Here is a 72,089-nt window from a genome sequence, read left to right as displayed (position 1 = left end):
GGCACAAGACGCATTAACAGGAGAAAAAGAAACAAGTTTTAATCCATGCTCATGGAGGTCCCATAGAAACGGGACCTAAGAAGTGGCCAAAGCAGGTGACTTTTATATTTTTTAGATAAAGAAACAAAACATTTGTGAGGAATTGACAGGACAAAGAAACTTAGGCTTTGGGCACTTAATTAGAGAAGAACCTAAGTGGAGTTTGGGCTTGGGGTAGTAAATTAAAGAAGTAACAAGGTTTGTTCATATAGGCTTCTTGGTCAAATTCCCTCTCTCTGGTGATAAGTGTGTCCTTCTACTTTCAGATGCAGGGAGGGCACTTTTTACAGGAGAGATAGTTTTTTCCTGCTTCAGGGAGATTTAGGACGGTCAGAGTCCCTCTAGCATCAGCCATTTCTTAAGTAACTTCAAAATAATCAATATGCCATTGAGGCACATTTTGGGGTGTCCTGCCCTGGGCCCCAGCACCTCACTATTGCTGACCAGGTAATGCCAGACTGATTGGAAGATTATGTTCCTGGAAGAGTCTGAAGCTGCAATTAGGTTAGGTATTAAGTCTCAGTTAGGTGATGGGGGACCTACCACAAGTGACTCCATTTTGGGCCTGGTATCTCTTTTGTAGCAAGGGGAAGAGGAAGGGGATAGTTTGGGCAGACCTCCACTGGACCTGTGTTCATAAAGGGTTTTGCTGACTATGTGAGTGGGAGGAATGATTAGGAAGAAGGTAGGCAGCATTTAAAAAAATTAAATATATATCTTATTAAAAAATAATTACATATATACATATATTTTATTTAAAAAATAATTATACATATATATATGTAACTTTTTAACCTTAAGATGTAAAGTCTAAAGATGTAACCTGATCCTGTTTATTGCCTATCACTGACTTGTGACATGCTCTGATAGATGTCAAACGCTGTCAGTTTCCAGGAGTGAAGGCTGAGAAAGACTGAACATGCATTGTCTCCTAGGAACCCTCTGATGCCAGGCAGCTCCAGGACAGCTCTTTATAATTTAGCTGGGGTGTTTAGCTCTTTATAACCAAGAGGGGTATAAAGAGTGAAGAGTAAAGTGTGGAGTCAGCCTTTACTTTAGAAAAGAAATGCTTTCAGTGGGAAGAGCGCTACCAACATTAAACATTTATAAGAGTTAATGCTCAGCCCAGCTCTCTACTGTCAGCAGAAAGGTTGTGAATATCTCCTCTTACTTCAAGCCATTTATCCTGAGGGGCAGGGGGAAGGCATCTGCTCAAGTCTCCTTGGTGAGCCTTTGGAAAGAAACCTGGGACCTCTGGCTCGTCTGACAAATGTCTAAGGTGACATGCAAGCGTATTGCTAAATGACTGTTTATCTCTTAACTATTCCGGATACTATATTCATTTTAAGTCAGAACTAGGATATAATGAAGCTGTTACAATGGTTATATACAATATAATACTAGATGAGCATTTAATAATTTATTGGGGTCTTTTGTATAATCAATGTGTATGTTTATTAATGCCCATTATATGAGTCTTAGGTCATATTTCTACTTGTTTACATGTATAGTGGTTTATAGTTGTTTAGTTTCATGTTATATTATTTGTCACATCTTAGACTTGTCTGATGTTGGTCAGAAATATAACTCCTGTTGGATTTACCTCCAATTCCAGGAATGTATGAATCCTGCACAGTCATCCTTAATAGGTGATGTCAGAAAGGAATACTTTGTTTAAGCGTAGCTCACCTATCTAACTGGAAATCTTGGAGGGTTGCTTGCAGTCCCTAGCTTTTGGAGTGTAATGTTTGGGAGAGGGCCAGCATGCAGCCTGGGAAATGAAGCAGGACAGTTTGCTGAGGGGCAAGGCTCTTCATAACAGACATCCAGGTCTCATAGGAGTTCCATAAGTTGAAAATTTCATATAATGGGTTGGCTTAAAGCAGGGTGTGCAAATATTTGACTATTCACTACCTAAATATATTCTACAGTACATTTGGGGCAACCCCTGCCCCTACATACTTCACTGACTCTCTAGTCCAGAGGATAAAGAATGACCAGAGTTGCCATCTCTGGAGTGCTCTCTATGTGCCAGGCATTTTGATGAGCACACTTTATACATAATCCCATCAAACTTGTCAATAACTCTTCCGGGTAGGAGGCATAGTTGAATGTGACTTTTTTTAGAAGTTGCATAGTAGTGCAGTTTGAAAAGGCAGCATAATTCTGAGATGTATTAAAATGGAACATGAGCCATAATAATAAAGTAGCTCGTTTATACATTGTGTTACTGAGATCTGTGTTAGAGCATTTTGTTCAGTTTTGATTAACTCAATTTAAGAGGAAAGGGTTAACAAAGAACAAAAACATGATTAAGGAAGAGGAGATTTCTTTCAAAAACGACAAGAAAAGGATATGAATTAGATTTGCCGAGATAGAAAAGCTGAGGGTAACTTGATTACTGTCTTCAAATTATTGTTCTTCTGGGATATATAATTTCCAGGGAGATGCCAGAAGAAGAAATGGGTTTAGATAAAGGTGGGAGAGATTTCTGTTAGATAAAAAGGAATTGTGATAAGATACTTGATCTAGTTTTGTGATAGAAAATTGTCTGACCGACATTGGTTAACCTAGAGAATTGCTGTCGAATAGATTTGTCAGTATTTAAGAGGACTACTAGCCAACTCTTGGGATGTAGGGGAAGAAAAAAACTTTTCCCCACTACCCTCCTAGGTCAGTCTGGGCTGGGGACCTGTATATAAGATTGAAAAAGATTAACAAGAGAAAACCAAAGATTATTAACGTGTATTGCGCATACATGTGGAAGTACCCAGTGATGAGTAACCCAAAAGAGTGGCTAGAACTTGGGCGTATATGGCATCTTACAAAAGAACAATGAATTTGTAGAGAAGTAAAAGATGAAGGAAGAAGGCTAAGTTTCCAGGGTGGCAAACTGCAGGAAGGTAAATATACGGGGAAACGAATGGTAAATAAAGCTAGTTAGTAAAGTTTATTACATAGGTTCTTTGGGTGCCAGTTGTGGGCTGATCAGGGTGTACAGTTGTCTCTGGGGATTACCTTCTGTCCTTCCTGGTAGAGGGGGAAGGAGGGACATCTTTACAAATTTATGTCCTGCTTTTAGGCAAATGGGGGGAGGGCAGAGAACTTTTCTAGTATCTGCTTCTTCTCAATTGCCTTTAGCTCAAAATAATCCTTTTACCAAAGTGGCATATTTTGGGTGGCATATTCTGCTACCCTTCAGGCATTTCAAAAAAAATCGACTAAAAAAGAAATCTCCTGAGATGTGGTTTCTTTGTTTTTATTGTTGCTGCTGAGTTCAGGAAGGAAGAGGGTGGAGTGGAATGAGGTGTGGACGTTGCTGGCAGAGACCATAAAACGTGTGGTGGCCTCAATGGGATGGCTCTTATCTCTTAACCCTAAGTATGTCTAGAAGAAATACCTGTCCCTGCCTCAAAATGTTAAAAAGCACTTTGCATCCTGAGGTAGACCAAGACAGCCCCCCAGAGAATTACCGTCTGTTTAGAGTCTTCATAATAAACGAAACCATGAGCCTTTCCTGAACGTTATTGGCTCTGCATCAAAGATAATTTTATCCATGACAATCTCAGTATTGATGTCTGAAGGTATGTGGTGACCTTTGTAGATAAAATACTCTGACAAAATCACTGTTTTCCCACTATGAACAGACTAACTATAAGCTTGGTAACACTGCTCATCTTGTATATAGATGTGGGTGTGTTTTGATATTTTTTGGGTTTATTTCAGAGTTTCTTGTTTGTTTTTGTTTTCTTTTTAAGCTAGTCTTTTAAAAACTTGGATTTCCTTATTTAACTTCTTAGCAAGTAAACTAATTTTCTTTTCCTCTAAATGCTTTTCTCAGAGCAATGTTAGAAAAGAAAATAAAAACAACTCAATAGAGTTTCAGGCAAATAAAAACATGGGGAGGTGAATGCAAGAAGCACGAAAGTATAAGAGGTGAGAGTTCAGAAAAGAAAATTGCCATCCCATCCTTGATGGGTTTGAATAAAGGGAACAGGACAATGTAAAGCTGGAGTGCCCAGGAATTCTTGGTCATTGTGAAGACCTGACTTATTGTTTCAAGTGCTTACATAGTAAGGCACACACTTAAATGAGCTTGAGGTGCCCTGTTAAAGAGGGGGTGGGGGGTCTGTATCCTGCAGTCTGTTTCAAGTAAGTTTCATGACTGCCTGGAGGGAAATTTGATAGGTAAGCAGTAGTCCATGATGTTAATTATCTAGGAGATGAATCTTCATATAGTTACATGCATTTACTTGTGTGAAGGCAAATGATGAGGTTGGTGATTTTCTAAAATCCAGAGATCTGTGTCTGGCATACCTTCCAGTGTGAAGACAAGGCAGAGCCCCTTTCTCTTTACATTCGTGTGGTTCTTCAAAACCCAGCCTCCCACAGTCTTTCTCATCTTCATAAAGTCTATATATCGTTGACTCCACTTTTCTAGTCGTCTCCTAACTGGGGAGCCCAGTCCCAAGAAAAATGTCTTTCAGACACGAGGACAACGTGAACACAAGTTTGTTCTCTTTCTACTTCCCTTCCCTTCCGGAGCACAGCATCTATTCTACAACTTCTTCCTTTTTCTCTTTCCCATCTTATCTTCTTTTTCAATCCCTCTCCCAACTCAGAGAGTCTATCCTCATATTTAAAAGTTGGGAATTTGAGAAAATGTTTTTAAAAATTTAGTGTTTTTAAAGAATTGATTGTTGAAGTCAGTGGTGAGGAATTGAAACAAAAAAGGAGGTACACAATGAAAAGTACATCTCAGGTTTAGCTCTGTGCCTAGTTCCCTCTGCAGAGACCACTATTCGTAGCTTCTAGTGTATCCTTCAGTAAATAATTGTTGTATATACAGGCACGTATGTCTGTATCTCATTTTACACCAACAGTATTGTTATGCACACAGTTGTAAAGCTGTTTTCTAAAGATGCACATTACTTTTCCTTTTCACATAACACACTTTCTTCTTTTTCTTTTTTCCTCAAATGACTGTAAACCTGAGCTGAACTTTTAAACCATATTTAATATCCTGTAAAGTATTCCAGATAATCTCACCCAATAGCAATGATGTGTACATTCCCTAATTGAATCGAACTCTAAGGGATTTTAATATTAAATCCATAAACTGTATCTGGATTTGAATGGTCTGATCTCTTATGCTAGGAACAAATATTAACAGAAAAATTTGGTTTTGTTCCTTTTACAAAATGAAGGCCTGATTTGTTGAGTAGTTTCATCTGTTGAGTAGGCAAGACCGAGGTACAGGTACGCACAGCATAGAAACACCTCCCTTGTAAGCATTTTCTTAGGTCAAGTTGGTAAATTGCTCGGAGAAAAATATCATCAGGTGCCTGTTTATTCCACATCTTATTCTGTTAGTGTCTCCTCAGTTCATGGCCATCTTTCGAGTTCTCTATCAAGCTTTGCCTCCTCTTGAAACCTTTCCCCGCAGGCTGAGCTCCTGTTGATCTCGCCATTTTGACCGCCCACAGCGCTCTGCACTCTGCACTCACTGGGCATGGGATTCCGTCCTATCTTTCATTATCTGTTTTGAACGTGTGCTCATTTCCTTACGGCACAAGGCCACCTCCTCAGAAAAGGTGGTTTGCACGTCAGGAAGAGATACTTCAGAGTCCCTATGTTCCAGCGGGAACATGTAGTATCGAGGAGTGGGCGCTGAAAGAGGTCACGGGACCGGGAATGGCTGGAGGGATGTGAACTGATTCCCGGACAGGGTGTAGGAGGGCTGGGCTCGAAGAACAAAAGGAAAAGGACAAAGACGACAGAGAAAACCAGGCAGGCTGGAGTAGGGGATGTCAGACCCTCCCCGCAGTGGCATGGGAGTGAGGGTGGAGGTCAGACGGGCATCTGGGACAGTTGGTCTCGGCCCTGAAGGCGGGGAATCCTAAGAAGACGGCTTTTATCCCGGACCTCGAGAGAAACTTCAGGAGGGCCTGAATGCAGCTCTATCCTTTTAAATCTGACTTCTCCATCGCGTTCGTGGTAGCAGTGGAGCGCCCCTCACCCTCAACCAATCCGGCTGAAGGATCTGAATTGAGAGTCACTGCACCAGTTTCTGGTTTATAGCCTTGAACTCTCACATTGTAAAAACAGACGGATGGCGCACCAAAGCCATGTGCTTTTTCCTGGGCAGTGGGTGGAGAGGAGGAACGCGGTCCAGCAGGAGGCGGAGAAGAAGGCTGAAACCGCGGCGCCGGCCGCTGCTCGGTGTACGCACGTGGCGTGGCGGGTGGCCAAGAGCACAGCCCCTGCAGGCAGGCTGCCTGGGCCTGAGCTCCGACTCCATCTGTTGGCTGTGTAATGTTCATAGGTTCTAGAACCCTGAGGTTTCAGCTTCTAAAAAGTTACTTCTATTATAGGGCTCTTGGGAGATTTAAATGAGGTGATCCACGTACAGGGCTCAGCCTGTGGCACAAGGCATAGACTTCGTGCTCAGTTAGCGCCCCCTGCGGGCCGCTCTCTTCCTTCAGGAACGGGTTCAAGCATCAGCTTTTCCTGGATCCCCAGGAAATCTTCCATGTTCTTTCCACGTGGTACTTCCCGCACCTCATCTGTTTATCCATCTATATTTCCCGACCGGCTCCTGTCACCTCCTTAAGGTCTCCATCCATTCTATGTATACTGATTCACTCCACTGTACAGCAGAAACTAACACAACATTGTAAAGCAACTATACCCCAATTAAAAAAAAACTATCCATGTGCAAAGCAGAGAGCACACAGTAGGTGATCAATGCATGTTTATCCAATGAATGATAATACTCCTCCCTTTTCATCCTCTCAGTGGTGGCTCATCACCACTGTCATAGCCTCTGCCTATACTTGTTTTTATTATGCTCGCTAACAAGAGAATGAACTATTTTGAGGGTCTGGACTGAGATTCCTGTTCCTTTTCTATGCCTTATGTCATCCAGCCCTGTGCCAGAAACGTTTTGGGTTCTCAAGAAATGCTTCTTGGGCTTCCCTGGTGGCGCAGTGGTTGAGAGGCCGCCTGCCAATGCAGGGAACGTGGGTTCGTGCCCCAGTACGGGAAAATCCCCCATGCCGCGGAGCGGCTGGGCCCGTGAGCCATGGCCGCTGAGCCTGCGCGTCCGGAGCCTGTGCTCCGCAACGGGAGAGGCCACAACAGTGAGAGGCCCGCGTATCGCAAAAAAAAAAAAAAAAAAAAAAAAAAAAAAGAAATGCTTCTTGACATCTATTGATTTGTCAATAAGCAACTCTTTCAGAAGAACTAAAAAGGGTTTGTAGTTAATTTAAAATTCTGGATGATTTTTAGTGTTTTCTTTTCTGTTCATGTATTAAAATTTTTTTTTCCGCTGGCATTATTAAAAAAAGGATGAAAAAAGGGCTCTAAACCTCCTTCAACATAGGAGAGCAGGAAGCTGGACCTCTGAGTTAGTGTTCCAGAAAGAGAACGGGTTGTCTTAGCCTAACAGAGACAAGTTGAAGCCTTTTGAGACCAGGATCCGCCAGGGCACTAACCCGCATTAATGCAGGTCATAAACCCATGAGGTGGATCACAGTCACACATTACGTGGTTGACATTCAATAAATGTCTTAACAGCAACAATAACATTCTGTTCATCTTTCAACTTCCTTAAGATGTTCTGACTGCTATTCTTAAGTGGAAGATTTACATAACTTTCTAGAGAAACAGGTTTTAGAAAACCTCCCAGATATAACAGAGATTAAGAGCTAAATAAAGGTTTTGTGTTCTGAGAGATATAAAGAAAACAAACAGTCCAACACAAATAGAAACATGTCTTAATAATGGAAACGTTTTACTTAATCCACCAATTATGAGCTCATTCATTCTTGTGAGTTATGAGGCTGTGCAGGTGTTGGCCTTCAGTAGGTGTGCTTGGCAGGTTCCCCCCCCGCTTTTTTTTTTTTTGTGGTGTGCAGGCCTCTCACTGTTGTGGCCTCTCCCGTTGCGGAGCACAGGCTCTGGACGCGCAGGCTCAGCGGCCATGGCTCACAGGCCCAGCGCTCCGCGGCATGTGGGATCTTCCCGGACCAGGGCACGAACCCGCGTCCCCTGCATTGGCAGGCGGACTCTCAACCACTGAGCCACCAGGGAAGCCCGGGAGGTCCCCTTTGAAGAGTAGCTGATGGACATCAAGGCCCTAGCAGCTCCCAGAACATGATTCTGTCCGATGTCAATGTGAAATCATCTGGTCCAGGCCGTTTGGTTCTTGGCTATTTTGAGCGTTAGACCTGTCAACCTTGGATCCTAGACTGTATCTGCTGCTGGCCCTTGGTAGCTGCCACATTTCTGTGCACATACTTTGGTCCACTGGGCCTGAAATAAAGAGCTCACTTTCTCTCGCTGTAGAAGGATTTTGTGTCACTTACTAGCTTCTGAGCTGGTTCTTGACACTATTTTGGAAGCACAGCCCAACTTTTCCCGGGAGTTAAGGGTTATATATTTCTAGCTAACACTTCTCTGGGATGCCTGATGAGGAGCTGGATTGACTTTAGTTTTCCATAGAGCCTCTGTGGGGTGACAGGAGGTATTTTCCATCGAAGAGGGCAACCTAAGCTAACCTATGCCAGTTAAAAGTACTGGTATATTACTAAAAGTACTGGTATATTATATTGCTTATTTGCGATTCACCATGCCAAACAAACCTGAGGGTACAAATAGGATCACGATATTGGTAATAACTCAGAGTTTTATCCCAGCTCAAAGCCTTTTGCCCCAACTATTTATTGAAGCCCTCAGCAATTGGAAAGAATCTTGCCTACCTGCCTGGGGGTGTTTCACATATTTTCACACAAAATATCTCAGATTGCTGGGCACCACCATTGGAACTCTGGTCTACCAGGCTTCTCTCATCTTCTGCTTGGCCTCACGGGCCCTGCCATAGTTCTGCGGAGCCCTGACACGGGTACATTTGTGCCCTTAGGGTGCTGAGCTCTGCTGTGTTCTGCGTGGGAGAGCCGCTGGGGGCTCCCAGTTCTGTGGAATGAAATAACCCCCTGGAAGTGGCATGGAAGTGTGCCATCATCTCACATTCAGGACTGGGCTGGACCCCTCGATGGCAGGGATTGCTGACACCCAGAATGATGGGCCATATTCAAAACCCCACACTGATGCTATTAAATTCCGCTTGCGAGATGTAGTCTGACACAGTGGTTCAGAGCATAGATTCCGGTGTTAGACTGCAGCCTGGCTTTGAACTGTGGCTTTGCCACTGACCTTGTGGAAATCATTTAATCTCTCCTTGCCTCAGTTTCCTCACCTATAAAATGGGGATGATAAAAATAATAGTATCTCCCTCATAGGATTGTTGTGATAGTTAAATTGCTAATATATGTAACCAAAACGGAGGCTGGTACATACTAAGCTCTAAAAAGGTGTTTGTTATATGACCATGTCAAGTATGTGTCATATAAAAATATTCTCACCTTGGGCTTCCCTGGTGGCACAGTGGTTGAGAATCTGCCTGCCAATGCAGGGGACACGGGTTCGAGCCCTGGTCTGGGAAGATCCCACATGCCATGGAGCAACTAGGTCCGTGAGCCACAACTACTGAGCCTGCGCATCTGGAGCCTGTGCTCCGCAACAAGAGAGGCCGCAATAGTGAGAGGCCCACGCACCGCGATGAAGAGTGGCCCCCGCTTGCCACAACTGCAGAAAGCCCTCGCACAGAAACGAAGACCCAACACAGCCATAAAAAAAAAAAAAAAAAAAAATTCTCACCTTCTTGAAAATTTAGTACAAAGAAATGAATGGGATGCGTTTATTAAAAGGAAACGTCTTTTTCACATTCCCACCATTTGGAGGCCCCTAGAGTAGCATTTAACATGACACCTTCCACCTTGGCACAAACTCCTACAAAGGCAAAGGGAGCACTCCCTCCCCCGGGAATGAGGCTGGAATGGAAGAGGTAGGTCTCCCTGTGACATGAGGGAAGGATATAAGATGAGATGGGAAATAATTGCAAAAACCGAGGAAAGAAACCTGTGTTAGTCTGCTGGGGCTGCCGTAACACTGTCCCACAGACTTGGTGGCTACTCTCTCACAGTTCTGGAGGCTAGAAGTGCAAGATCAAGGTGTTGGCAGGGTTGGCTCTTTCTAAGGGCTCTGAGAAAGAATCTGTTCAGTGCTTCTCGTTTAGCTTTGGTGTTTTGCTGGCACCTTTGTGTGTAGCAGCAGTACCTTGATCTCTGCCTCCGTCTTCACACAGTATTCTCCCTGTGTGTGTGTGTGTCCAAATTTCTCCTTTTTATAAGGACACCAGTCATATTGGGACCACTCTGATGACCTCATTTTAACTTAGCTCATTACTACATCTGCAACAACCCTATTTCCAACAGGATCACTTGGGGTTAGGACTTCAGCATGTGCATGTGGGAGGGATCCAGTTCAACCCATAATGAAGCCCTGCTGGGGTTCTCCAGAAACAACCACTGAGAATGAACCAAGAAAAGACTCTATTATTTCCCTTTTTTTTTTTTTTTTTTTTTGGCTGCGTTGGGTCTTCGTTGCTGCACACAGCCCTTTTTCTCTAGTTGTGGCGAGTGGGGCTACTCTTCATTGCGGTGTGTGGGCTTCTCTTGTTGCCGAGCACGGGCTCTAGGCTCTCGGACTTCAGTAGTTGTGGCTCGTGGGCTCTAGAGCACAGGCTCAGTAGCTGTGGCGCACGGGCTTAGTTGCTCTGTGGCATGTGCGATCTTCCTGGACCAGGGCTCGAATCCATGTCCCCTGCATTGGCAGGCGGATTCTTAACCACTGTGCCACCAGGGAAGTCCCAAGACTCTATTATTTCTTGAGGTGAGAAAACAACCAGCTCTGCACAGGAGCTTAAAATGGAACAAAATCTTTCTCTTTTCATCGAAGGTGAGAGGACAAAGCAGCCAGCACAGATGCTGGCTCAGCTTGCTCTATCCCGCCTCAATGCACATGACTCGGAGCCCACGTGTCTGAAGCGTCTCAAGGCCACTGGCAAATGGCACCAGCGAGGGTCTGAGCTGACCCAGGATTCCCTGCAGCCCCACACCCTTCTCATCTTGAGCACACAGAAGGCCACACACGCAGCGGCTCCCTGGCTTCCCTCCATGCCTTGCGCAGTGATGCTTTTTTTTTTTTTTTTTTTGCTGTACGCGGGCCTCTCACTGTTGTGGCCTCTCCCGTTGCGGAGCACAGGCTCCGGACGCGCAGGCTCAGCGGCCATGGCTCACGGGCCCAGCCGCTCCACGGCATGGGGGATCTTCCCGGACCGGGGCATGAACCCGCGTCCCCTGCATCAGCAGGCGGACTCTCAACACTGCGCCACCAGGGAAGCGCGTGCAGTGATGCTTTTAATTACGGAGTCACCTGAAGGTGTTACAGACCACTGAACTTCCAGTGCCTCTGAGGAGCTTTGCTGGGCTCACCACAGCTTCCGCGAGAAGTGAGCAACCAGTAGTTCTTGGTTACAGGTTGCAATCTTCTATGCCCCAGTCACAGCTGGTTTTGAGTTTTGCAGCGGAGGGTCTTTCCTGGATAGAACAGTCTGGAAGGAAATCATCTTGTCCTGGTATAAAGGGGGAGGGGTCAGCTCATTTTGCTGAATTTAAATCCACAGATGGATTCCAACCCCCTTTTTTCCCTCCCTTTCCGCTTCTCCCAAAGTGGTTTCCAGCTTTTGTATACACATCCATACACACTAGAGTTGGGTCCATGAATGGTTAGCGTTAACAAGTGACTCTGATTTGGGCTTGGGGGAAATGAAAAATGATTTTAAAAAATGAAGTTTTTAGAACATTTTCTGAAAACTAAAATAATTTGAGGTCATTTCTGCCTAGTCAAAGGAGTAGGAAAATTTACAAAACAGGAAGGAGTAGGCTACGTACAGTTTGCAGCAAAGCTTAGGGGGTTCAACTGGGGGTGTAAATACAGAAGAAGGAACTGATCCCTCCCCCATGAGGCCAGGGAACATACGTGTCTGCTCACAATGGGGCTGCTTAGAAATGGCCTAGTTGTAAAACCTCAGATAGGGGCCTGGCCAGGGGGATATGACGATGGAACACTTAACAAAGGGACCATTGTTTTGATTCCTCAAGGAATGGGTCAACCCCTGTAGAAGCTGTGATACATTCAGTTTGAAGTTGGAAAGCTAAAAGTTGAAAAGCTAAGATTCTCCACCCCTGGCCGTGTGGTCGCTGGTGACTGCACTTGGGAGGCAAATAGAATTCATGGAGAAGATCTTTTATCTCCTCTCCGCTCACTCCAAGGCACAAAAAATGTATCCTAGGCTGTGGACCATTCATACACCCCTCCTCATGGGACAGGCTGATGCTCACTGCAGCTCAGCTGTATGAGGAAAACCAGGGATTCTGTTCAGAAGGTCTGAGTTTGAGTCCCAGCTCTGCTGGTAACTGCGTGGGGACATAATCTTTGCTAAGATGTCTGATTTCTTTGGGCTCATCTATAAAATGTACAACAATGCCTGCCACCCAGGATTGTTGTGAGCTGCAGATAAAATCACTCCTGCTCAAATGAAATCACGTGTGTCAACACACCCTGCCAGATAGAAAGCTCCTCTATGTGGGTGATGGTTGGTACTACGTGTTATTATGCTTTTATTATTTAGCACTGAATTTACAATTATTCCATCAAGGAATAATAGCAATGGGTAAGCGAAATGGAGTATATCCACGCAAGAGAATATTATTCAGCCATAAAAAGAAATGAAATCCTTATATACGCTATAGCATGAATGAACCTTGATAACATGCTAAGTGAAAGCAGTCATTCACAGAAAGACTACATATTACAGTAAGTCCCCTATACACGAACCTTCGAGTTGTGAACTTTCAAAGATGCAAACGTGGAGCTTACTAATGAAGACCTGGTGGAATTGGAGGCCTAGAGAAAGGACGAAGAGAAACAAGAAGAACAATTAACTGAAGAACTGAGGAGATTCACGATGCAGGAAATGGCAAAGGGATTTTCTTTATTTGAGGAGGCACTGTTAGTTTTTGAGGCACAGGACCGGAACGTAGAACGGTACACGAAGGTTGCAGCAGCCATTCAGAATACAATCCAGTGCTACCCTGTCATCTATGATGAGAAAAAAAGAGCCACTACCCAGACATCACTGGATCCTTTTTTCAAGAGGATAGATAGAATTGAATCCAGCAAGGAACCAGCACCTGTGCCATCCACGTCAGGCGTGAATGACATTGCAGCTTGCCCTCTGTCTCCTGTTGCTGACGACCCTTCAGTTCTACCATCTCCCACCTCCTCTCCCTCCTCCAGTCAGTAACTCTTCCTGCCTGCTCCCTCGATGCCAGCCCCTGGCTGCCAGCTGTTGTACTGGACTACTGTACTTTTCAAGGTACTGTACTGTAAGATTAAAAATGTTTTCTTGGGCTCCCCTGGTGGCGCAGTGGTTGAGAGTCCGCCTGCCGATGCAGGGGACACGGGTTCGTGTCCCGGTCCAGGAAGATCCCACATGCCGCGGAGCAGCTGGGCCTGTGAGCCATGGCCGCTGAGCCTGCGCATCCGGAGCCTGTGCTGTGTAACGGAGAGAGGCCACAACAGTGAGTAGGCCCGCGTACCGCAAAAAAAAAAAAAAAAAAAAAAAAAAAGTTTTCTTTATTTTTTGTGTTTGTTTATTTTTTATGTAGTATTTATGTGAAAGGTATTATAAACCTATTACAGTACAGTACTATATAGCCGATTGTGTTAGTTGGGTACCCAGGCTAACTTTGTTGGACTTATGAACAGATTGGACTTACGAACTCGATCTCGGAATGGAACTCGTTCGTACGTAGGGGACTTACTGTATATGATTCAATTCATATGACATATTCAAAATAGGCAAGTCTATAGAGACAGAAAGTAGATTAGTGGTTCCTTAAGGCTAGGAGGAGAGGACGAATTGGGGAGTGATAGCCAATGGCTATGGGGGTTTGTATAGTAAAGAAAATGTCCTAAAGTGGATTGTGGTGATGGCTGCACAGCTCTGTGAATGTGCTAAAAACCATGGAAATGGACACTTGCAGTGGGTTCATTGAATGGCATGTGTATTATGTCTCAATAAAACTGTTACCTCAGAAACAAACAGCAGCAGTTGGAATCACCCAAGGGTTCTGAACATGAAACAGTATCTTTCTCTTTATGTACTCATTAAAGGTATCTGGGCTCCTCTGGCAACAATAGTAACAGCTGACCTTGATAAGCACTGTGAAGGGCCAGGCTCTCTGTTTCATCCTCACAACAAGTTTCGGTCCCCAGTTTAGAGATATGTAACAAAAGCTCAGAGAGGTGAAGCAGCTTGCCCTAGATCACACAGCTAGTGAGTCGCCATGCTGGGCTTTGAAAGCAGGCAGATGGACTCCACAGCCTCCATCCTGCCCCTCACCTCCTCATATCTTCATTGAGAGCCTATGTTGAAAGGTTTGGGACTCTATTTTGTCTCCACAAACTTTCCACTAAACTTAGATGGTTTTGGCTAGTCCTATCTAAATATTTACCATGTAATTTGCCATCTGGGAGGGAAAAAAAGCAGAGTCTAACTCTTTCGGGGAATAATTATTCTAGAAAGGCATAAACTCAGTACCAGTGACTCCATCTGACTTTACTGCCGGGCATATATTTGATCTTGAGATCATGCCAGGAAGGTGTGTGTTTGTTTCTCAGCCTTTTCTTCCACCTTCCTAGAAAGCCAGAGCTTCAGATATTATTAAAAGTGTGTGTATGTATCTGTTTTCAGAGAAAAAAAAAGGGGGGAGGTTAGGTCAATTAACTGGGGAATCGTTTAACATTTTGGTAAGATTTGGAGGCCCAATATGGTTTTGTGATCTACGCTGTCGTGAACCCGGAAGGCTATCGGCCAGGCGTCTGCCATTCCCCACACGCTCCAGATGACTTTCCCCTTTGACGCAGGGTCGGAGGCTGTTTCACAGCACTGTGGCAGCCCTTGCCACTAGAATAGATTAATTTTGTCATTACCCTTTCTCAATTTCTGCCTTTGACCAGAAAAAAAGAGGTTAATTGTGTGCCATTTCTCAGGAGAATGAGGTATCAGCATTTCAATTCCTGATATTTTATGAATTGTGGGTAGCTAATTAAAACTTAAAGATTAGAGGAGCTATTTTGGCTGAGGCCTTTTGCGGGATTGTGAAATGGAGAGAACAAAGGGCTGTCTTTTCTTTTTATTCGGACAGCTTAAATGAAACTTCAGGCTGAAATAGAGCCTTGAATTGTTTTACAAACTGAGTATTCATTGTATTGATTCTAATTTTAATTTGCAGCGAGTGGTGTGGTATCTGAAAGCTGTGGAGGGGTGAACGCTGAGATTATTGGGAAAGTTAAACAGCAGGATGTGTGTTTGGAGGCTCCGTTTGATCCTTCTTGACTTCTGAGAGACATCTTAAAGTCAGATAGGAACCACTTACAGATTCTATTAGATGTCCTTAATTGCCGTCTCAGAACTCAATAGGAATTTAGATCTCTTCTGTTGTCCCGCACAGTTAACTGTTTGAGTTGCTCCATGGTTGATTAATGGATCTGCCACAAGCATTGGAGTTTTCTTGGTTCCTTTACTCCCTGGTTGGCTTTCAGGCTATTCCATTTGTTTAGATACCACCACCATCACCGAAAACCTACATCTTTGGCATGTGAATCAAGGAAGCCCCCAGCCCCTACCCTACTTTGTGCAAATTAGGAAGGGCACATCTTCAGCTGATGCAGTCCCCACAGACGCGTAGCTTGGAAAGTCAAGTGTGGCTGGATTTTAGCACCTACCCACCTCCTGACTATGTTCCCTTGAGGCGGGCAGAACGCACACAGCAGATTACAGTGGTCATGAGTCAAAGGACTCTTTCCATATTAAATTTCTTAGCCATGTGTCTCAATATGCTTCTTGATGTAAAAGAATTTCTTCTCTTTGAAATGAGATCAGGTTAGATGAGATTGAACAAGTGTCCAGATGCGAACTCCTTAGATGCAAAATCAGGCTGTGCTCATTTTTCATATCCCCGACCTTCTAGTTTTTTCCTTCTATCCAAATTGAATAAGCAGCTACTAGGGCCAAGAAATAACCAGATTGGGGGAGGGAGTGATGATGGGGCAAAGGAGGAAGGGGTTTCCATCCAATCAGAAGAATGTGGGCAAAGACTCTGAAGCTGGAAGGAATTTGGTGCATTCTAGGAATTGAAATAAGACCAGCAAAATCGAAGCTTAGAGATCAGGGAGAAGCATGAGGCAAGAAGAAACTGCAGGGAGGGGAAGAGGACAAATCATGGGGGGGCTTTGAGCCCATGCTAAAGATTTGGGACTTGTATCCTATGAGGAACTGGAATCTATCCAGATACTCAGTTTTAGGCACAGACATAAGCTGGTCAAACTTGTCTTTTAAACAATAACACTGGTCATGAAAAATGAACCACCTGGAAGGGAGCAGGACTGACTATGGGAGATCTGTGCAGAGGTCATGGCCCTAGGTCAGGCAACAGACCCTGGTGAGTTGAACGTGGCATTGGTGGCAAGTAGGGGAAAGTGAACAGTTTTAAGAAACCTGGAGAAATTAAAATCAACACGATTTGGTGATGGATTGACCAAGAGCACCAGAGGAGAAAAGCGCCGAGGGTGACCCCCTGGTTTCGGCATGGGTGACTGGACAGTATTAGTGCCACATCTTGAACTGTGGAACCCTGAGAAGTAGGTTTGGAGAGTGAGAGCCTGAGATGGGTTTTGGATGCGTTGGATTTAAAGTCCCTGTGTGTCCTCCAGGTTGAGCTGGCAGTTAAATACATATGCTCTGGCATGTGACTGAGGGTAAGTAGTGTGGAAGGCCCGGTGGAGGCTCACATCAACAATTTTTGGTGGCATCAGTCTGCCTGGCTGAATCGTCGTTTAACAGTTGCTCAGGTGCTGGCACAGAGATGGCCAATGGTTAGGTTAATTTAGGGTGGAGAGTAAGTCAGCTGGTTATGGAAAGGGAATTATGAGCATCTGCATTATTATAATGATGGAAAATGGAATTTAGGGTGGATAAAGAGGGAAGAGAAGACAAAAAGGAAAGTGAAGAGGGCAGGGGGAAAGCCAGTAAGCCAAGGGTCTGGCGGTCCCATAAGACTCATGTAACATCAGGTGACAAATAAAGGTTAACAAACATAAATAAGATGACGTTTATGGGTTCCAGGGCTTAGAACCTGTTATCTTTGGGGGGCATTACTCAGCATACTACAGAGTGCTCGAGCAAGGAAGCAGGAAGGATGGGAAGTTGTGATCACAGAATTGGGTATTTACATGTTTTCAGGACTTCACCTCCAAAATTACAGAGTTGTCATTTTTGGAAGCGACACAGTTTCAAGTGATACTAAAGGCAAGAAGAGGACCATGAGGGTGGTGTCTAAGCTAGAGGAAAGGAGGAATATTGGAGATGAGGTCAAGGAGATGAGAGCCCGGATACCAGATGGGCGTTCACACAGACCTTGAGGTCACACTGGATGATGGTAGAAATGGCAGCGGTCAATGGTCAAGGTCCTCAGAGAATGAGGAAACGCTATTATAAGTCAGAAGAGGACAGAAAAGGAGATGTTGGCAGGTGGAATAAAGCTAAAAGAGCAGAAGAGAAATTGTCTGGAAGCTATTTCCAATCTATATCATTCCCCTTGATCCCCTACTTCACCACTTACCCTCTTGTGATTTAGCAAATGATCACATTTTGGGGGGAAACTTTAGAAACTAGGTAATTAGCATGCCTCGACATTTACTTGCAACAGTGAATCTTTGTATAAACTTTGCTTTTTTGGACATACTTTCGATATTGGTTTATTTTGCCTTTCTTTGAATGAGCTCATAAATTACTTGGTATTAACATGGATCGCTTCTAAAGATTTATTCTTTTGAAAAGTTTTTTGTTCCTTCCACTGCAAATGACGCAAACCATGAAATCTTGAGCACAAAGAAGCATTGCTTAGTTCCCTCAGCTTGAATCATGTGGTTTTCATCAGACATGTTTCTCTTCTGGGCGGCAGTTTTAGGAGGGTTTAGATTTAATGTAGAAAATAGTCGACCCAGCTTGGACCTCAAGCCCTAACTCGGCCCGTTTTCCTCTTCACCCACCCACACTTGACCATCATCTCTTCCTCCTTTGAGCTAAGCCAGGCTCACAGTACCTGGCAGGAATGCTAAATCAGTGCATCCCTTCCCATACACAGGCCCGGTTAATAGGAGGCTTGGGAGCTCCTGGGACCAATGGAATCTGGTTCCTGAGTCCTGCTCTGTGAGATGAAGGTGCTCCCGTGGTTAGGGTGGGTGGACGGCATCCAAGAGCTTGGGTTGCCTTGTATTCCAGCCACCATGGATGTTGCCCTGTTTCTCATTTTCCTCTCTGTACTCTCTCTTGGAAAGGCCACTTTTTAGCCCTACAACTCTCAAATCTGTCCTTTAGTTCAGAGCTCGTTCTTGTGGTCTGGATGCATAGACCAAACATCCCACCAGGAGACCACACAGCACACGCCAACTCAACTTTTCCTTCCCCAGCCAAGCTCCCAGGTGAGCCCCTGCTACCACATGCTCTGGCTGTGCAGCTACGGGCCACTTCCCAGGCATGACCTGCCCTGGTGCTGCGAGCTGAGGCCCAGGCTCTCCTGAAGTTCTTGAGATTTGAAGTAGCTTCTCTTCTGGGTTGCAGCTCTAGAGCTTCCTAGAATCACTGCTAACCCTTCTGGAGATTTTATAAGCCTCTAGTTCCTTGTGTCCAAACCTACCATGCTTGGAACACAACCAGGAAGCTTCTGTTTCCGGAACAAGTGGTGTCCGAGGCAGTAATCGGTAGGTGGCCTCACCATCTACCTGTTAGCTAAGCCTTCACTGTGGGGATGGTCCCTCACCATCCCATGCCACACCTCCCACATCCAGCTGGTTTCCAAATTCTGTTTATTCTTTTGAACCTTCTTCACACAGTTTGAATCTATCCCATCCTCTTCATTCCCCAGTGTCGTCAACTTGGTGTAGAATCGTATTTATTTAACAATTGGATTATTGCAACATTCTCCTAACTGATTTTGCTGCCTTCTGTATCCTCTTGAACCCAGTCAGTGTTTACCACACTGTTGCTGGATTAATCTTTTTTTTTTTTTTTTTTGCGGTACGCGGGCCTCTCACTGCTGTGACCTCTCCCGTTGCGGAGCACAGGCTCCCGACGCGCAGGCTCAGCGGCCATGGCTCACGGGCCCAGCCGCTCCGCAGCATGTGGGATCTTCCCCGACCGGGGCACGAACCCGTGTCCCCTGCATCGGCAGGCGGACTCTCAACCACTGCGCCACCAGGGAAGCCCTATTTTTTTTTCCTTTGCATTTTTTAAAGACATGAGTAAGAATTCGACTTGGCAGAGATGTCAAACCAGCGGTCCCTAAACGCGCTCCTGGCCTCTCCATGCTTTTACTCCCCTCCACCTGGGAAGCCCTCCTTCCTCCTTCCTGTGCTTTCAATCCTCCCATAACTTCCTCTTCAAATCTTCCTGCCTGCATGAAGGCTCCCTGCTTACAGTGGTCCACACTAACCTCTCCCTATTCTGTTCTACTGGATTGGATACTTTGGCTGTTTTTGTCTTAAATGTTTCATGTTTCTCTTCTATCTAAAAAAAATAAGATATTTATTTTCCTGTGTATACACACATTAGTGTATGTATGCGAACGTGTATGTATATGCATATGTACATAGGTATATATTTAGGGAAATATAATATTCCTTGGAATTTTGTACTATAAATTTTGCATAGATCATTGAACTGATAAACTAACGTGAATTATTTAAGATTGGGTGGGGGTTTTCCCTGGTGGCTCAGTCGTTAAGAATCTGCCTGCCAATGCAGGGGACACAGGTTCGAGCCCTGGTCCGGGATCCCACAGGCCACGGAGCAACTAAATCCGTGCGCCACAACTACTGAGCCTGTGCTCTAGAGCCCACGAGCCACAACTACTGAGCCCATGTGCCGCAACTACTGAAGCCCACGTGCCTAGAGTCCGTGCTCCACAACAAGAGAAGCCACCGCAATGAGAAGCCTGCGCACCGCAACGAAGAGTAGCCCCCACTCGCCGCAACTAGAGAAAGCCTGCGTGCAGCAACAAAGACCCAACGCAGCCAAAACTAACTAACTAAATAAATAAACTTATAAGAAAAAAAGCTACCCATTAATTCTGACATGAAGAGGGCCAAAGACATAACTCTGGAGAATGGTATGGATAATAGGGGAGTAGAAAGAGGAGCTGGAAAAGAGATTGCAGAGAGGCCAAGGAAGAGGAGGGAGCCAGTCCAGAGTGGTAGCTTAGAAAGCAAAGGGGGGAACTTCAAGGAGGAAGCTGCCACGAGTGAATATTGTTCAATGGATTAGCACCAGCTTGGGATGCATCACTGATATTCTTGTCAAAACAACTTAATTTACTTTTTCAACAAACTTTTATTGAGTGCCTGCCATTTGCCAAACCACATGGTTCCTGATCCAATGGAGCTTATAGGGTAATTATAATAGTAGAAGACATTTTTGAACATTTACTTAGAAGCTAGGCACTGCTTAACCACTTTCTGTGCATTAACCTGCTCATGTGATTCCCATAGCAACTCCTATGAGATGGGTGCTGCTATTCTTCCATTTTATGGATGGGAAGTCTGAGGTTGATAGGTGTTAAATAGCTGGCCCAGAGTGTGTGTATCAGTCAGGGTAGGTCAAATTATGCTGAAATAACACCTAAGTGTTTTAAAACAACAATAATTTGTTTCTCATTCACACAGTACATCCATCGTGGGTGGTCGGGAGCGCTACACCATCCTCACTTTGAGACCAGGCTGCACATCACACACTGGCTTTACAGCTTTCACATCACTGGCCAGAGTGAGCCACATGGCTTCCGCCAAGTGTGTGGTGGTGGTGGTGGTGGTGTGGGTGTCTAATTTTACCTTGAAGGAGAAAAGATCCGGAAATATTTGGGTGAACAGCAGCAGTGGCCGCCACAGTCAGGAAATGGGAGCCAGGATTTGCACCTGGGCAGGCTACCTCCAGAGCTGACCTCTGACTCACCACACTGCCTGGCCTTCCACTTACAGGTGGGGGCTGACCAGGACCACTGGGGAGAGAACCTCACAGAGGTAAGGGTCTTTCAAATTTTAGACCTCATGTAGGTCTCTTTTGACTCTGAAAGACTTTGACATCAATCCACTGGTTGTCTAAGTTGGCCTCTTATCCCCAAACACGTATTCACTTTGCTTCTCTACATTCAACATAGAAACAGACTAGAGCTATGACACCAGAACAGGGAGCTGGGAATTGCCATCTCCCAAGAGGGTTCATCCACTGGCAAAGTGGAAGCTCAAAATTCCTCATGGAGCATCTTGGCTGGAAGAGACTTTCAAGGTCATCTAATTTAAGTACCAATCCCCTGCTTTTGTTCTTCTTTGAGAGTTGGTCATCCAGGTTCCTCTAGAGCCATCTCCTGGGACAAGGAGCTCACCAAGTCCTCAGGCAGCCTCGCCTGTAATTGAGCTTCCCGGCTAGAAAGCACTTCTTCATAATGAGCTGAAATGTGTATCTCTAAACTTCCTTCTCAGAACACACACAACAATTCAGATCCCTTTCTCCCAAAAGCCCTTCACATTTCTAAAGATGGCTTTCATGTTCCCCCTGAGTCTTTCTCCTCCAGTTTGAAACTTTTCTCTAATTTAAAAACACATTGAACTGCAAGTTTCATTTTTGTGACAATTGAGATTCTTCATGCAATTTAAGATGTTTCTTCTCTTCCTCTCCTCCTTCCTTCCCTCCCTCCTCCCCACCACACCAATGCTAGCAGGGTAATAATCTGATTTAAGAGATAAATAAAAGGGGACTGATCAAATAATGGACACAGGTGTGGCAACTCGGTCACTTCCCCAGGTCAGAACTTGCACGGACCCAGTGTTCACCCACCCAGCTCTTTCTCTGAAGCCAGATATTACAAGCGAATGTATGTTTCTGCCTCATCTGTGCCTACCTCACTGGGCTACTGAAGGATTAAAGGGAATAATCCATAAAGTGGTCTGCTCAGTGCCTGATATATATTAAGAATAAAATGTTAGTTGTTACAAGTAATTAAGGCAATATTAGATAGCTTCTACCACCAACATAATACATACTGATTAGTAATAATTACTTTTTCCTCATATCATTATGAAATGTAGCATGCTATGTACATTTTGGACATATTTGCAAGTCACTGAGGCTTGACTATGTAAGTTATGTGAAAAACATGTAAAAACATGACTAAAGAGCAGTGTATGGGGCCTTGAAGTGCCTTTTTCTTTTGCTAGTGATTTGAATTAGCAGTTCCTTCAGTCATGAATGATGTGAAGGACAGAGACTAAAAACCTGTAGACTCTTGACTCTGTTAAATTAGAAGAGACTAATTAAAACTGAGCTAATGTTTTCTAGGGATTTAATTCAAAATAGTCAATATAGCAGAAATGCAAATTCCCCCCATTGTTCAAAAACAAGGCGTCCTTGATATGGTATGGTACTTATGTGTCATCCGAGAAGAGACTCTTTTATAGCTTAGATCAAAAGTCTCGTGCGTGTTAAATTGTGGTGGGAGGCTAAAAGACCATTAGATCCAGTCGTAGAATGCCAGGTGGAGTTTTTAATTTTCAAACTTTTTATTTTGAAATAACTTTAGACTTGTAGGAAAGTTGCAAAAAAGAGTAGAAAGACTTCCTGAGTAGCTTACCCTTATGTAACTGTCTTATAGAACCATAGGAAAATGATCAAAACGAGGGAATTAACATTGATACAATGATACTAACTAATCTGGAGAGCTTATTTGAATTTTACCAGTGTTCCCTCTAAAGTCAGATCCCATATGGCATTTAGTTGTCATGTGTCTTTAGTCTCTTGTGATCTGTGACAATCCTCAGTCTGTCTTTGCTTTCATGCCTTTGACATTTTTGAAGAATACTTATTTTCCAGATAAAGAAACCAAGACCCAGAGAGCACCATACAGTAAGGTAATAGTAAAGCTCTCAATGTGTATCTGTCTGATTTTTTTCATAAATAGATAGAAGTTAGGCAAGAATTTTTGGCAAGAATACCATCTAAGTAATACTGTACCCTTCTCAGTGCATGATATCAGGAGGTACATGATGTCGGTACGTTTTGTCTTATCGTTGGTGAAGTTAAATTTGATCACTTGATTAAGGTGGTAGCTTATATGTGTCTCAAGTTTTATTTTTGCCTTTACAACAAATAAATATCTTCTAGGAAGGATATTTTGAGATTATGTAAATACACTGTCTCTCATCATGCAGCAAAAGCTACTGTGGAATTTGTCTAGTAGTTACTTTCTATTTGCATCATTCTTTCTACATTTATTGGGGCTTCCCTGGTGGCACAGTGGTTGAGGGTCCACCTGCAGATGCAGGGGACACACGTTCGTGCCCTGGTCTGGGAGGATCCCGCATGCTGTGCAGCGGCTGGGCCCGTGAGCCACGGCCACTGGGCCTGCGTGTCCGAGGCCTGTGCTCCACAACGGGAGAGGCCACAGCAGTGAGAGGCCCGCGTACCACAAAAAAAAAAAAAAAAAAAGACCACAAATAAGAAATGTTGAGGATCTGGAGAAAAGGGAACCTTCGTACACTGTTGGTGGGAATGTAAATTGATGCAGCCACTGTGGAAAACAGTATGGAGCTTCCTCAAAAAAACTGAAAATAGAGCCACCATATCATCCAGCAATTCCTGGATATATATATATCCAAAGGGGAAAAAAAACCCCACTAATGTGAAAAGACACACGCACCCAATGTTCATAGCAGCGTTATTAGCCGAGATATGAAAGCAAACTAATTGTCCATCAACAGATGAATGGATAAATAAAATATGGTGTGTGTGTGTGCGTGTATATGTGTGTGTGTGTTTGTGTGTGTATATATATTATATATATATATATAATGGAATGTTACTTATAAAAAAGTATGAAATTTGAAGCAACATGGATGGGTCTAGAGGGTATTATGCTTAGTGAAATACTATGTGTTTTCACTTATATATGGAATCTAAAAAATAAAACAGACGAATGAATATAACAAAACAGAAGCAGACTCACAGATATAGAGAACAAACTAGGGGTTACCGTGGAGAGAGGGAAGGGGGAAGGGGCAAGATAGGGATTGGGGATTAAGAGGTACAGACTACTATGTACCAATATATAGTAAATAAGCTACAAGTGTATATTGTACAGCCAATGAATATAGCCATAGTTTATAATAAAAAATACTTTATTGCTAAAAAATGCTAACCATCATCTGACAAGCAAGGTTGTGACAAACCTTAAATTTGTAAAACACAATATCTGTGACGTGCACTAAAACAAAGTGTGCCTGGGAAGAAATTTGTAAATGATACTTTAATTCTTAATTTAGCCTAAGATGTCTGCTTGCAATGGGGGGAAAATAAGCATTTTTCCCCGAATTAACCTGATTCAATATTCACTTCTGACTGGCTATTTCAAACAGATCTTAATGCCGTGAATCGCAGGCAGAGACACGAGGGGAAAAATAGCAAAACATGGGCGGTTGTTCCCCCTCCTCTGGGCTCCCATAGCCCTTCTCAAGTGCTTCTACTTGAGGGTCTCACTTTTGTACTGTTATGTGTTTTTCTCTGTTATCAGAACCATCATGGTGCCTGGCACATACCAGACTCTCTGTATGTGTTAGTTGACTGAATAAATGAGTGAATAGCCAGTATGTTAGGGTCTGCTGATTCTCTTTAAACATCACCAAGGGAGAAGATGGGTATAGTAAGGAGAAAATTACTCAGGAAACACTTTATTAGAAAGGTATTGAGAAGGAAACAGGTGAAGGAAAGAAAAATACAGGCAATGTGCAAGTCCAGTTGGCTCCGTTCCTGAGATCCTTCTCATTCTGGATGATTTTCTTGGGGGCTGGCCTGGCTCTGGTCTTTTCTTCTCTCTTCATCAGATCTTCTAACACCTCTGCAAGTTGGACTACTTCCAAGAAAGCCTGGGAATTTTTCTTTGTGAAATTTGGAGATCTAGCTCTAACTATAATCTGAAGGGTCCACCTATGTTTTGGCAAACAGCATGCCAACATTTGGCACGGTGGTTTTGGAGCCTGTCTGGCTGGCCCAGGGCCCTCGGTATCATGGTGATCTGGGGTTGTTGGGAAACCATCCTGAGATAGTTTGGCTGGTATACAACCAGTCATTCTACTGAATTGGTGACCTTTGGAAATCTCTGAGCAATTGTAGGGAGCAGTAGGTTCTATTTTGATCATTGAAAGCCAACCTGATTTCACACAATGTTGTAATCTTAGTGCTTTAGCAGGTAAAAGGGATGCTCCGCACATCAAAATATAACACACAAGATATTTTTTCTCCTCACATCTATGCCTTAGCACATCCAAATTCTGTATTTTACCACCAGTCCATACTTGAAGAAGATCAGCAAGGTCTGTTCCTGCCATTGTAAGATCTCTGAGATGGGTGGAAATGTCGATGACACGCCAGAATCCGTTCCAAAGACAACTCGTATAGAATACACCTCTTAAGTTCCAAGGTGATTCATCTGGGTTGCACTTTATAGGGTTCAGAAGATCAGAAGATAGGGTTGGGTAACAGCAACATGTCATTGAAGATAAGTGAATGTTGACGACAGAGTGAATGGGGGGATGAGAAAGGCAGAGAAGAGTCAGTTGGCAATGCTCCGAAGCATGCAGTATATTGTTCCTTTCTGAGAAGTGCCTGCCATCTGGCTTCTTTTATACAACAGACTTACCATGCAGTGTCACTACACCTTACAGAGTAATCTTTGCATGAATTCTGAGTAGGTGCCATAGTAAATTATGTATAACCAGATTTAAAAGAAATTCCTCATAACTGAAATATGGAATCATGTTAAACCTCTTATTACTCCAAAAAGGCTTATACAGTTAAACCACATTTCTCTCTCTTTTGAGATACTGTCCTATCCTCTCTCCTCTACAATTGTGGAGTGATTAATATAGTTAGAGAATGGGTAACCATGAACATTTAAGAGAAGTATTATAATATTAGTGTTGTGACATATTCGATGAAGGTCTCATGTTATATTCTTATTTTCTCTTTGAATTTTTGCATCTTGCATTTTGACGCACAGTCCCTAATCCATTAAAATTTAAACTGTAATGACATGTGTAATACATTTTTTTCTGCAAGTTTTGTCCTTAAAGATGAATTTATTTCTTGGGCACTTGCATGCTATGCTTTTGGGAGTGGAGATGCTGCAGTCTCTCTGGAAGGCTGTTTGGGAACGTGTAACAAAAGCATTAAAATAAACGTGTACTTTGACACAACAGTCCTACTTCTAGGAATTTAATCCATGGAAATGATCAGAGATGAGTACAAAGATTAAACAAGGATGTTTGTTGCAGAATTCTTAATACAGGTGAAAAACTGTAAACAACTCTAAATGTCCAAAAATAGGGAAATCGATTACACCAATTATGATAACATCATAATTATTTATGGTGCAGTGAGTTATTATGTACCTTTAAAAATCATGAGAAAAATTTGAATAATATATTGCTAAATGGAAAAATTATAATATAGAGCATGATATCACAATTTTGTTTAAATTTATGTGTATATACCAAAAACAGATTGAAAATATAAATGTCAAATAGTAAGCCATGGCTATCTCTGAATAAAGGACTTATCAATGAATGACTTTCTTCTTTGGCCTCTTTAATAGTTTAGAAACTTTCTATAATGAAATGGATCATTCCTTCATAAGAGGATAAATGCTAGGATAATGCTAGGGAAGACCCCCAAGAAGCCAGACAGCAAAGGGTTAAACAAGATTTCACACATAGTTGCTCTACTTTTGCCGCACAGGGTAGAGTCCATGAGTGATGGTGGAAGGAACCAAAGATCAATGAATAGTATCAATTAGGCATTCTGGAATAGGACGCAGCCTATGAACTCTCCAACGACAAAGAGGAAGAAGTAGTCTCAGGGAACCCCCAGTGAAATGAGTGACCCGAACTGCACCTAAAAGAGACTTACAGAACCCAAACAAAAGGATAGAGACTGAGGAAGAAGTGACAAAGGAATAAGAAGAGATCTCTAAGGAAATATTTCCTGGGGCCTGCCAGGAGCCAGGATCCTGAGAGGCCATCCACCCCCAGAAGGCAGGTGTCACCAACCGTGAGACCTGGGGGGGCAGGTGGGCAGTGTATGTGGAGCCAGAAGAACTGGCCGGGAGAGTTTGGGGTATTGGGGGGTGTGTTTAATGCAGAGTTGCTGGAGCTTCTAGTCTTTCAGAGTAAGCTTGAACTTCTAAGTGGAATCTCCTAAGTTTATAAATGCTGGCACATTAAAATTAAAAAAACAAATTAATAGGCTTTATATTTTTAGGGCAGTTGTAGGTTTATAGAAAAGTTGAGCAGAAAGTAGAGCTCCCATATACCCTCTTACCCCTGCCCCCCAGTTTCCCCTATTATTAACATCTTGCATTAGTGCAGTACATTTATTACAATTGAGCCAATATTGATACATTATTATTAACTAAAGCCCACAGTTTACATTATGGTTCACTTTTGGTGTTATACATTCTATGGGTGTTGACAAATGTGTAATAATGTGTATCCACCATTACAGTATTGTACAGAATAGTTTCACTGTCCTAAAAATACTTTGTGCTCCACCTATCCATTCCTCCCTCTCTCTCCCTGAACCCTGATCTTTTTACTGTCTCCACAGTTTTGCCTTTTCCAGAATGTCATGTAGTTGTAATCATATAGGATGTCGCCTTTTCAATTGGTTTTGTTCACTTAGCTGTATGCATTGAGGTCCCTACATGTCTTTTCATGGCTTGATAGATTATTTGTTTTTATTGATGAATAGTATTCCATTTTATGTATGTACTACAGTTTGCTTATCCATATATCTATTGAAGGGCATCTTGGTTGCTTCTAGTACCTTTTTTTTAAAGACAGCTTTGTGGAGGTATAATTGACATATAATAACCTGCACGTATTTCAAGTCCAAAATTTGATGAGTTTTCACACACCTATATATCAGTGAAACCGCTGCCAAAATCAAGATAATGAATGTGTCTATCAGCCCCAAAGGTTTCCTTATGCCCCCTTTGTAATCCCTTCCTCATACCCCTACCTGCCACCCTGTCTCTAGGCAAACACTCACCTTTCTGTCACTTGAGATTAGTTTGCATTTTCTAAACTTTATATAAATGAAATCATGCAGTGTAAACTCTTTTTGTCTTGCTTCTTTCACTCAGCACAAGTGGGGGCAGGTATTTCCCCTGGATTCTGTAGAAGTCTAAATTTCAAGAAGCTGGCATGTCTCCTGAGGATGGTAACTAAGAAGATGCAGCCAGAGATTTGCCCTAGTGTCAAATGTCCCCTCTTGCAATATCTCCTTATACCCTATATTAGTTATGAAAAGAGCCCAAGCTGTTCTTTCCTTCAGAGTCATGTTGCAAAAGAGTCTCCGCTCTCGTTAGGCCACACACACAGCATTTTCACAATCTGATGCGAAGAGCTGTCCAAGCACAACGCCCTGCCCTCCCCCCATACCACCCCTCCCTGTGACTGCTGTGTTTTGATAGGACTGACCTGGTTTTGATGGAGTGAAGCTTTCAGCCATCCTTTGCTCTCTGTTTTAACAACTGCAGATTATGGAGAAGCATTTTTGACATATAATTACATGGAGGATAAAGTAGATTATAAAAATGTGTATTCTATAATTCCAGTTTGATTTAAAAAAAGACTATTGAAGGAATGACTCATTACATTTCTCTGGAATGATAAACAGCAAAAGAGTAATCAGAATTACTTCCGGATGGCGAGATGATGAGTGATTTAAATTTTCTTCTCCATAGTTTTCCATGTTCTTCAAATTTTCTGAAATGAATGTGTGTATTGTGATCAGAAATAGTGTGAAAAAAATTTATATTAAACCCCAAATTGGGGCTTTTGATTTGCAAGAAATTACCAAGTTATTTGGAGTAAGTTCCCACGCCCAATTAACTTGAACCCTAATGTTAGGGGAACCACTGACTGAAACTGCCCACCTTGGCCAGGCACCACAGTAACCATTTGTATGAGTTATTTTATGACAGGAGATCCTGGCAAGGAACACAGAACTAACAAGCCACCACCAACCGGAAGAATTCGGGCAAGGTCAAAAGGAGACCCCAGTCTGTATGTCCTACCAACCTCTCAGAATCCTTCTCGCTGGAATCCATCTTGGCTGAGTGATGCGTGTGCCACCAGGAAGGACCCTGAGTCAGAATGATTGGCCAGAGACAATCCGGAAACTAACCCCATCACCATAAAACCTGAGACTTCGAGCCACATGGCAGAGAAGTTCTCCTGGATTCCCTCACCCTCCTGCTCTCTGCCCGGGCGCCCCTTCTCAATAAAGTCTCTTGCTTTGTCAGCACATGTGTCTCCTGGGTCAATTCATTTCCAAGTATTAGACAAGAGCACACTCTCGGGCCCCCTTCCTGCAACACTAAGGTAGCAATAGTCACTGTTTATCATTCATTCACTTACTCCTCCAGCAAACATTTAGTACTCAGTTATTACGTGTTAGGCTCTGTGTTAGATGTTGGATAAAAAGATGAACACGATAGTAATCCCCTTCCCTTGGAAAGATCCCCGTTCGGCTGATTAGTTATTCAGGTCAGTGTACTGATTTGAAGAGGTCGGTCAAGTTGGGGGTTGGGAGGCAAGTGGTGGTTAAGAATTCAACTAGGAGTTGGTTTTGAAAGAGAAGGGGAAGTGTATTGCTTTTGGTACTCAAGACTGTGGAATCCATTCCAATGACAAATGTCAGCATGATTGTATTAGTACCTCCATCAGTGAACTGGAAGGGTCATTAAATACTTGAGTGTAGTAGCAACTGCGGTTCTACCAATGTGTTTTCTGACTCCATTATTCTAGAGACTTTTTAAAGTTAACTTCTTACTTTGCAGTAATTGTAGACTCACATGCAGTCGTAAGAAATAGTACAGAGAGATTCCATGTGCCCTTTACCCAATTTCCCTCAATGGTCACATCTTGCAAAACTATATTATAATATCACACATTCTCAGGATCTTAATACCTAGGAAAATGAAGAAGAAACCAGTCTGGCTCCTTTACCAAACTTCATATATAGCTGGTACCTCTGCCATTCTTGGCAGGATTCTGCAACATTGGCTTTTCCTCTTACACTTTAGTAAAGGCCTCCCTGAAGGCAGATTTTTTCTTTATATCTTAAAATATTCAAGTATTTCCTTAAAGGGTTACATTCAAATATTTCCTTAAATTAGATTATTTTCTTGGATGAAGTCAGTATATAAATGTGAAGGAACAGCTTTTAGTCATCAGGTTATGGGGACCCTGTGAACAGAAATCTTTACCTATGAACAGTAAGGATGTTTGTAGCCATGGGCGGAAGACTGATGGAAAGATTGTTCCCAAAGGAGACTATTGAGCAGTGCACAGTCTCAAAGGGCCTTCACAGGGGCATCTGGAAGTGAATGTAATCTCCAGCCACAGTGCCATATACAAGGAAGCTTCTATTGCTTCTATAAGAAGAGGAGCAGCCGTGTTCAGAGATTCAAAAGACTTAAAGTTCAAGGGAAAAATCTGAGAGGGGAAGAGATGGAAAGTTTTCCCAGGAGGAGCCCAACCCACCTCCCAACTCAGAAGGAAACAAAGGAGCTCCCTGGACCTTTCCATAGAGATGGAGGGGCCAGTAAGTCAGGAGACCATCTGGATGTTCAGCTGACGAGTTTATCCTTTAAGGCACAGTGCTTCCCTGTTCTCGTTCATAAATTCATTTAATAAATATTACTGAGCACTTTTTATCTGTCCGTCCCTAACTGTTGAGTTGGCAGAAAGATGAGAATTGAGTGACTTTTTTGGGTTTTTTTTTTGAGGGTATTGCATTTTTTTAAAAAAAATTGTTTATTTATTTTGGCTGCTCCGGGTCTTATTTGTGGCACGCGGAATCTTCATTGAGGCATGAAGTATCTTTTAGTTGTGGCATGTGGGATCTTTTTAGTTGTGGCATGTGGACTCTTAGTTGCGGCACGCACGTGGGATCTAGTTCCCCGACTAGGGATCAAACCCGGGCCCCCTGCACTGGGAGTGCGGAGTCTTACCTACTGGATCACCAGGGAATTCCCAAGAGTGACTGTTAAATAAAAGATAATTGAGACAAAGATGAGAGGGAAAAAAGTGTCCATATCAGGAAAGAGGTATCTTATATTTGACTCATCCTGGTTGCCTAGTGTCAGGAAAGAGCACTGTGCTATGAGTCAGGAGGCTGAGGCTCTGTCACTAACTAGCTCTGTGATCTTGGGTAAGTTATTTTTGACTCTGTGTGGGCATTGGTTTTCTCAGATGATTGGTCCAAACAATTTTTAAACTTCTCATCAGCTGAATAATTTATGAGATAGTATGGCTCAAAGAGATCATGTATAGGACTAACTGTAGGATAATAGGAGTGGTACTGCCCGACAAATGCTAACCTTTAAAGAAGTAGGCTGCTAACACCCAGTTCGGAATTTCTGATGAGATTAAGCAGAATTCTTCTCGTCACTAGAAAGCAGCTAAGAAGCAAAGGCTTATAGTGGTGTTTCCCCAACATCTCTTCGGTGTCTCTCTCCCACCCACGTGACCCACACCAACCCTCCTTCAAAAGCCAAAAGGTGAATGGTTGAGGGTGACCTGGTTGTGAAAACAGATTGGGTTTATGAGTTTTGATGTCCATTTTCACCATTTACCATCTGCTATGAGTTGAACTGTGTTCCCTCTGTGTTTCCCCACCAAATTTATGTGTTGAAGTCCTAACCCCAGTACCTCAGAATGCAACCCTATTTGGAAACAGGATCGTTGCAGATCTAATCAGATGTAAGATGAGGTCATGCTGGATTAGGGGGGACCTCTGGACTTGTGTGGACTTAGGGTGGACGTGTGTCCTTATAAAATGGGAAATTTGGACACAGAGGCACACACACAGGGAGAACACCATGTGAAAACTGGAGTTAGGCTGCCACAAGCCAAGGAACTACCAGAAGCTGGGATACAGTCTGCAAAACATCCTTGCCTCTTGCTTTCAGAGGGAGCATGGCCCTGCCGACACCCTGATCTCAGACTTCAAGTCTCCAGAACTGTGAGATAATACATTTCTACCATTCAGTTTGTGGTACTTTGTGTTTAAAGTAACCAAACAAGGAGGCCATTGGTCTGAGGTGGCTCTAATGTTTTGGTCGTTCATGCAAGCAAATCAGAACCTAAGCCAGAGTGAATTCCTGTAAAAGCCTCAAGGTTAAGAACAACCCAATCACAAACAGCCAACTAGGATTTCCCCCAAAATGCAACCACTTAAGCCATAGCCAATCAGATAATTTCCTTGCTTTGCCGCTGCATCTTCTCTGTAAAAACCTTTTCCCTAACTCCTGCTGGTGAAGCACTCCTAACAACTTCCGGTTTGGGGCTACCCAATTCAAATCACTGTGTGCTCAAATAAACCCTTAAAAAATTTAATATGCTTTAGCTTATCTTTTCACAGTTCCTTACGACAATGATAGCAAGCTAATATACCATCTGTGTGATCTTGGGCAACTCAGATAATTCTGTGAGGTCAAATTTCTTCAGTGGAAATTGAAGTCATAGAGAGAGGTTTATTATTTTTTTAATGTAGGTATTTTTTAAAGTGTATTTTACTCCTTAATGCTTCACCCTCTGTAGTTCCCAGTCCCCATGTGCACCATGACTTTGCTTCTTCACTTACAGCTTTGTGTTTCCTTGAGTCTTCAGTGAGGAAAAACATGTTTCCACCCAGAAGACTGCTCACCCCTCCATCATTTCTGAGTTCTGACTTGGGCTTTGAATCATCCTGCTCAAGATGAAATCCATTTCTGTGGCATAAATGGACAGTTGGTGTTCATAAATTTCAATTGATTTTTATGACTATAAAATATTATGTCATTATAAGCACCTCTTATAATTGAAGTAAACCAAAATCTCCAATAAATTATCTTGCTTTGCACAATTTTCAGTCTGTTCTTCTTATATTAGAACACTTTAAAAAAGAAGAATTCATAACAGCAAAATTTAAATTTAGTAGGTTGCTGTGTGCTGTGATTTGTAAGAACGTATTTCTTTTTTGCAGCTTATAAAATGAACTGGAAGTTTAGAGTTATTCTTTTGGGTTATGTATAGTTGTGTGTTCCTCTGTGTGTGTGTGTGTGTGTGTGTGTGTGTGCACTTGGCCTATTAAAAGTAACTGAATTAATTTAGATGAGATTAAATAAGAAGAAATCTTTTCCAAAGATGGCGTCAGGCACCATGGTTAGATGCTTTTGGACAGCAGTGATAAAATAATGAGCTTGGTATAAAGTATCAGATTCAGGTCAAGTATTTTTTGAAGATGTTTTTTAAATTTTATTTTTCTTGTTTTTAATGATAGAATTCATCTTTGTCAGCTCTTGAAATTAATGAGTTGCCTCAAATCTGGTTTACCCGGTCTCTGTGGCTTATTTAAGCTTTGTCCACACATATATTTGTTGTAATTAATGATGGAGATTCCTAAGTTCTAAGGCTAAGAGAATAGCGTACCTGTAAACATAGCACATCCTCATTTAATTAATTCAGCAGAATCTAGGAAAGAACTGTTCCCTTCATTTCTGGGTAGTAATATTGCATAATAGATAAGAATATTTTCCATGTGCTGAAGTTAGAAGTATTGATTTAGTTTCCAGAGGAAATATATTATGAAAAGGACTTCTAATTAGATTCTTGGATTAGATGTGTGTATGTGTGTAAGCGTGAGTGTGATTTATAGATGAGGAAACTGAGGCTGAGAGAGGATAACTACTTTGTCCAAGGCCATTGAATTCGTAAGTAGCAGGACCAAGACCGAGAAAACAAATCTGTGATGTGCCAAAGCCATATTGTTTCTACTACTTACAGGAGGTTCCTTTATATAGTGTCATCCTAACAAGTACCCATCATTCTAAATTTTTTAACTTAAATTTTTAAATTTATGATTAAGAAGTAAGTACTACATGTGAGTGGTTCAATATTCAAAATGTACAGAAATATAGAATGAAAACAAATCTCCTTTTCTCTCTGGTTCCCCATCTCTTTAGGTCTCCTTCCCAGAGAAAGCCACTCCACCAGTTTCTTGTGTATATTCTATATATTTACACACACACACATACACATACACTCCCTCACTGTGTTAGCATAGTGAATTCACAGTTATGTACCTTATGATTTCTCTTGACATTATATTTTGGTGATCCTTGCAGATCCCAAACTGTCTTAATTGTACATTTATAGACTATGGTGGATCTGTTAGTACTAAAATTGTGTAAAAACTTTACATTTTCAGGCCATACAACCTCTTACAAATGTATAGGTGGTATTTGCTGGGTTTGATCAGAAGTGGGCAGAAAGGGGAGTGAATGTCTCCCTTCCACAGATCTGTATTTTGAAGGGGGAGTAGCTATATTACTTACCCAAGTCAGTCATTAAATTATAGAGGTACACATAAAAAAATCCGTATTGAATACCCATTACCAGGATGAAGGATAAAAGCCAAAGTGATAAAATAAAGATTAGAAGGCACAAGTGTGCATAACAAGGAACTGAGACGGATATAAAGATGAGTGATGCAAAATCTGAACTTAAAAAACCTGTATGATATATAAACACAGCCTTAAGAATAGACTATCAAAAAATACATGCAAGAGGGAAAAAATGCATCCAACTGAAATACCAGAAACCACACAGCCCGTTCCTAACCCTTGATTCCTCTGAAGAACAATTCACACCACGAAGAAAAGAAAAGCTTTTAGATGTAGAAAGCAAAACCCTTATCAGGACAGATGCCCAGCATTTACGAAACAATTTGGACACAGGAGAAAAAAATAATCTCTTTTCCCCATGATGTGGCTGCAGAAAATAGATCAAAAAGCATCAGACAGAGGAGTCCAGCAGGGCTAAAAAAAAGGAGGATTTTCACATTCAGGGGCATGGAAAAGGAGCAGGCAACTCGCTGACAGGCAGAAGAAAGAGGCAGATGATTGATTTCTCTGTATTAATCTTAGCTATGGCTCTAAAATGTTTACCACCTCATTTGATTGCTTACCAGGCTCTGAGCCGTCTCTTCCTCCTTTGAATGTAGCGAAGGCATGGTTTGCATCCTACCTCCAAAGTTTTGCATGTCCACCCTGCATTGTCCACAAATTCTCTAAAGAATTGCGCATTGAGTCCTTTTTATGTTCAAGATGGTACTAGATGCTGAGATGCAAAATTAAAGTGTGCAGAACATCAATTTTCATTCAGATTCTTGCCTCAACTGTAAAAGAAAAGGGTAAAATATATTGCTTTCTGATAAGGCACTTTTCTACTCAGATTCTTTCCCTCTGTGATATACAGCTGCCTCTTTTTACTGGCTTTCAGAACATTCCATAGAATAGTCCTTGATTTTATGGCTTCTGGTGACAACAAATGGTCTCAATGTGCCCAGGAGGTATTTCCTCCTGGATTCTGCTCTTTGGTTTCTAGCAAAGACTTTCCTTTTGGTAAATAAGGCAATGTTTAATTACAGCCATACTCATGATCTGAGATCTTCTAGGCTTATGTCCTTAGATGTCTGATTACTTACACCAGCTTCTCAGGAATTCTGTTTGAATTCTTCTCTAAGCCTCGGCTTGCTTACAAACAACTTGGCTGGGAGTTTATTACTGTTGGACTTACACAGAAATGTATGTGTGCATCTATACATCTCTCCGCCTCCTTTTCCAAGGAACTTGAGATAGACTGGAGAAATACATAAATTTGCAAAAGGATAAAATAAGAATTTCCATATCTAGGAACATATGGGAAGGCAAATATCAAACAAAACACTGTGTGAATCAGTTGCTAGACATGGGGCTATGAATTTGGTTCTAAGCGTCATAAATGGTCAAGGCAAAGAAAGAGACACTATCCTAAGATTCATAGGATCTAAAAGTTCAGGACAAACTAGTTGCTACGGGGAAGCACCGTTTTTCTGGAAATTGAACGCTGAGAGAAATCTCTCCCATGGATCCTCATAAAAATGACATTGTGATGTATATGAGATGATATAAAAACACCTTACAAGTTTCACATGATATTTTGCGATGACATGCCTTAATGTAGGCTTATGGCTTGATACTAGAAGATAATTCAGTTAATGTAATGGGAGGAGGGACCCCAATTTATTACTTTAGCTAGGCTCCTGTATCAAGATGAGGATTTCTTAACTCTATCCTGACCTGCTTAGGGCTTCCATCTAGGGTAGCGATATTAAAGCACAGAGAGGAGGGAGGCCACGTCCTATGGCAAAGATTAGAATGATGTGGCCTCAAACCAAGGAAGCTGAGGAATGGCAGCAGTCACTGGAAACTGGAAGAGGCAAAACGGATTCTCCCCTGGAGCCTTCAGAGGGCGCGCAGCCCTACCGACACGCTGAGTTTGGACTTACTGGTCTTCAAAACTGTGCGAGAATACGTTTCTGCTACTTCAAGCCACTCAGTAGAAATTTATTAAGGCAGCCCGAGGAAATGAACACACATGGAATATTTCAGTTGACTTGATTCCAACATTTCCTTAGGAGCCTTGCTTTATTCTGACCCAGTGATTCTCACGTGCACATTAGAATGGCTTAGAGAACTTAGAAAAAATGCTGATGTCTGGGCCACACCCTCAGAGATTCCACTTCAATGGGCTTGGGCTACAAACTGGCAACGGTGTACAATCAGAGTTGAGAACATTTATTCCTGTGTAAGTCCAACATTTAATTAGTCACAGCAACTTAATATCATAGGGGTGACACAAAAGTACATGGGGTGGGGGCTTCCCTGGTGGCGCAGTGGTTGGGAGTCCGCCTGCCGATGCAGGGGACACGGGTTCGTGCCCCGGTCCGGAAGGATCCCACATGCCGTGGAGCGGCTGGGCCCATGAGCCATGGCCGCTGAGCCTGCGCGTCCGGAGCCTGTGCTCCGCAACGGGAGAGGCCACAACAGTGAGAGGCCCGCGTACCACAAAAAAAAAAAAAAGTACATGGGGTGGGAACGGCTATATAAAATTTGTTTTAACTTAGGAATTTGCTTTGGGACATAACATTCTGTATCTTCATGCCCAGATAGAAAGCATTCTTAGACACTGTCTGAAGCAGTTTCGCATCAGCTGTCTGCACAGACCCTTATGGCACTAAGAGAGTCCTGTTTGTACCATGAGGAGGGAGTATGGACGCTCTCACAGGTGGCCACCGCTGCCCATCTGGATGCCCCCCTTGCTGCCTCTGGAAGCACTGGGGAGGCATTGCCTTCTAGACTGAAGCTGGACAATGCTTAACTTTAACATAAATCAAAAGACATCATTTGTTAAGCCCTTGCCCCCAATTGTCCCACTGCCTCTTGACAATTAGACGATGACAATTTTGAATTTCTGGTGGCATGGTACTTTGTGTAATTAAAAAAAAAATCTGCTGCAGAGACGTGCTGAATAGGAGAATAGTACCTTATTATCTGGAAGGAAGAGGGTCCTTCCCTGTAAATTGTGGAACAAAGCAATTCCTTGTTCGTCAGCCCTCAATAAATGTTTCTTTATTTGTGAAGTTGTGTGATGGCCTGTAGTGGTCTTTCGCGCACATCAGGGAGCAGTCAGGAGTGAGCTGCAGTTAGCAGTGGGGCTGGTCTATGAAGGGCCTTTGAGGACGAGCTCACTGCATCTATTGACTCCCCAGGAAGTCTGAGGTCACAAGCTTGGCTGGAGCACATGAGCCCAGATAATGAAGATGGTTTGGCCTTCTTGAAACAAAGCCAGAAACTTTATCTACTTCATTGTGCACTTTGGGTCATGTGCTAACGATGAGGATTTGTCTAATACTAATCCCCCTAATGAAGGCTTCTCCCAGCCCTTACACAAACCCCACAAGGCCCCGTGATTTGGCAAGCCGGGCAGAATAAAGGCGAGACGGCGTTTGGCTTTTGAACCGAGTTCAAGGCAATTAAAGCCATGGACTAAGGAGGAAAGGAGGAGGTTTAGAAATACCAGTATAATAAGTAGTGTGATTGGAGCGCTCCGTCAGTTAACTCAATTAGACAAAGCCTGATTTCACGGGGGAAGGCGGCGAGAAGCGCTACCCTCGTTAAATCTGGCCATTAGAGGTGCTTCTAATGGAATTAACTTCGTTTTAGTGATCTGAGTCATATAAAGTAGTCTGTGCATGTACACGTACACACGTGCACACAGGCAGGCTCTGTAATTCTTGTGGATCTTTTTTTCAAGAGGAGAGGAATATTGAACGCGAAACAAAAATACACCCCCCAAACCGCAAGTCAAAAATCCAAAACTGGGTGAATGCTCCAGAGCTCAAGAGTGGAAGACAAGAAGAAAGCAGGAGAGAGGTGAGGAGTGGAAGGCGAGAGAGAGTCCTCCCGAATATAAAGCCATGAGCCCCCTTCGATGGGGGCTTCTGCTCGGCTGCCTGGGCTGTGCGCTCCCGCCGCGGGTGCGGGCGCAGTTCCCCCGGGTCTGCATGACGGTGGGCAGCCTGCAGGCCAAGGAGTGCTGCCCGCCGCTGGGCGCCGACACGGCCGACGTCTGCGGCTCTCGGGAGGGCCGGGGCCAGTGCGCGGAGGTGCAGACCGACACCAGGCCCTGGAGCGGCCCTTACGTCCTGCGCAACCAGGACGACCGAGAGCGGTGGCCACGGAAGTTCTTCGACCGGACCTGCAGGTGCACAGGTGAGGAAGGCGGGCAGACGTGTGCATGCGCCCAGCTGGGTGGGGCAGGCCCGCTGGGAAAGGAGCTCCTTCCAAGGGAGAGATGGGACTCTTGAGATGCTTAGACTAGGCTTTGAAAAGCAAACCAAGTTGGTCCATCGTAGGCAGGGAATTGAGTAAGGCTGATGTCTTGGTATACTCTTCACACCCTTTGTATATCTAGGTATGAACACTAAGTAAATATTCCGTGGGTCAAGCTTGGTTATATGAACGCATGCCGACACACCATGGGCTTGTCTGTTGGAGGGGGAAGCTAAAGAGCCCAAGAGTCAGCTTTGAAACTCAGAGCAAGTCCTTTCACGATGGATTCAGTGCCCTCTCCTTCTGAAATGGGTTTGCACCTGTTGAAGAGGGTGGTGGGTGAGGCTTGGCATCTGGAAGACAGACGTCGAGGATAGGTGTTCTGTAGTCCGAGTCTCAGCGCTCCTAATGATTTCAACAGGTCTCAAGCAGGATACGTCTTGCTCGGGAAGGTTATGACTGGGTTGTAATTTTGCCAGCATCGGAGAGATGTGGCATGACAGAGCTTTCTCCGCGAGCTGAAGAAGAGAGGCTGGCTATTAGATAAAAATGGCTTTTTTCACTCTTACCTGGGTTTGATGTGAGCGTTTCAAAATTTGCTCAGTGTCTCTTTTTTAGACCTTGGTCTCTCTTATTACCTGTTTCTTTGAAATCTCTGTGCACTTCTTAATCCTCCGGCTCTTCTGAGCCATCTCAAATCCTCTTTAGCAGGCCTCCCCTCCAGTGTTCAGCAAACATGCACAGCAGTGATAAACACTCAAAGGCTGGCAGGGCATGTGGAACACAAAAAACATAAGCCGTAACTTTAGCAAAGCCCTTGGAAACTGTTCTACAGTGTCTAGCCGCACAAGAGTTTTTTCCTTTTGAAACTATGTTTTTATTGATGTTCTTATATGATGCTGGAACATAGGAAAATACAGATAATTGAGCTATGTAAGGACATAAAAAGGTAAACTAAGGGAATGTACAAAGGGCTGTGATGTTGATGTAGGAATGATATCAGATTTTTTAAACTTAAATTCTGAAACTATTTTTTATACAGTGGATAAACAAGATCCTATTGTCTAGCACAGGGAACTATATTCAATATTCTGTAATAAACCATAATGGAAAAGAAAAAAATTCTGGCTTTATAATCATTTTGTAGTCATATTGTTAATTCTGTGATTCAAAGGAACTGTTTTGTCTTGGGGTATTATTGTGACAAAAAGTTTTTAATAGCATGTTGAATATATGCTGTTCATTTTTTCTAAGCTAGTTGAGCATTTGCTTCCGTAGACATTATCTTGTAGATTCTCATGGTTTTTCAGTCTAAAGAGATGCAGCAGGTTTCATATTACTTGTGGGATTGGAAACCACACTACACAGTGACTTCTTTGTCCATGACTCAAAAATTCTTCTAGAAAACTTATTTCCAGGTCAATTAATGATAGAGTACCACAAGTTACAAAGGTTGGGAATCTCCATTTTATGGAATCTTGGGGGCAGAAGACATTAGGAACTCAGATGTAACTGTTAACTCTCCTTATCACCATCTACTCTATATTTCTGACCTGACTAGCAAGTTTTTTAAAAATTGGAGACCCTGGGGGCTTCCCTGGTGGCGCAGTGGCTGGGAGTCTGCCTGCTAATGCAGGGGACGCGGGTTCGAGCCCTGGTCTGGGAAGATCCCGCATGCCCCGGAGTGGCTGGGCCCGTGAGCCACAATGGCTGAGCCTGCGCGTCTGGAGCCTGTGCTCCACAACAAGAGAGGCCGCGATAGTGACAGGCCCGCGCACCGCGATGAAGAGTGGCCCCCGCTTGCCACAACTAGAGAAAGCCCTCGTATGGAAACGAAGACCCAACACAGCAAAAATAAATAAATTAATTAAGAAACTCTTTAAAAAAAAAAAAAAAAGTGGAGACCCTGTCCTGAGGGTATGGTTATAAATATTCCTCTAGAAATGGCAGTAAATTAGGGTCACAGTGACCTAGGTTGTCTCCCTCCTCCAGGATTTGATCTGTCTAGACTCACTCAGGACCATAGCTCCTTCCATCCCAACTTTGGATGGCTCCACTCATGTTGGCTAGATGGTCTTTGTCTTTGAGCCTCAGCGTACCAGGCTAGGTCCTTAGTGACTGAGCTGGACAGCTATTTGGTATACATAATAATCACCGTGATGTGTCATATGCCTCAAAGCAAGACACACGTCTTTCAGTTTATTCTCCCTAAAGAGTGAGTTGCTTACTTTCTTAGAGTAATTTCTTCATGATTTAGAAGGCAGTCTTCAGAAGTTAAACCTGATCTCTGGTAGCCTCAAAATTCTTTTGTAAATAGAATCACTGGGATTCTTTTAGTGTTACCCAAAATTTATTAATGAAGAAATGTATATTAGCAACCAGACTGTTGATGACCTTGAGCTTTGTTAATACAGTGGAAAGATAAACACACCATTCATCTCTTGATGGACATTTAAGTTGTTTCCACATCGTGGCCATTCGGAGTAATGCAGCAATGAACATGCGGATGCCAATATCTTTTTGAGATCCTGATTGAAATTCTTTGGGTTAAATATTCAGATACGGGGGGGTTGGTGGATTATATGATAGTTTTATTTTTAATTTTTTGAAGAACCTCCATACTGTTTTCCACAGCAGCCGCACTAATAGTGTGCAAGGGTTCCAATTTCTCTGCATCCTCGCCAAGTGGTATGTATTTACAACTTAATACCATTCAGCCCTACAAAAGAAGGAAATCTTGCAGTATGCAACAACATGAATGAAACCAGAGGACATTATACTCAGGAAATAAGTCAGTCACAGAAAGATAAATACTGAATAATCCCACTTATATGGGGCATCTAAAATAGTCAAATTCGTAGAATCAAAGAATGGAATGGTGGTTACCAGGAGCTGGGAGGAAGAGGAAGTAGAGGGTTACTAATCAATAGGCATAAAGTTTCAGTTAAGCAACATGAATAAGTCCTAGAGTTCTGTACAACAGAACTGTACAACATTCTACCTAGAGTCAACAATAATGTATTGTACCCTTAAATATGTGTTAAGAGGATAGATCTCATGTTAGCTATTATCACAATTAAAAAAAACACACACACAAAAACCCATAGTCTCCACGATCTTGAAGTTGGTAAAAGATTTTAGCTCAATAAAAAGAAATAAATGCAAACTCTGAGGGGGAAAAAAACCCCTAAATTATGTGCTCAAATTCTCTAGAGAGAAATTCTCTATTCTCTGTGGGGATAAATTGAACCCCCAAAATTACTGAACTTAATTGTCAAGAAGTGGTAAATTTCAGGAGACTTTGGCATCAGCCATTCACCTTCCAGGTCTCACCTGCCAGTTGGCGTTCCTGAGTATAGACCAGCTACAGCTGGGTCTTTGGATTTTTGAAAAATATGTGCACCAAATGGTTTATGAACAATTATCTGAGAACTTCTTGTTTGTACAAGTGACTAAGTGCCTCCATTTTCCAACCTCTGAACTGGGGATAATGATGAAACCACATTTGAAAATCCTTTTGAACTCTGTAGATGAAAGGCCTCATGTGAGTATAAAGTATTGTTATTAATATAATAGAATCTCTAATTAAAAAATAGGCTATTTAGAGCTCCTTGTAAATTCACTAATCGGTGGTCTTTAAGCTTAATTAATCTAATAGCCTTTGGAGGTTGAGCTGATACAGTTCATGTAGGAACATGCATTGTTTGGTTGTTCTCATTCTCTTTCCATTTTTTCCCCAGTCCTAAGCAGGTATAAGACTTTGTCTTTTTAAATCTAATTTTTACTCAAGGACATACTCAGTGATAGACTGGTATCTAGGGATCCTTTCTTTCTTCTCTCTCCATTTCCCAGTGAGATAATGCAATCCTTTCTAAAAGGGCCCCATTCATTTATATATCTATACATCTATATCTATATCTATATCTATATCTATATCTATATCTATATCTTGGCTGCTGCTATTGGTGGATTAATGGAAAAATTTAACTCATTAAGTTGATGTTAGGAAATACTAGGAAATCTAAATTAAAGAAATAAACACTTTGTGTGCTAGGCTTTTATGTTATTGCACTTTTCAGTTGTCTTCAGCATTTTAACAAATTCTTTAAATCAGGTTTAGAAGCTCAAATATGAAAGGGATCTGACTGCAGAGCTGTGGGGTATATTTTCTCTCAGACATGCTGGAAAAGGGATTTTTTATCAAATACATTTATGGGTCATAGGTGAGCTCAATCCACACAAATGCTTTCTTATTAGCATTTCTACATTGCTTTTCAGGGGCAACTCTGGCTTCATGAGATGTCTTTGTTCAACATAATTGTGAAGCATCTCTGGTCTTCTGAGTCAGAATTAATCATTTTGTCTTTTGTCATTCATGGTGTTTGGTTAATTCTTGTTTTCACTTTTCCCACAGTTAGACTTGCGCTGATATTTCATTCCACCCATGTTCCTCGTCCCACTAGATGAAGGCACTCTGCCTTATATTTGTATCCTCTAGGGCTTAATGCCTTTTATTTAGTTATTCATGACTCCTTCATCAGCCACCCAACCAATGTTTATTTAGCACCAATTATGTTAGGCCCTTCAGGTACAAAGAGGAAGAAACCCCAACATAATTTTTGATGTGTTCACAGTGTAGTGGATGAGTAAGACAGGTACAAAAACAAATACTTAGACCATATGACTTGATAAGTGGTATCTGGTAAACCTAGTAATGGTAACACTTTATATAGACCTTACTATGTACCAATACTACTCTGTATTAACATGATTGCTTCCCATAAGAACCCGAAGAAGTAGAACTCTTATTCCAATAGGACAGGCTTTGAGAGGTCAAGTCCAAATTTACCACGTGTGGCAATTGCATGAATGTACATAAAGCTGTGGGTGCACAGAGCAGGGCATGATTAGTTTTGACCTCCTTTTAGGTATTAGGTGTTAATAAATTATTTGTTGAGTAAATGAATGAGGGAGATAATTAGTTATTGGTAATTTTGTTTCTAGCAACCAAAAAGAATCATGGTAGAGAAAATGCAAAGATCTTAAAACTCATGGCCTAAGTTATGAATTACTCAATTTTAATAATGAGACCCCAAAATTCAAAGACAAGTTTTATGCCTTTAATTCTAGAAATGTATTGAATTTACTATTTTGAAATGTGTGTGTGCTATTTCTTAGCATTTTGGAGGAAGGAATTGCTCTTCTATTGTAGAGCTATGACTACACATTCACCTCCAATCACCTGGCTGTAGGTAAACAGCTGGAAGTTTAGGTATTTAGTATTCTTCACATGTGTTTTGTTCAATCGCTTCTCAAAAAATATTCTATTCCTATAGAAGCTGCCAAAGTAGGGGATACATTTTAATCAAAGATGTTTTAAAAATAGATATTATACAATTTTAGTAGGTACCCTATGGGAAAATAAATAGACACCAAGCTCCATGAAGCCTGAAGTACCTTGCATAGCATTTAATACTGTAGTAGCTGTTGAATAAATATTTGTTAAATAATTTATATTTAATAGCTTCACTCCAGTGATCAACATAAATTTTAATGTTTAATTCACACTCTTCAAGAACTTGATTTTCAGTCTTCGGACTAGTAGAATTTTCCCTTTTAAGTATTTTTTTTAAACGTAGGTTCTCATTTGGTGTTGAAACAGGAAAATACAAATAAGCTGTGTAAGAGTAGGTAGAATATTTTGTATGTTACAAAGAGCATAGAACCCAAATTAAAAAAAAAAACTTCCTACTTGTGATATTTTTAAGGACATTTTCTTTAACCATCAAAAAATCCATTGGGTTCATAGAGAAGGAGGCCTGTGCATTTTCTTCACGTAGGACACATGCTAATCGTTTTGTTTTCATGTTATTGGAAAATTTTCTTTTCCTTTAGAGATCCAAATAACCCTCTCTTTACTATGGTCATAGTATGTTTTACTTGCATCTATTTTGGTACTTATAGTTTATCAAAATTATTTGCAGGGCCTGCCTTTCCTTCTAATTCACAAGGGAGAGAAAGGAAGAAGAAAACTGAGGCTTGTTGAATCATCTACTACATGCTTTATACTCCTTTTTTTAATTAAAAAACTTAAATTTCAGCTTTATTGACATATAACCGACAAAAAAATAGTAAGATATTTAAAGTGTCCATCGTGGTGATTTGGCTTTATGCTTCTTTCATTCATTAAAGAAATATTCATTTGTACAAGACCAAGCATAGGCCTAGGCAGCAGGATAACTGCCTTCCAGTTGCCTGTAGCTGAGACCACTAGATGTCTACAGTTGGCACGATTAATTCAATGAAAAAGGAAATATGAGGTGTCATAGGAGCACAGCATGGGATCATCACCCTGATGTGTGGGACCAGGGATGACCTTGCAGAGAGCCCATTGTGACGCTTAAAGGTGGAATAGGTAACCCATGCAAAGAGGAATGTAGGGAGACCGTGAGGGAAAAGTGTTCTAGACAGAAGGAAGAGCAAGTAAAAAGATCTGGGAGGGGCTTCCCTGGTGGCGCAGTGGTTGAGAGTCCGCCTGCCGATGCAGGGGACACGGGTTCGTGCCCCGGTCTGGGAAGATCCCACATACCGCAGAGCGGCTGGGCCCGTGAGCCATGGCCGCTGAGCCTGCGCGTCCGGAGCCTGTGCTCCACAACGGGAGAGGCCACAACAGTGAGAGGCCCGTGTACCACAAAAAAAAAAAAAAAAAAAAAAAAAAGATCTGGGAGGAGGGGGAGGAAGAGAAGGAAGGGAGGTTGTCACTCACGTTAAATGCTTTACGTAACCCCTCTCATCCCCTAGGAGATAAGAGTTATTATCCCTTTTTGTTTCAACATTTCACGCCAATAATATTTAAATGTTTATTCTAACTTATTACCACCTAAGGAATGAGGTGCTGGTCATCCCAAAAGCAATAATCAAGGCTAAAAAGGGAAAAGTCAAGCTAAGATAATTTAAACTTTAGATGCTAATCAGAAACATGCCTAGAGCTTGGTATGACTAGTACTCAGTCCCTGGGGTGATAACAAACAAAGCAGAGCCATTTGTTTGCGCTTCCTGACACCATGGCAGCTAATTCACCTGCCAGCCTCCATTGATTTTGTCTTAACTCTGTCTTCTTTGTGAAATAAACCAGCTTTTTAAATGTTGGAGTTCACCTTAATTCCTGGAAGTCAGCTTCTTTATTTTGGTTCCACCTTTAGCTTGGTGTATATTCTCTTCCTTCTCTAAATCAGTGACCTATTTTCATCAGCCCTTCCGTATGTGCTGCAGGGGAGGGGGACTCAGCAGTGATGACATCCAAGGCTGCAGCTCAGCCCCAGGAAGGGACACCCGGCATGACCTGTGAGAGGAAGGGAACGTGGAAGGCAGCAGTGTTTTTGTTTGCTAGGGCTTCCATAACAAAGGACCACGGACTGGGTGACACACAGAAACTTATTTCCTCACAGTTCTGGAGGCCTGAAGTCCCAGAACAAGGTGTCGGCAGCTGGGATTCTTCTGAGGCCTCTCTTGCTGGCTTGTTGATGGTGTCTTCTCCCTGTCTTCACATCATCTTCCCTCGGTAACTGTGTCCAAATTTCCTTTTCTTATGAGGACACCAGTCATGTTGGATTAGCCAATGATCATTCCCCGCAATGACTTCATTTTAACTTACTTTTTTGAAGACCCTATCTCCAAAGATAGTCATATACTGAGGCACTGGGGGTTAGGGCTTCAGCATATGAATTTTGTGGGGACTCAGTTCAGCTCATAACAGCATGGAATTCATTTCCTGTCCTATTTCTTTGCTGGGAATATTTCTAGGAATTCTCCAGTGTTCAGTCCACTTGGAGAGACAAACATTTCAAGAGGAGAGTAAGGAAAGGCAATTGATCTTCTCTTCTGTTCTACCCCAGAAATGTCTTCCAAACTACATAAGCTTCTTTTTCCATCTTTCCCTTAATTTTTATTATTTATTTATCTATTTATTTTTACGTATGATACATGTATTTATTGTACCTACTAGGTGTGTTCTCTTTGGGAAGTACAAAGCTCTTTGAGACATAGGTTGTTCATTTTTTTGTTTTCCCACAAATACTGTGACCTTTTGAGCAGCAAGGTCTCTGTTTTACTAACATCTAGAACCAGCAACTAACACGGTGTCTAAGATGTAGTCAATACATATGAAATACATAAATGAACACATTTTTAAGGAAGGGCCAGGACATGAACAAATAGAAATTTTTCATTTTCAGTCACAAAGAAACCACAGACATAAAAATGATACAGACAACAAGTGCTATGGTCATTCAAAGAAGGCATAGAATAGATACAACAAGAATCTCCTCTATGGCACAGGGAACTCTACTCAATATTTCATAATAACTTGTATCCCTTAATTTTTAAAATGCACTAGGAAACTTTGCTGGCTATAACTGTGGAGACTGCAAGTTTGGCTGGACTGGCCCCAACTGCGATCAGAAAAAACCCCTGGTTGTCCGGCAGAATATCCACTCCTTGACCCCTCAGGAGCGTGAGCAGTTCTTGGGCTCCTTAGACCTCGCAAAGAACACGCTGCATCCCGACTACGTGATCACCACGCAACACTGGCTAGGCCTGCTCGGGACCAACGGGACCCAGCCACAGATCGCCAACTGCAGCATTTATGATTTCTTTGTGTGGCTCCATTATTATTCCGTTAGAGATACATTATTAGGTGAGGCTTTTTTCCCCCTGAGTCTAAGGTATTTTATTATAGGTTTGGGATTGGGGTTGGGTGGGTGGGTGGGAAGTATTTTCAGGCAAGTTAATTGACAATAGAAAAACCTCTCAAGGAATCAGAGAGGAATTAGGTTTATGAAAGTCATTGAATTATCAGATGCTGCCCGATGTTAGAATGCAGTGGTTTCTCCCTGGACGTTGGCTGCGGACATTTGAAAATATTCTCTCCTATAGTTGGTGTTTTTGGTTCAGGGTCTAAACTCGTCTCTCCGAAGCTATTCATCCTCAAAGGGAAGAGTTGGTGAAGTGGAGGCAAATTCCTTTTGATTCCAGAAGAAAACATTTCTAAATCTGACCATGGAAGCCTTCTCTGACCTGTTCTTCAAATTAGAGGAATTAACTGAACGTGCGCTAAACGCACGTGAAGCTTCTTTGTGCAGAATTAGAGTATTGGTGTTGGAAGTGTGTATCGCACTAAACTCACACGTATTAGTTGTGAGACTTCCAGGTCATCACTCATGGTGCCCATGCACTGCTGTAATTCCCAGGGTTTTTGGAGTTGAACTGTCAAGGAAAAGCATGTGCTGAGCCACAGCAGTGTAGCTTGGCTTAGCCCTTTGAACCACAGTTAGGCTGGATGCTTGAGAAAATGGCACCCTGCTCTTCCAGATACTAAAAACTGGGGCCTGGGATGGGAGCTGTCTGTTAGGAACGTCATTAATCTGGTTCATCAAACTTTATCCTCTGTTATTTTCAGTCAGGGGAAAGCCATGGCCACCAGTTCGCTCCAGGAGGGCTGGAGTCCAGTCCAGATTCTGCTCAGTGCTGTCCTGAGCTTTGGCTCTATTTGCAATTATCCCCACTTCTGGGGCTTCTCTTTGGGGTCAGGGTGAATGAAGATACAGAGTTCACTTTGAATAGTAAGATTCTCATTTGAAATCATCTGTCCTTGTGTGTATCGCTCACTCCCCCTCATTGATTCCCCCTCATCATTTTTTTTTTTTTTTTTTTGCGGTACATGGGCCTCTCACTGTTGTGGCCTCTCCCGTTGCGGAGCACAGGTTCCGGACGCGCGGCTCAGCGGCCATGGCTCACGGGCCCAGCCGCTCCGCGGCATGTGGGATCTTCCCGGACCGGGGCACGAACCTGTGTCCCCTGCATCGGCAGGCGGACTCTCAACCACTGCGCCACCAGGGAAGCCCCCTCCTCATCATTTTGTTTTGAGAACTTTAAACTCTGTTTTGCATTAAAACATTTACAAAGGGCTGCGTAGCCAATATCGGTGACAACAGTTTGTTCCCCTCAGTGTCTTTTTAAAACTTGCCTCATAGGTAAGCGTCTGTCTTTCTTTATCAGTAGATAGGGAGGCTCTTCTGGCTATAAACCTTTACAGTTTTCCTGTCATCACTCTGAGGAATTGTTGCTTTATGAGAGGGTAGTCTCTCAAGAGGAAAAGAAAACTATAGTTTCTGGTTGCATCTAGGAATTAAATTTATATTCATTTCTGTTCATGTCTCTGAAGTTATCATGGGTATTTTGAAAAAGAACTAAAGTTAGCTAAAATTTCTACATAACCATCAAAAGCTGTTATGAGAGGGAGAAGAAAGATGGAACAGGCAGTAAGGAGGTCATTAAATCTCCCAAAGCTTTTCACTAAAATTGGCAGTTCCAGAGGCCAGCCAAATTGGTTGGAATGTATTTTTCTCTCTTCTGGGCTCGGCGACCATGCTTGTCAGCTAATAGTTGTAACTGATTGATGTCTGAGGCAGAATCCGTGGAAGTGCCTTTTGGTTACATAAATGCTGAATTTGGACTAAGTGCAGTTGAAGTTGCTTTATTATTCATTAATCCCTCCCTATAAATACATGCTTTTGTGAGGAATAGGTTAGAAAATGTCTTTTAGAAATATATGTCATTTAGGTCTTGATCTATTTTGGGGGATACTCATTCTATCTTCACGAAACATTGCTTAAAAATTAAATTTATAACAGGAGCTCTTAAGATGACCTGAATTTCTCTGGATCTCTGCTGTCAATCAAACTTTCGAGAGATGAAGGAGAACTTATCCTAAAACTCCTAGTTGCTGCTGAGATTGTTTTGTTGTTGTTGCTTTCAGAGAGATAAATGACAAAAACAGTTGTTTTTCCTTATGGTTACCAAGAGGGAAAGGGGGGGATAAATTAGGAATTTGGGATTAACAGATATGCACTACTATATATAAACTAGATAAAGGGCTTCCCTGGTGGTGCAGTGGTTAAGAATCCGCCTGCCGATGCAGGGGACACAGGTTTGAGCCCTGGTCCGGGAAGATCCCACATGCCATGGAGCCACTAAGCCCATGAGCCACAACTACTGAGGCCCAGGCACCTAGAGCCTGTGCCCTGCAACAAGAGAAGCCACTGCAGTGAAGCCACTGCAAAGCCCACATACTGCAACGAAGAGTAGCCCCTGCTCACTGCAACTAGAGAAAGACTGCGCGCAGCAACGAAGACCCAACGCACCCAAAAGTAAATAAATAAATTTATCTTAAAAAATAGATAAAGAGCAAGGGCCTACTGTATAACACAGGCAACTTTATTCAGTATCCTGGAATAAACCATAATGGAAAAGAATCTGAAAAAGCATATATATATGTGTGTATATATTTATATATATACACACATATATATATAAACTGAATCACTTTGCTGTACACCTGAAACATTATAAATAAACTATACTTCAATTAAAAAAATTAATTAATTTAAAAAAGTTGTTTTCCGACTAAAACATTACGGACTTATTGGCTCTGCAGCACCTCCCAGTTAACATTTAACATTTTAAAAAAAATCTATTCTGTGACCTCTAACATGTTTCCCTATTGTTTTAGGACCAGGGCGCCCATACAAGGCCATAGATTTCTCACACCAAGGCCCTGCCTTCGTTACCTGGCACCGCTACCATTTGTTGTGGCTGGAAAGAGATCTCCAGGTTGGTCCAAACATTAGTTTCTTTTAATTTTGCTATGTATTTGGTCAAGACCCATATCAGTCTTTGCTTTATACATTTTCTTGTTGTATCTGATGACATGAATTAAATGACTGGTCATGCCCTTTGCTTTTAGCGCCTCACTGGCAATGAGTCCTTTGCTTTGCCCTACTGGAACTTTGCCACCGGGAGGAATGAGTGTGACGTGTGTACAGACCAGCTGCTTGGGGCTGCAAGACAAGATGATCCGACTCTGATTAGTCAAAACTCCAGATTCTCAAGCTGGGAAATTGTCTGTGACAGGTAATCACATGTGTACCTGCAGCAGAAATCCAGAGATTGTATTTTCTTATTTCTGAGAGATGGAGAATAACTTTACAATTCTGTTTCTAATGCATGTTGGATTCTGTTTACATGTTTCTGAACATTATTTTCCTGAGGGAGGTGGGATTTTCAAAAGCCCTGAGCCCTTTAATAAAAAAAAAATAGAGGTATGGAAATCACACTTGTGAATTGAGTATGCTTGGCCATCACTTTGAGATCAACTGTCTTAAAATGAGACGTAGTTCCTGTATTCAGACAACACGTCTTAAGCACTGATCATATTCTAAGCAGTTTAATAGTGCTGGGAATACAAGGATGAATAAAATATAGCTTCCCTGTGGAATATCATTTTATACTTACAAAGGTAGAAGGCTGGTAAACAAATTACAATATAACGTGAGAAGTATTTTAATAGGTGTATGTCCAAAGCCAAGAAGAGAATCAGTGAAAGTCTTTAAGAGGTGGAGACACGAGTATCCTGAGACTTCAAGGAGGCACAGATCTCTCAACCAGAGGCAGGGGAGGGTAGTGTGTCCTAGATGGAGGGGACATCATGTATGAAGTTAGAAAAGTCCCTAGAAGCAGTCTGATATGGCTGGGCCATAGGGTGCTGGGGAGTTGAGGGGAACAGGAAATGGGGTGGTGAGACGAATCTCTAAAGTACTCAAATCAGGTCATGTGTATCTGGTGTAGAAACTTTTTTCTACCGTAAGTGACACCAACAAATGTTTGGTATTTGAAAAAAAAAAACAAAGTACTAAAGAACACACAAGCAGCCCATACCCTACAAAGAATTCTGTCCTAGTGATTCCTTGAATTTGTTTCTCTTTCCTGGCTCACATCTCAGGAAGAGATTCCCCAAGAAGCTCTTCTGTCTTCCTATATTCATTTGTTTCCTCCACGATCCTCCTGTTTTGAACTCCACTATACTAGAACCCTTGTCCTTTGTCTTTCGACCGCTCCATGGCACAGAGCTTCGTGGTCCACGCCCCAGGCTGGGCATGTGCTTGTTTTCGGGCGTCTAGGTCTAGCTCACTGTGATCCCATCTTCTACATCCTAAGCTTTTCCTACAGCCCTCCAGGCAGTGCTCATAGGGATGTAGTAAGTGTTTTGTACATGACTTAACGTCATTCCATAAGGGCACCATTTCTCATAGTGCCTTGGGCTATTAATGGGTGGTATGTGAAAAGAGATTCCTCTGATCAAATAAATTTAGAGAATGCTGAGTTAAAAGGGTTTATAAGATTTTAGAATGTGTCAGAGCCTTTCATAAGTAACCGTGTTCTTATTTTTCAAGAGAGGCTTAAACTTATCTGACCCTGACACCCTTATTTCACAGACCATCTCACTGGAACACACTTGGGAAAGGCTGCTTTGGAGGCTGTTTTTTGCCTAGTTTTTAGGTACTGGCGTCTTTCATCCTCATGTGTGTGCTGATTCTGTTCTCACACACCCAGTAGGATCCCCTCACCCATTAAAATGCACGCAGAAACATCTTTAAAATTTGATCTCTACCAAATGAAATACTGTTCTGATGGTGGAATTCCAGGCCCCAACAGGCATGTAGGATATAATCTTATGGACACGGGACCTTCCCAGCATCCCCGTTTACCAATTAACCATCCCTTCTGCCTTAGAACATTTTCTAATACAGAGTTTCTCCTAATACTTCTCCTGCATGTAGTTTCATGTGTTTTCACTCTGACCACCTTCATTTGCCTTCAGTTTGCCTGATATGCTTTCCTAGCTTTATTTCTGCCCAAACTGGCTTAGCTCAATATTAATACAGTCTAGCCTGGTCTCTCCTCAGTTACTCAAGATTCAGATGCACATAATAGGAGTCACCGTCTTGCCTAGTAAACCCTCTTATGTCTTTCCAACGGAATGGTAATTTTTCTTCATTATTTATGTGTTGATTCATATTTCATGCATCTATGTTTTTGAAAATCCTTAATCCATAATTGCTTTTGGAAGCAGTACTTTTACCACAAATTTTTGACCCTTGTAAGGTAACTGTAGTAAAATTTTACCATGACTATAACCTTGATTGTTTTACTGGGCTCAAAGTTATGATACTATGCATATTATTTCTAATCTCTTTACACATCTTAGCTTGGATGACTACAACCGCCGGGTCACCCTATGTAATGGAACCTATGAAGGTTTGTTGAGAAGAAATCAAGTGGGAAGAAACAGTGAGAAATTGCCAACTTTAAAAGACATACGAGATTGCCTGTCTCTCAAGAAGTTTGACAATCCTCCTTTCTTCCAGAACTCTACCTTCAGCTTCAGGTTGGTGCTCTGAGCTCAGCGACCCTGGCGTTTTACAATACGTTTAGATTTTCACGCCTGCGGTTGTAATGAACTGGAAGGAAATCCAGGTGTTGGGAGACATCAAGGCTCAGTAATAGGGTAGCACTTGGTAGAACAGGGTAACAAGGCATCAGTGTCAAGAAAGTCATCATCCACCTACTATCATTAATAGCGTAGTATCAATATCTTCTAACTCAGCCATTCAAAACCACCTTTTGTATTTCTAATTTCTGTACACATATAAGTACAGTCTTCAGAACCAAGGCACCTCACTATATAGAGTATTTTTGAAATATTTGCTCATGATTTTTCTTTTTCTTTTCTCCCTTAAAAAAAATGTCAACCATAGACCTTAATATTGGGGTCTGAGATCTCAGAAGAGTATTACAGATTAAATGCAACTCAGATTACAGCACAGCAATAACATTACAATACTTGAAATTTAAAGGCCAGCTAATAATTTTCTCCCTCTAGAAAGACAGTAAGCATGATGAGAAATATGTATGGCTATAAATAAGATTTTCAACAAACATCTTTGAAGCTCCAAAAAAGAATGGCAGATAGACTCATGGTCTTCTCCCAAACTGAATTCTCTCTCTCAACTGTGTGTAAATTATACAACTGATGTGTTATTTGGGGCCAGGGGCAGGGTAGGCTGAACTTACTGCAGAGGCTGTGCCAAGTGTAGCAGAGCCCAGAGTCTGTGCTGGGGTTGGACACATCCCTTAGAGTAGTGTCAAAGGTGAGGTGAAGGGTGACCTTTACCTTGAAAAGGAGCATGCATTAGTTTTTCCTTGTGATACAAGTGCAGTCGACACAGATTGCATTCCATATAGATTTTAGTTAAGCGAGTGGTTTTCAAAGTATGGTGCCCAGACCACCATAATTGACATCACCTGGGAGTTAGGTAGAAAGAACCACAGATTGTTAGGACCCAGCCTGTACCTACTGAATCAGAAACTCTGGAAGTGGGGCATGAAATATGTATTTTTATTTTCCAGTGATTCTGATGTATGCTTAAATTTGAGGATCACTGAGTTAGGGTATGGACAATGAAAATTTCCTGAAAATGAGGAGGGGAAAAAAGAGAAAGATAAGGGGAATTTGGGGATATGTTTAGAATGCTGAATGTATTACAGTCAAACAGCAGATTTATTTAGTGGAGAAATAGGAATATAAGATTATATGTTAATTCAAAAAAAATTTATTGATCTCAGACCATGTGCTTGGCATGGTACTGAGACCTGGAAACACAAATTTGAAGAAACCGCAGTCTCTGTCCTCTAGGAGTTCATATCTGGCATGGGAGACAGATATGACGGTAAATAATCTTCATACAGTACACAAAAGATATAGACTCCAACCGAGCAGGTGTGGAAGTAGCATGGATTAGGAGTTCCCTTCTCTTTAGAAGATCTCATTAAAGGTTGTTGCTAATTCTTAGCTATTTAGCTACAACAGAGCTTCCCATTTCCCGACACAATCTCAAAATAGAAGACTATTGTCTAGGCTGGAAACAATACAAAGGGACCTTTTTCAATTCATGACTCTTGTCGCTGACATACTGATTTCTCTCAGGAATGCCCTGGAAGGATTTGATAAAGCAGACGGGACCCTGGACTCTCAAGTGATGAACCTTCATAATTTGGTTCATTCCTTCCTGAACGGGACAAATGCTTTGCCACATTCTGCTGCCAATGATCCTGTTTTTGTGGTATGTTCAAAGACTCAGAAGAGATGAAAAATTTTCTAGATAATGTGTTGGATTTATGTGCTTTACAACAAGATTAAGGTTTGGCGTGTGTTTTATTCTCTGTGTGAATGGGCTGTATGCATATGTAAGTTAATTTAAATCTCCAGCATAGGGGTGATTAGATAGCATTTGAAGTTCCCTCATCAGAAACCTGTACTTTAGAGATGGTTAGCTTTGGAATGACCCTAGATGGGAGTTTACAGTCCAGAGATGGATTCATAAATTAGCATAATAATATTATAAATTATACCATAATTTAGCATAACATATCGTACATTAGCATAATGATGAGTGATTTTTCATTGGTGGGATGAGTGGTGTTGAAGGTAAGTGATGGGCTGGAAGTACTGTGCAGGTACTGTGACCCTTGCATGATGCCCAGGTACCTGAGGTCCAAAACTCTGTTTGGTGTTTGGTCCTGGCTTCCCTCACTTCACAAAGGATTCTGGCTAAAAATGAGCTGCTTTTGTCATCAGAATATCAGAAATGTGGACTATTGGTCTCAACTTCTAACAAGGTGGGGGCTTGTCTGGGAGTCCTCCATTGCCATCTTTGTTCTTCTGTAGGATGATCTTTGTTCCCTGGCTCTAACTTGGTATCTCACATCACTTTTCAGGCTATCATTTCAGCCATCAGATTATGCCAAGCATTTTGATGTCTACCTCCTCTGCTATCTATCTACACATCTATTGACACCATATGTCTCTAAATAAGTTTTTATTAAAACACATTTTAAACTATATAATTTGTACATACAACTCATATTCATAAGAAAAAATGTCACTCCTACCCAGTACTCCAAAATATTGAGTAGAACAGCAGAATCCTCTGACGAACTGAGGATTAAACCCAGACTTTCACTCCTACCAAAGGTAATGCCAGTAATTTTTTTAAACAACTTTATTGTGGTATAATTGCTTTACAATGGTGTGTTACTTTCTGCTTTATAACAAAGTGAATCAGCTATGCATATACATATATCCCTATATCTCCTCCCTCTTGCATCTCCCTCCCACCTTCCCTATCCCACCCCTCTAGGTGGTCACAAAGCACCGAGCTGATCTCCCTGTGCTATGCAGCTGCTTCCCACTAGCTATCTATTTTACATTTGATAGTGTATATATGTCCATGCCACTCTCTCACTTCATCCCAGCTTACCCTCCCCCCTCCCCATGTCCTCAAGTCCATTCTTTATGTCTGCGTCTTTATTCCTGTCCTGCCCCTAGGTTCTTCAGAACCACTTTTTTTTTTTAGATTCCATATATATGTGTTAGCATATGGTATTTATTTTGCTCTTTCTGACTTACTTCACTCTGTATGACAGACTCTAGGTCCATCCGTCTCACTACAAATAACTCAATCTCGTTTCTTTTTATGGCTGAGTAGTATTCCATTGTATATATGAGCCACATCTTCTTTATCCATTCATCTGTCAGTGGACACTTAGGTTGCTTCCATGTCCTGGCTATTGTAAATAGTACTTCAGTGAACACTGTGGTACATGACTCTTTTTGAATTATGGTTTTCTCTGGGTGTATGTCCAGTAGTGGGATTGCTGGGTCGTATTGTAGTTCTATTTTTAGTTTTTTAAGGAACCTCCATACTGTTCTCCATCGTGGCTGTATCAATTTACATTCCCACCAACAGTGCAAGAGGGTTCCCTTTTCTCCACACCCTCTCCAGCATTTATTGTTTGTAGATTTTTTGATGATGGCCATTCTGACTGGTGTGAGGTGATACCTCATTGTAGTTTTGATTTACATTTCTGTAGTTGCTAGTAATTTGATTTTCAATCCTAAATCTCAAGGATTGCCAAATCTTATGTCCTTATTTTGAGGAAACCCACTAAGTGTGCAGGGCTTGACAACATTTTTCTGTCAATGGCCAGATAACACGTGTTTTAGGCTTTGCAGGCCAGATGATCTCTGTTGTAGCTATGCAACCCTGCCACTGTAACATGAAAGCAGCCATAGACAATACATGAACAAGTGAGTGTATTACCCAAAGACTGGGTTCAGTCTCTTGGCAGACATCGAGCCAAAAGACACAACCAAACCAAAGATTGATCTGAAGAAGGAAGGATTTATTGCTTGCAGCAAGTAAGGAGAACACTGGGGATATTTCAGGAGAACACTGGGGATATTTCCCAAAGCAGTGTCTCTCGGAACAGCAAAATTGGGGAAGTTTTAAGCTAAGGGTACATGAATATTCATGAAGGGGCTTGTGCAGAGGAGATACAGCATAGAACTGGGGCAAAGGTCGACAGAGTCCAAGTCACAAGTCAGAAAAGGTTAACATCATCATCTCCTAGGTTCCACTGATCAGGTGGTTGAGCGCTAGAGGGGGGTTTAGATTCTTCAGAACAGCTCAAGAACATGCTTCAGGCTAATCTTTACCATTGAAACGGAACTGAGAGTTTTTACAACTAATTTGTTGTCTTTGCTATAGTTACTTCTCTTGCCTGATAACAGTCAGTTTGTTCTTTTGTTTCCTTAAAATTGTTATTACTGAGGCCTGTTCAAGGGCAAGCACTGAGGACAGGCTTAGATCACAAAACGGCTTAGGCTTAAAATGGCCTCTCTTATGTCGAAAAGCTGTATCTGGTTCTTTTCCAGCAGGGATCCCCCTCCCCTAGCTGCCTACAAGTGTGGTGTTCTAATAAAACTTTATTTACAAGAACAGGCTGCGAGCCCTATTTACCCAGCAGGCTTTAGTTTGCCAACCCCATCTTGAAGGGATCAGTGTCTTCTCTGCTGTACAGATGTCTCTTTAGTCATCTTTCTCTTCCTGCTCTAGTTAGAAGCCATATTATGACTTTATGGACGAGGAATTTCGTGACTTACATGTAGTTCAAAGACACTAGATATTTAATCGTCCTTGTCTTCATTACTTTTAATACCTTTAATAGATAAATTTTGTTTTCTTTGGTATAAGTTATGTATATATAAATAGACAAAAAGCCTCAGACCTTCTTTGAAGGCACAGAAGGAGTACTGTTTTGGCACCAGGTCCAGAACTCACAGTTACTTTAGGCTGTTTACAAAGAGTTTCATGTTGAAGCCAATTCAGCTTCAACAGTATTGAAAGCCAGGTTAAAGCACTTAAGTTAACAGAGTTATAGCTTCTGGAATTTCAAATTCATGAGTCAATTTATGCAAAAACATTGCATATAACATTTATTAAATTTATTTTTCTGAAATCTCTTCAAGCAAGAGAAATACAAAGTTGTATGTGATCGCAATATTGAGTATAAGAAGGTATAATGCTAAAATGCAGGAAGAACTCTGAACTGATCTCTGAAATTCTAATTTTAAGGTAATTGAAGGAAATGCACACATTTATCATGGAAAATAATATTAAGTCACAGGAATGCTAAGTAGTTCTGTTTTCAATATTAAATGCAGGTATAACCTAGAAAAGAAAAAAAAGAGGGAAACCAATAGACTATAAAGTTAAATAGTTAACTGCCACAAAAGAAACTATGTTAGAGACTAGTAACTTTCTTCCCAATTCCTAAAGATAATATTCTTAAAGTGTATTCGGATATTGTCCTCCTAGAAAGTTACATTTGGCAAGTTGTAATTCTTTCAGTTCCACAGTAGCTAGGAGACTCATAGGTTGCATGGTTAGTACTCACTGAATAGCTCATGTGTCTGTTCTTCACCTTATATGCTGAAATTCTAAATGGAATTAAGATATACAAGCAGCCTTATTACCATTTGTATTTCTTTCTTTCTTTTTTTATGAGCTATAGTCAATTTATTTACATATAATATTGTGTATATTATATATGTAACTGAATCACTTTACTTCACACCTGAAACTAACACAATATTGTATGTATATGTATATATATTCTTTTTCAGATTCTTTTCCATTATAGTTATTATAGGTTATTAGATTATTACAAGATGTTGAATATAGTTCCCTGTGGTATACAGTAAAACCTTGTTGTTTATTTGTATTTCTTAACAATGACAATCATTTGGATAAGAAAGGAATTTAAGAACATAAAGCAAGAAAAGAGAAAATGAGTTTCTAAAAACAAAGATCTAATGGATTACACTAAGTTAAGCCTGTAAGACCTTATCGGACTCTACTTTTCTAGGCTGCAATAAAATTACTAAAATTAATAGGTCATAGTAGCAAATATAAAATACTTCTGAGTTAGTATGAGTTTAGTTGAAATTTTACAAAAGAAGTATATAGGACATTGCTTTTCCCCCATCAAGAGCAAAGCACTTACATTGCTTTTCTCTCATCAAGAGCAAAGCACTTAAAAATGGGTCTATTATATTTATCTTCCTTAAAAAGTCATAGAGTATATCTTGAGTAATTAAAATAACATTGTTTTGGGCTTCCCTGGTGGCGCAGTGATTGAGAGTCTGCCTGCCGATGCAGGGGACACGGGTTCGTGCCCCGGTCCAGGAGGATCCCACATGCCGTGGAGCGGCTGGGCCCGTGAGCCATGGCCGCTGAGCCTGCGCGTCCGGAGCCTGTGCTCCGCAACGGGAGAGGCCCAACCCCATTTCATTTTCGAGAAAGTTCCAATCAGATTGGTCTGATTGGAACAGACCTATCAATGTTAACACTGTGTTCAACTGTCTTGCAGGTCCTTCATTCCTTTACTGATGCTGTTTTTGACGAGTGGATGAAAAGGTTCAATCCCTCTGCGGATGCCTGGCCTCAGGAGCTGGCACCCATTGGTCACAATCGGATGTATAACATGGTTCCTTTCTTCCCTCCGGTGACTAATGAGGAACTCTTTTTAACTGCAGACCAGCTTGGCTATAGCTATGCCATTGATCTTCCAGGTAACTAATGCAACTTCTAAATGCGTGATTCGTTCATCTTCTAAAGAAGCTTTCTTTCCTTTTTCCTTTCTTTTTAGTGTAAACCACGACCTTAAATTGAAGTACTCAGGTCTAGTTAAGTTTATTGGCAATTTTATAGAGTATCTATATTTACCAAAATGAGCCTTTAAACCACCAATTAAACATCAGAAAAGGGACTGGTTGGATGACTCTTGTTTTAGAAAATTGAAAGTTGTTAAGAGAACTTATTTCACAGGGAAAGTATCTACACCCGATTTGACAATTCTACTTGAATTAATTGAAAACTGGCCGTGGTTTGAAATGCCAAAGCAATAAAATCAAAATGCACTAGCCACCCATGGATGGATACTAGCAGGAACTGAAGGTAAGGCTGGGCTTATGGTGAGGCAGATGCAGCACGTGCCTCAGGCACAAAGTTCAAGGGCAGGCCAAAAACTCAGTAATTGAGCTAAGGAGTAATATTCTCAAAAACCCAAATTCATGCAAAAAAATCTATGATGAATACACTATCAAAATTTTAAAGACAGGCTGTCGTTGTTTGTTTGTTTTATACCCCTGCATCAGTTTGTAAGTAGACCAATTTTTTTTTTTTCCCCAGTTAGCCAGTACCACACCTGCTGAATGGGTTTGTGAAGATGACAATGGCCTGCCAATAGATTGGGCTGCACGGGGCTTCATGTGTACATTTTTTTTTTTTAATGAATTTTTTGAAGTCATGTTTTTAAGTTGTAGGTTTTTTGTTAGCTTTTCCACCTGGTTCAAAATATGGGGGGATATTTTGATAAGTGTATGTATGGGCATATATTTTTTTTATTTGCCCAGGTCCCAGTATAGCGCCATGTGCCATTTAAAGAATCTTAGGACAGGTTGAGAAAGGAAGGTAAAACAATTTAAAAAATCTCTAAATTTGTCAAGAAGCTGAAAAACATATGGCCTATCTGCTGGTGGCGTTTCCCCATTGGTGCAAAGTAATCAAGATGATTTCTGAGGTCACGTATCTCTCTCTGTCTCTCTCTAACTTTCAAAGCCTTTCAGACCCTGGACCCTGTCCTTTCTTTTTCCTTCCAGTTCTATATCTACTGCAGCTTGTTCCCCTTACTGATTTGAAGTTTCTGTTCTTTGGTCAGCTAAGGATATCTCTTTGAAACTTTTCTATTTTCTCTGGAATTGAACATAATTCAATTCATAATTTTGACCATGCTTCCATGTCCTCTGACATCAGCCAATTAACAGGTACAGACCAAGAGTCTAAATATGCCCAGAATGCACTAACTCATTAGAAGATACAAATTACCTTCATTTATTGGTTTGACAAAGATATTTACAATCCTGCCTGGGGAGACATAACTATAACACAAGGTTGGAGAAAGGAGAGAGGGGTTTGAGAAAGGAGCTGGGTCTTGAACTAGACTAAAGAGCTGGTAGGTCTTAGGTAGGTGAGGGGGAAAGAAGGGGGCATTTTAGATTGAAGAAGGCCGGGGAACAGGGCTGTGAAAGACACGTAGTCTATATAGAGGACCATGAGAAGAAGGTCTGGTTGTAGTGGAAGGCTTGGGTAGACAACTGTGAATTAAAGTCGGATTTGAGAGAAGGGCCTGGTTACTGAGCGCTTTAAAAGCTGGGCAAAAACCACGAGATGCCAGTCTACACCCATTAAGAGGGTTACTACTCGGAAAGCAGAAAGTAACAAGTGTTGATGGGTTTGGAGAAAATGGAATCCTGGTACACTGCTGGTGGGAATGTTAGCGTAGGCTGTGTGGAAAACAATATGGCAGCTCCTCAGACAATTAAATGTAGAATTACCATACGATCCAGCAATTCTGCTTCTGGGCATATATATACCCTCAAAGAATTGAAGGCAAGTAATGAGATATTTGTACACCTCTGGTCATAGCAGCATTATTCACAACAGACAAAGGTGGAAGCCGCCCAAGTGCCCAATGACAGATGAATGGATAAAAAAATGTGGGTGATACATACAATGGGATATTATTCAGTCTTAAAAAGGAAGGAAATCCCGTCACATGCTGTAACATGGGTGAATCTTGAAGACTTTATGCTAAGTTAAATAAACCAGTCACAAAAGGACAAAAACTAGGATTCTACTTCTATGAGGCACCTAGAGTAGTGAAATTCATAGAGACACAAAGTAGGATGGTTGTTACCAGGGGCTGGGAGGGAATGGAGGGTTGAGGAATTACTATTTCAGTTTTGCAAGAGAAAAAAGTTCTGTGGATGGATGGTGGTGATGACTGCACAATGAATGTATTTAATGTCACGGAACTTAATTTAAAAATGGTTAAGGTGGTAAAATATATGTAATGTGTATTTTCCCACAATTAAAAAATAATAAGTAACTAAAAAAAAGCTAAGCAGAGGAGTTTGGACAATAACAAAGGCAATCATTTTTGGCTCCTGAACCAAGAAATGACAGAATAAAAATCTGTGTTTTAAGAAGATGAGGATGGCAATAGATCCTGCCAGATTGCTGCAGGAAGAGACAAATTAAAATCCTCTTGGAGAAACGCCATTGTGATGAGTCAGGGTCCTCTGTGGATTGGAGGGAACTAACTAGAAGGACAATCTTACATTTAGAGAAGTGTAGAGTATAGAACAAGAACCCAGTTCAGAGAAACTGAATTTAAGAACAGCTGGCCAGGATATGATAATTTTTAAGGAAACAACAAAAAATGAAGTCCATTAATTTTGTGGAAAAGTGCTTATAAAATATATTTGAATAGAGGATTGGATTTATCGTGTGATGATTCAGATTTTATTCACAACTATTTAAATGGGTCCAAATTCCTTCTGCTCTTGCTATTGAATGGCTCCTGTTATAATAGCCAATCTCATGTGTCTTACTCACTTATCACCCCATAAAAAAGAGACAATGGAAGAATTTCTAGACCTGAATGTTGTATATTTTGCAGTTCTCCGGTACCATTTTAGCAGGCATTTTTTACAAATGAGTTTCTAACTCACAAAAGTAGTTATATACTTCCTTGGAGGGTTTATTCTGTATAAGTATTTATCGTAAGAAATTTTTAAAATGCAATAATCTACATTCAAATAATGGAATGCCATTTCCCACTTCCTCCAGAAAAACAATTGTGGCTATGATAAATAGTTGGTAAGGAAGGAGAAGATAAATTTTATTCCAGCCCGTGTAGTTTTGCTTTATCAACAAAAGTGCATGTGAAAGGCTAATAGGTTTATTCTTCCCTTTTCTAAGAGTATTCAACCGATGAAAATCCCTGTCATAGACCCTTCTCTTCTGCTTTAATTTCAGTTGAAGAAACTTCAGATTGGACCACAACCCTCTCAGTGGTTATGGGGATGCTGGTGGTTTTCGTTGGTCTTTTTGCACTATTGCTTTTCCTTCAATATAGAAGACTTCGAAAAGGATATACACCCTTAATGGAGACACAATTAAGCAACAAGAGATACACAGAAGAAGCCTAGATGCTCACGCCTTACCCTAGGGAAGAGGCTGGCCAAGGCTTAGTTCTGACCCTGACAGTGAGCAAACGAACCCTCACTGTTTTTCCTTTCATTGAAGATCTTTGGCATAGGTCCTTCTGCTGTGGTGACGATCCCAAATACGGAAGCTGCTTAGCTGTAGTTTCTGGTTTGCCTTGTTTATCTAACAAACAAGCTAAAGTGCTTGAGGGTGTCTCTACCATCAAACGAAGGTAGAGCTGATGATGATTGGTGGTATTTGTTAATAATTCCTCATATTGATTAAGCCTCCGCGTGTTCTGAGAGCACCCCAAAAAATCGATAGAGTGGATTCATTGAAATTTGCAGGTCAGTGTAATTTGAGAGCTGGCCAAGATCATGGTTCAATCTTTCTCAGCCCACACGTCTTCAGTTGTAAAGGGATGGGGGCAGGAAGGCGCAGGCGCTACATGAGTCTCCAAGGTCTCTTTTAGGTGTAAACATCTATGATTTTAGGTGTCTTGCTGATCATCTTCCTGCAGGTTCTTTTCTCTTGTTCTCTCCAGCCTTTAAAATGGCCTTGAAGATGAAAATAGGCCTTATTTTCCATACAGGATGGAGAATGAATGAATGAATGATCAATTTGGTTCTCTTTTCTAAATTAGACTTTACAGAGTTTATAAAGAGTCTGCAGTTCTTAACAGCAGAGCTATCACCAGAGTCAATGGCTGAATAAACATTGATCCTATAGTGGTAAATGAATAGATGAGGGATTAAATTCATTTAAATTAATCTGGTTGATTAATATACTGTTTTGAACTTATTAACAAATATAGAGTCACTCTTTCCAGGAAAGTCTGACTGGAGAAGGCTGGTGAGCCTATAATCCTGAACATGATGAGACAATTGGAGAGTTCCATTGCTCAGCTCATTTGCTGACCCCAAACCAATTCCTTTGCTAGGGAGCCTCAAATGAAAACTTATTCACGCATTTGGCTTATTTTTAAGAGTTGACTTTAAATTCATTAATGCTGCCCTGTACTGACGTTACTTACAAATGCGAATTGAGTCTTATCATTTAAAAGCAAACCATCCATACAGAATATGACAATTCAGAATTAAATGGTTATGATCCACTAAGTAATCATGAGATTATGAGAGATGAGAATGAGGCAGTCTTCACGAGAATGTTTAGACTTATCAAGATGATCCCTGCTTCTGAGGAGTTAATGGTTTTTGAGATCTTAAGGCAGTTTCATCTGTTCATGTCTGGTATCCATGCAGTAGGGGTGAAGCCACAGAGGTGGCCCTTCTGTCTGCTCACCTCAGCTCCTCTCTACTGCAATGGATGTGTGTAAAGAATGGGGGTTAAGAGCACCCTGGAGCCTTCTCCATATGGGGGGGCTACAGGGTGCAAGATTTACCAATACCCAGTGTTATCCCCTGGAATAAGACTGCAGAAGCCAGAGAAATGGACAGAGCTCAATCTGAACTGAATTTGAGTGAGTCTCATAAAGCATATCTGAGAGTAGGCTCAGCAGAGGAGAATCAAGACAGCCCAGAGTCCTTCATGGGGTGAAGCCCTGCTTGGACCTCTTTAACCGGCGCCACATGCATAGATCTCAATGCCTGCCTTTAATAGAATTCATGGAAAATTCAGCAATGTGTTATTAACATGGTCCGCTCTGGCAGGTTTACTTTCTGAACTCAGGGTTGTTGGGGAACACATTTTTACATCCTGTTTTTAAACCAAAAGAGAAATATCTTAAGATGAAGATATAAGTGCGCATGGTAGGTATGTTCCTGAAAAGTTGTGTATAAATCAATTATACATTAAAAGCACCAGGGGAAATTACTTTTTATGGATGAACTATTATGGATAATTCTATAAAGCACATAACCACCTCTAGCTTATCCTTCGAGTATATCAGAATTTTCATACATCATATTCTCATAAGATTTGTTTAAAAGCAAGATCTGCAGCAGAAATAAAGACTAACCATTTATACTTAGCTCCTTTTAACTATAGTGTGTTCAACTTTTCATAAATATTATGTTTTATGATGCCTTCCTAAGAGAAATAGTTTCCTAATTTTGTAGTTCATATTACAGTAATAAAATTTTCTAGCATTTTCTAACATTACAATAAATCAATGATGACTGCCTTTCAGCAAACATAAAGGGAGAATAAACCTGTAGAGTAAAAAATTGGTATTTACTTACAGTGAATACTATGCAGATAAACTCAGAAAATATCACCAAGCATTGTACAGCCATACGTCTCAATGATGGAGAGAAATATTCAACCTTGAAGAAAATGAACAGATTGCTTTATATGCTTCTATCTGTAGTATTAGAAAAATTGTGTGTATATGAATTATGATTTTAAAAGAAACACTTTTTAAAAGCTAACATTCAAAAGTGAAATGAAATCCAATAACATCTTTCCTTTGTGAATTAAATTCTCTTCTAATTCTAAAATTCTTTGACATAAATTTGTGTCTTGCTTAGGATTTAACATTGTTAATTATAATAATCCTAATGAATAATTCTAATCTCACATTAACAAGAAGTAGAAAACTTACTAAAGAGGAAAATAAAAATAAATATTGTTTTCCAGATTATTGTTCATCTGTTGGGGGCTATTGTTTTTTCATTTGTGAACATCAATTCCCATCTTTTTGGCACTTGATATATACATAAAATTTTATGTATATACATAAAATACATAATAATGACTTCACTTTTGAAAATAAATCCTTAAACTTGGACGGCATTATGCTAAGTGAAATAAGTCAGATGGAGAAAGACACATACTGTATGATATCACTTATACTTTGAATATAAAACATACAATAAAGTAGTGAATGAAACAAAAAAGAAGCAGACTCACAGATATAGAGAACAAACTAGTGGTTACCAATGGGGAGAGGGAAGGGAGGAAGGGCAAGACAGAAGTAGGGGATTAAGAGGTACAAATTATCAGGTATGAAATAAGCTACAAGGATATATTGTACAACACGAGGAATACAGCCAATATTTTATAATAACTCTAAATAGAGTATAACCTTGAAAAATTCTGAATCACTATATTGTATACCTGTAAATTGTGTAATATTTTATATCAATTATACTTCAATTAAATAAAAAAGAAGTCCTTAAATACGCTGGTGTTTCTACTTTCTATTGAGTTTCTATGCAACTGCTACTTCCTAGCTCTCTATGACATAGGCAGGAAAAGGAGATACTACCCCTTTTCCCAGGTAGAGTCACCTCTGATGTCCCTACAGTCTAAAGACTGAAATTGGAGTGGGGGTGAGTAGGGAAGCCACTTGAAGTCACCGTCCAGGGAGGCAGGCTCCTCCTAGAGGAGACTTCCAGCTCAGTCAGCTTGTTGGAGATGCCCCGAAGAAGGAAATTAGAGCCAATAGAGGTAATGGTTACATGGCGTCCGCTTCCACTTCTAGACTTGAAGCTTCTAGAGGCCAGGTTGTACAGCTCTCTGTACAGCTCCAGTGCCATTGTATCAAAGCACTTTAAGCAAATAGTTAGAAAATGGTGGTGGTTAATTGATACAGGCACATAAAAGAGCCAATTCACCTCCCCTCCCCTACCCCCTGCCCCCTCAGTGGGAGATAGCTACTCTCTTCAATGCAGTGGCAAAACCCAACTCTTCCTATTTCTCCAGGGCCTTGCTCATCCTGAGTACTCTAAATATTTTTTGAATGTATAAACTAATCTCAAAGTAGAACTTAAAAAAAAAATTTTTTTTTCAAAGTAGAACTTTTCATTCAGGGCTCTGGCATGTGTTTTGACATGTACTGGATAAAACATAAGATAATGGGGTCTTGTATTGCTGCCATGGAATGAATAGCAGCCCCTTTCAGATTCTGAGTTGTGCCTATGCTAGATAGAATTTTACTCCATACAACCTCATACGAGGGGCTACTTCTCAGCCATATTTTCTTCTTGGGTGTGTCTTTTCCCCACCATTGGTGGGCCCTAATTCTACCATTTATACGGACAAGAGTAGAAAGTTAAGACCTCACAGTATCATTATAGGGCCTTCCACCATCTGATGTCTTACAAGCCTTGTTTCCGTGGAAGGAGTTAGTGGGCAAATGATTTAGCCAGGCAAAATCAGTGCCTTTCTTATATGGATGGACCCACTGGTGAAACTAAAGAAATTCTCAAAGATAACATGATACTTTACTTATAATGGCAGTTCAAGATGAAAATAATTCCTGTGAATTTAATTATACCTGGGTAGGTAGTTTAATGAAAGCTTGAAAGCAACACACAAGAAAATTGTGAGCAATAGGATAAAATTTTTGAAAGCTAAACAAAACAAACAAACACACAAGCTTCCTATTCAAGGCCTGAATTCTCTGTATATTATCACTAACAGTATTTCTATTTGGCAGAAACCATTAACCCACTTATGTTATTTGCCACGTTTATTCAAGCCAGAATTCTTGGATGTAATATAATATGATGGAATTTGGTCCTTTCTTCTAGCCATTCTCTGCTCCTTTGCTGGTTTATAACAAAGCTAAAACTATCACAGTGTCTCCCAAACATAACTGAGAGAAGCTTAAACTTGTCCCTTTTTATTAAAATACTAGAGATTTCACTGCCAGAGTAGACACTCTGATTACTCATTCACTTTATATGTTATTGGGTGTTTCTGAATTTGTAATGAGCACAAATGACCATTTTGATTGAGAGGAATTAGGCTTACAATAAAGCAAAACCTGCCCTCTTGTGTTGTATTAGAAAATTGCATGAGTTTGGTAAAGTTCTTATAGTTATTTTCCTATACCGTGGTTAATAGCCTGGGGTCAGAGAAAAAAACAAATGCTAGAAGATTTGCCATCAACTCAAAAATCAGAACAGATAAAGCACAATATTTAGAAGGAAATGATTTCCTGTGCAGGCAAGGTAATCATATAATTAAAGCTCTTAGACTTTCCTTTCCAATGTACTTTGAAATGTTAAATGTTCCCCTGCAAGCCATAAAAATCTGGGTGAACATTTCAGGCCACTGGGAAAAACTCTTTTATGCTTGTCATATACACAGAGGGTATAATTTAATCAAATATTATTTATATGATCATACTGCAGCTGGAGATAGGGACTATTTCTTATTCAACTAAAAACAGTTATTGAGGGCTTCCCTGGTGGCACAGTGGTTAACAATCCGCCTGCCAATGCAGGGGACACAGGTTCAAGCCCTGGTCTGGGAAGATCCCACATGCTGCAGAGCAACTAAGCCCACGTGCCACAACTACTGAGCCTGCGCTCTAGAGCCCACGAGCCACAACTACTGAGCCCACGTGCAGCAACTACTAAAGTCCGCGTGCCTAGAGCCCGTGCTCCGCAGCAAGAGAAGCCATAGCAATAGCCCCCACTAGCCACAACTAGAGAAAGCCTGTGTGCAACAGTGAAGACCCAATGCAGCCAAAAATAACAAACAAATAAATAAATAAATAAAATTAAAAAAACCTGTTACCGAGAAGGTGGTAAATTTCGGTAAAGTTTTTAGGAAAAATACTGGATCAGTGAATTGAAACCAGATATAAATATCTGAATTTGGGTGTGGGTGTGAGCAGTGTCAGAAAATGTCCTTTACTGTGGAAAATTCACTTTTCAAGACTGGACTATTGGCATGGTGGTACCAAAAGCAAATGTTTACTTGGGTGCCCACAGTGGCTTATCTTATATTAGGTGATTGAAAAGATAAAGAATCTCAAATAATAAAGAAAACATGGTCTCTATCTAGTTTTTGTGAAGCTTTTTCTTCTAGTATCCACACCCAGGTAAAGATTAGAGGGGGGAAACAGGCAAGGCATTTGTTTGCTTATTCTGAGAAGTTTTGTTTAAGTGAAAAAATTGGGGCTTAAATTTTCCAGCTGGCTCTATCTGTTATTCTCTTTCTCTGGTGGTTCTCTCTGAATGGGGATTCCAGACATGGTGACAGTAGCTGTTTTTATGGTGAGTAGGAAAAAGGAAAAAAAAAAAAATCCTCAAAGCAGAAATGGGGAGGTCAGATTCAAGACACTTAGAATGCTGCAGTCTTCCCCGGAGGAGAATTGTTCATTTACTCTCCTATTGATACATATGTTATTATGTGGCACACTTTGCTGAAAACTTAATTTCCAAAGCAGCAAATTTATTATTTATATTTCTACTTAAAGTCTCATTTCTAATATTTCTGCTTCTTTAAAAAAGCAAGTTTTGGGGACTTGCATGTGGTTCCCCATAGTTGTACGTCCCAAATCACGATTCTTTGCTATTTGAATAAACCTTGCTTTCCTGGTTTAAAAAAAAGGCGGGGGGGGGAGTTTTGTCTTGACTATTGCTACTAATCAGCTTTTTCCTTCTTAAAAGAATATTTGTGTTTCAAAAATCTTGCATTACACACCAAGGAGTGATGCTCAGTTAAGCCACACATGTGTTGATGCTTTGTCTCACAAGTAACTCAAGCGACTGATCAGCCTTGAAAACAGAAATGTAATCTCAGTCATGATCCGAGCAGTACTGTACCACTTTCTCCTCTTCATTTGTGGCCAACACATAACTTCCAACCTTTTCAGCTCTGAAACTCTGATTTGAGCTGCACATTTTCTTTGCCTTTCAGGCATTTTAGAATTCTGAGGCTTGTTAACATTTTATAGACTCAAGGTCGTTTTTCTTCCTTTCTGTGCATTTCTCTTTGCAGCCAGGTGCTCTTATCAAGATGCGGGCGTCTTTGTGTTTTTAACACTTTTCTTTGAGACAGTCCCAACTCTTTGATCCTGTGCTGACTCAGAATCGTTTGCTGTCAGCCGTCCCAAGCGAAGATCTGGTGCGTCCTGGTGCTGCTGTCTTCCAGCGCCTGACAGCCTCGTCGGGCCTCTCCGACAGTCAAAGAGCCCTTCCAACCCAGTGACATGCAAATTTGCTCCTTTTCTTTTGCAGTTTGTCACAGCCCACATTTTCCAGCTTAGCTGCACAAAGGCAGGCAGGATAAAATCGTTCTGGGATTGATGCTGGCCGTAATGTATGTGAATTCATTGTTTTTAAACAACAGCTACTCAGAACATCAAATTACTGGGAATTCACCTTGCAGCTAGGTGGCAGGAAACTACCTGCTTTTCTGCTTGCTGGAGAGAGGATGCCACCGAGTGGCTTTTATCACAGGGCAATCTGCTCACCTGTGTTGTAGCTGTCAGAGGATTAGAACTCCGTGCGCTCTGGAAGTTTTGCTGAGACTTCTGGGTATGTACCTAAGTACACAGAGTCACAGGAGAACAGGAAAACTCTGCAGCTCATTTCCTGTTTATATCTGTCAGCTTACCCCCACTAGAACTTATTCCCTTCCTCTGTACACTAAAAAGGTCATGAAAAAATATGTTACTTAAAAAGCCCACTATTTTTTCCCCTATTCAAACCACCAGTAAGTGATTTGACCTTAATTATCTCCCTGTGTGAAATCTCTGGCAGTTGAAGATAAGGGTTCTCAGCTCCCATGAATAGCACCGTGTTTCCTGAGCCCGGTCACAAGTCAGTGTTCTGTACAATCCGAACATAATTCTCTGTTGACACTTGGCAGGTACCTTTTCTTGCCCTTGGCACTGGTTCAGTGGTTAGGGAGGGCTCCCAAGGGCTATTTTCAATGGCAAAAGGGCACTTTGGGGATGAAACACGAACTGACCTTGGCTGGCATGGAAGTGAAACACATGAAGAAAGTTATTTTTTTAAAAATTAATTTTTGTGACAAAACATATATAACATAAAATTTTCCATTTTAACCATTTTTAAGTGTACAATACAGTGGCATTAAGTACACTCACAATGTTGTACTACCATCACCCCCATCTGTTTCCAGAGTTTTTCATGATCTCAATCAGCCACTCTGTACCCACTGAACAATAACTCCCTAATCCTTCCTTTCCCTAACCCCTGGAAAATTTAACAAGACTTTGGGAAGCCTCCACCGTCTCTCTCCTGATACCCTCAGCTCTGTGATTTTGGTGGAAGCCTAATGGTCATAAACCAATTACTCTTTTCCATAACCTTGGCTGCAGTGTTTCAGCCGTGAATGCAAAACTGACAGCCAAAACATCAGAAAGGGATTTTTACTGAGGATTCTAGGAAATAAGGCCAAAGGTCATGGTCTCGTCCCTGAGTTGATATGGTAGGAAGATGTGAGGTCTGTAATCACAGCAGCCATTTTGTCTCCTTGAGGGAGTGTTTGAAGCAGTCAGGGAGTACCCCACCTTTTTCTTAATTTAGTCCAGTTTAAATTGGTTTTTCTCTTACAATATGAAAAATCCTGACTGATAAACTCATCTTCAGGGAATTTAAAATTAAAGTGAGGAAATAGAGGAGTTCATTTATTTAATATTTATTTCCAGATACCATAATCCATGCCTTCAGTTGAGTAAAAAGAAATTCTTCTTTGTTCTTTCAAGATTGCAAGAGAAACATATCAACGCCTAAGGAAGGGCTCCTCTGAGTGTAAAGGGACAGTAGAGTGCAGTCATTCAGTATGTGGCATTTAAATTCCAGCTCAGTCACTTATTCGCCACCTAACCTTTTTTGACTTTTTAATTTTTAACTGCTCTGGGCTTTAGTTTCCTTGTCTGCGAAAGGATATTAATAATGTTCCTCCTGCTCTGTACACACATAGGTTGTTTTAAGAATGAACTGAGTTCATATATTTAACTTCTTGAGAATACTGCCTGTGTATTAGACTAGGGGCTCAAACAACAGAAATTTATTTTTTCACACTTCTGGAGGCTAGAAGTCCAAGATCAAGGTGCTGGCAGGGGTGCAGACAACCACCATCTTGCTGTCTCTTCACGTGGTCTTTCCTCTGTGTACTTGTACCCCTGGTG

General features: G+C 41.4%; 1 protein-coding gene across 2 annotated transcripts; it reads left to right on the top strand.

Moving 5' to 3' along the window:
- Nucleotides 1-38,444: 38,444 nt before the first annotated feature.
- On the top strand, nt 38,445-63,231 carry DCT (dopachrome tautomerase; the record flags this gene model as incomplete). 2 transcript variants are annotated; one of them, XM_082602260.1, is made up of 8 exons in its annotated part: nt 38,445-38,816; nt 47,272-47,571; nt 50,446-50,546; nt 50,680-50,846; nt 52,981-53,160; nt 54,760-54,895; nt 59,547-59,748; nt 63,059-63,231. In XM_082602260.1, the coding sequence occupies 8 exons, from the start codon at nt 38,522-38,524 to the stop codon at nt 63,229-63,231; spliced, it is 1,554 nt and encodes a 517-aa protein (XP_082458386.1). The 2 variants fall into 2 exon arrangements, with proteins under 2 accessions (XP_082458386.1, XP_082458385.1); XM_082602259.1 differs by having other exon boundaries at nt 38,522-38,816; nt 54,760-54,899; nt 59,452-59,748.
- Nucleotides 63,232-72,089: the final 8,858 nt, after the last annotated feature.

The sequence above is a fragment of the Mesoplodon mirus genome, assembly GCF_964341445.2.
Source record: "Mesoplodon mirus genome assembly, chromosome: 17".
NCBI lineage: Eukaryota > Metazoa > Chordata > Mammalia > Artiodactyla > Ziphiidae > Mesoplodon > Mesoplodon mirus.
Note: the sequence above shows the minus strand (reverse complement) of the source record. Positions and strands in the feature narration are given on the sequence as shown.